This window comes from Equus asinus, chromosome 19 (genome assembly GCF_041296235.1).
Source record: "Equus asinus isolate D_3611 breed Donkey chromosome 19, EquAss-T2T_v2, whole genome shotgun sequence".
Lineage (NCBI taxonomy): Eukaryota > Metazoa > Chordata > Mammalia > Perissodactyla > Equidae > Equus > Equus asinus.
The window spans coordinates 26,249,765-26,321,853 of NC_091808.1; positions in this window are offsets into that span (position 1 = coordinate 26,249,765).

A 72,089-nucleotide genomic window follows, 5' to 3' on the forward strand; every position below is an offset into this window, starting at 1 on the left:
GATTATGTGATTATGCTAAGGATTTTGGCAATGGAGACATTATCCTGGATTATTTAGATGGGTCCACTGCAATCATAAGGATCTTTATAAAATAAAGGCAAGAACGTTTAAAGTCAGAGAAAGATGTGATGATGGCAGCAGAGATCGGAGTTATGCTATTGCTGGAAGTGCACCGTGAGCCAAGCAATGCAGATGGCCTCTAGAAAAGGCAAGGAATGGATTCTCCCTTGGAGCCTCCAGAAGGAAAACAGCCCTGCTGACCCCTTGATTTTAGCCTCATAAGAGTTGCTTTTGGAATTCTCACCTCCATGACCGTAAGATAACAAATATGTACTATTGTAAGCCACTAAGTTTGTGATCATTTGTTATAGAAACAATTGGAAAATTAGAAAACAAATACACTATTCATAAGGTATCGCTTCCAAGAACTTTAAGAGAATAAAATTTTGTATTTTCATGTTACATTGGAATACAATCTTTAGGGAGGAATAGGTCTCACAAAGAAGAATGGCCTCCGGCAAAGAAACAGTGACAGCTGGATCAGATGTTGCGGAATGTTACTTAAAGTTAAAATTAGTGTGAAATACCTTTAATTTTTAAAAGGACATTGTTTAAAGAGAGAAGGTATCCTTAGATATTACCTCTGGAATAATTTCAAACTTTGGAAATAGAATATGTTAATAAAATCTTTATGTTATCTTAGCTCTATCTCTGATTCGAAGGGAAGGATTCTTAGCTTACAAATATCCCAGGGGGCACATCAAACAGTGGGAAGCAAATCTTCCAGACTCTGAAACAGAAGGGTCTTCATTTGGCTTTCTGTCCCTCTCTCTATGCTGTACAGAATTTCATGGCAATGTTCTGCTGCATGACCCAGAAACACATCCACATGTCCACATGGCAGCTTTATGTTAGGGACTCCAACTGTCAGGGCTGGTAGAGTCCTGTCAAAGTTTACTGTGTCTCCCAAACTTGCTATGCTTAGGATCACCTGAGAAACTTTGCAAAAACACGATGTCTGAGTGGTACCTCATCCTGATTCAATAGTAATTTTCTGGCAATTGAACCCAGGAATGTGAATTTCTTTAAGAATCATTATTTTTCCACTCCCAATCCCCCTTTAATAAGCATGATTATATAATACTTTAATAATTTTGACTATGCATCATGTTTAAATCACTGTTCTAGGCACTATATGGGGATACAGAGAGGAATGAGGCTTGGTAACAGCCTCAAAGAAGAAGGTAGATCACAAACAGCTATAATAAAAGTGAGAAATATAGCAGTGCTACACAAAAGTACCAGCTTATGGTCTCAGAGTGATGACAGAACATTCACTGATCTCAGGGGTAAAACCAGAGACAGTTCCCTGGAGAAGGTGAAACTTAAGACAGGCCTGCAAGATTGGGAGACAGTATGGCCTCAGGCTCACGAATCAGACAACCGTGGATTTGAATTTACAATCCCACCTTGATTCTTCCTCCTTGGTGAGATTCAGTTTCTCCCAAGAAAAATGGGGCAAATAAGATGATGTATTGATTAATGCATGAAAAGTCCTTAGGCTGATGCCAGGCACATTGCAAGCATTCAGCGAATATTAGTGGATGGTGGTGATGATCTTGATGACAATGATAAGATAAAGGAGAGGAGAATTTATTAAGCCTTCAAACAATAAAGATGTATTCTTATTTCATCTCTGCCCTTAGCTTAAAAATCCCTTCCCCATCTGTATACACGCACGCACCCACAAGCACACACGCACACAACCTGCAGACATGTTAGCTAAACACTACGTAAAAGACTAATGATAAAAAATAAATGCTGTATAAAACAAACTTATCTCTTGCTGCTGTGGAGCTTGTGATCTAGTAGAGAAACGCACGAGTAAGTCAATTTACAAGAATATTAAGTGTGATAAAAAGAGTTATCTGGTGCTATGAAAGCTTGTACTGGGGAATTAGGGCCAGTCAGGGAAGGATCTCAATGAATTGACACATAAGCTAAAATATAGAGGGGTAAGTGTCATTATTTGGGTAAACAAGGGAGAAAAGGGCATATCATTGAGAGAGAACTGAATATAGAAAGGCCAGGCCAAGGGACTCCTGGCAGAGAAAAGATAGGCTTTTGTCTAATGAGAAGAAAGCAGAGAGAAGTTAAAGATGATGCTGGAAGATAAATAAAGACCCCACAGCCCATTAGAGATCATGTTAGGGATTTTGATATTTCTCCTAAGAACATTGGGAATTTATTGAAGGGTTTAAGCAGATGACTCAAATGATCAAATTTGCATTTGGCATCTATTACTCTCTCTCTACACAGGGAGAAGAACAGTTTAAAGGGTGCCAAAGTAGAGTCTGGGACCAATTAAGAGACTATTTGCAGTGGTCCAGCTAAGAGATGATGGCAGCTTAGACTAGGAGTGGAATGGTGCCGTAAAAAATTGAAGGGCTAGAGATAGAGATAGGAATATTCTTGAAACTGGATTTGTTGATGAAAAAAAGAGATATTAAGAATAATTTCTGAATTTATGGCTATCATAACTGGATAGATGGTGTTGCATTTGTGAGAAACAGGAAAAAATATGAAGCCCTTTATTGCTTGGGAGAAATAACCGAGAGTCCGTTTTTGTGGATGATGCTTTGGAGGCACGCTTGAGACACTGTCTTAGGCATTTCAGTATGCCAGTTGAGTGCCTGGGGGATAAGGCTGAGCAGGACATACAAATGTAGGAAAAATCTATTTATAGGTGGCAATTGAAGTGACAGGCAGGGGTGGGATCATCTGATGAGGAGTTAAGAATGAGAGAGGTGGGAGACCTAGGAATGAGCCTGTGGAAGCCCCAGCATGGGGAGAGGATAATGAGTTTGCAGTGGACTCACTGTGACCTGATTCCAGTAGTGATGGCAATTCAAGTGGGTGTGGAGAAGAAGGATCGTTGGCTCCACTCAAAGATGTGCTTTTTCTAAACAGGATGAAAAAAATATACATAAAATAATGAGAAAGTTTACAAGAATGACAAAGAGTACTATGAAAATGATGGCTATGAAATCTAAGATAGATGAGAAAGCCCTTGAGAGGAAAAGATGTGCCAATGAAGACGAGGCTGTTCTCTAGGCCAGGCACAGGGGTTTGGATATCTTACACATACCCCAAAGCACGTTGTTTGTCGGGGTAGTGTCTCTGCCTCTGACTAGAGAATAACTCAGTAAAAGGAAAAAAATCTAAAGGTCAATTTGGCCAGAATCTAGGAGAATTCTGAGATAACTCTTGTAAATGGTTTTGACATCTTAACACTGAGTCATGAAAGCATTGACTAGCTGGCACATAAAAACCAGTCCGTATCTTCAATGTCATTCCTAAAGAAAAATTCTATATCCTTTCCTTACTTTCTTAGCTTTTCAGAAAAGTTTGGGCAACATCAAGGCTGGATACTCATGACTAGAGCAATTTTTTTATACAACCACTTCAATTTACTGAAGTAAGCTGTCTGGGGGAAATAAATGGATGTAGAAAATGTGAACAGCCCGTGGCAGCAAATGAAAAATTCAGAAATAATGTTGTAATGGAGACGGCCTCTGTGAACTTGCAAAGACGGTTTTAAAGTGCAGTCATGAATTTATTTTTCAGGTTTAAGAAACGTTAGTCAGAAACACTAACACGCCAAATTTGGGTTTAAAGACATCTCACCCATCTGGTGGGTATATACATGAGAGATCAAGAAGGTTTTTTATTTCTTTTCCTTTTTTAACTTAAATCATGAAAATTTTATTATAAACTGAATCCATTTAAATAATATCCACCTAAAGAATATGGAACTATAAATCTCAGGATAGGTTAGCATAACACAACCAAGGAGTATAAAAAGAATCAGAGGTTTGATATGGAATTGAGCAAGCCAACCAGTCTCGCCGTATAAGTTCAAGTTCTCAAAGTAACTGGATACTGGATAATTTAACCTATTGGAAATATCATTCTATTTACTAATGAGCTATTAGGGCAGATGCAATACCAAGTTATACTTTTTCCTTTCTTTGACTCTATTTAGCTAATGAACAATTGCTTTCCCCCTGAAATTGCTTAGTGTTTTGCTTGTTGGTTGTTTATTTTTAGGTATGGAATCTTATTTTGCCTCTGCTCTTGTTTTTGTTTGTTTATTTACAGCAACATTAGCTCTAAGTTATATAAGAGCCATAATTATTCCCTCTTTGTTGTCTATTTTAAAACAGCAGATCTTCTCACTGATTCAAATGGTAGATCAAAAACTAGTTTCCTTGTACTAGAACGTGCTGTTTGCAGCAGTTATCCAAAGTAACCAACCTTATAAGTCTTATAAGACTAAAATGGTTATTCACAAATAGAAATGTCATGTAGACAAGGACTCCAACAGGAGAAAGCCCAATCGTATTGAAGAGCTTCAAAGAGAAAAATGGGAAGAGAGGATGTCACTTACATGAAAACAGTTGGGGAAGACCCATCAAACTGGTCGTAAGAAATATACTGACTGAAGCAGTTTCATCACATCCTTTTGACCATAAATTATTGTATCATCTAACTATAATGATATTACTAAGTAACTTAAATAAAAATAAATCCCAAAGACACTATTAGAGTTGCTGGGTTTCTGTAAATGGATATTGAAGTCGCTTAAAGTTACCAGTTCATCTGCTCTAAGCACATACTATTAGACTCTGAGTTCCTCATTCTCCCTGATACAGGCCATGTCCTGAGTTCCACGAATTTTTTATTCCTCCCTACTTTCCTTTTTTTTTTCTTCCTCTCTGTACCTCTATTTCTCCTCCATCTGTTTGATTCTTTCTATTTGCTCATTAGGAATTATAGTTTCTATCTAAACAATAGCTGTTAATTATTCCCACCCTTTTTTTGGCAGGAACTGAATTTCGAACTTCTCTAACTCTTCATACTAAACTCTTTTCAGTATCAAGTCATTTTGTTTTACTGTAATTGTATATTTCCCGTAATGACTAATGAGAGCAATGTATTTTTTTCCCATCCCCATTTTGTGGCAAAGTGTTACCAGGTTTGTCCCTGTTTCCACACCATCATCCCTAAAATTTGGTCCTTTAGCCTTGGGAGCGAGACTATTAAAACTATTATAACATCTATTAAGAGCCTTTGGGCTTTGGGGGCCGGCCTGGTGGTGCAGCAGTGAAGTGGGCACATTCTGCTTTGGCGGCCTGGAGTTCGTAGGTTGGGATCCCGGGTGCAGACATGGCACTGCTTGACAAGCCATGCTGTGGTAGGTGTCCCACATATAAAGTAGAGGAAGATGGCATGGATGTTAGCTCAGGGCCAGTCTTCCTCAGCAAAAAGAGGAGGATTGACAGCAGTTAGCTCAGGGCTAATCTTCCTCAAAACAAAAAAAAGTCTTCGGGCTTTGTTACCCAACATCCTTGTTGCCCAACAGCTATGAGGGTTAAACTCAGACTGAAATAATACATAATTAAACATATTTGGGTATGTCTTTAAAATGAATCCCTGTTGTGGAAGCCTAGCTCCACACCTCCAGTGCGCAAAAGTCCTCTGGAAAGTAGGTTCACATTAGGCAGCTGGAATTTCTACCAATAAGCATGGTTCTATGGCCCACCTGGCTGGATGGTGTGCTTGTCATTTTCATCACAGTCCCATGTATTTATTCTTTCAACAAGTGGTTATTGAGCACCTCCTTTATACTAGACACAATGCTCGTTTCTGGAACTTTCTGCCCTGATCAAGAGTGGACATTTCCATGAGAGGGACAGAGCACATATAATTTAAGTTAATATCTCTTTGATTGCATGACCCAGAAATCTAATTTGATTTAATTTAAATAAAAGTCGTATGTGTTATATTGATGTTGGAGAGCATCAAAGAATTCAGTTTAGAAACATGGGTGGGTCTCATGGACAAATCCAATTAGAGGCACCAATAACCAACAGCACACCAAGGATGTTCTCTTCACTTCTATTGTGAACAATTCCCTGTAGTCTGGGTCTATATCTATAGACATATACATATATGTGAGAGGAGAGTGACTGGAGGCAGGGGGAGGAATTTATTCATTTATTTATTTTTTAGAAGACCCGCTTCCTCTGGTTCCTGGCTCTAGATGACCAGAAATGTGACTTCTAACATTTCCCATGCTTTACCTCTTTCACTTTAGGCACCCCGAAGAGGGTGACATCTCTTCTTCAGTTCAAGCTCCAAAATTCCCAGAGAAAGACTAGGACTGACCTTGATTCAAATACTGTCTCTCTCTCTGCCAGATCACCTACAGGTATTATTATTTTTTTTCTGGGGTGGGTGGTGTCCAGGGAACTGAAGGAGATGTGTTATCATAGCCTTCCCTCAATGAAATGATGGGTGGTGATGAGGGGAGAGGACAGATTCCTCTGACAGAGTACTTGGCAGATAATAACCTGGTTATCTGTCTGCTATATATGTGTAAAGAGATATGTGAAATACTGAGAGATACGTAATAATAGGAGACATAAAGGGGGAGTATCAGTCTGCTCAGCCTGCCATAACAAAATACCATTGACTGGCTGGCTTAAACAACAGATTTATTTCTCATGGTTCTGGAGTCTCGGAAGTCCAAGATCAAGGTGTCAGATGATTCAATGCCTGGTGAGGGCACTTTCTGGCTTGCAGACAACCATCTTCTGTCTGTGTCCTCACGTGGCAAAGAAAGAGAGAGCTCTAGTTCCTTCCTCTTATTATAAGGACATTAATCCCATTATAGGGGCCTCACCCTCATAACTCATCTAAATGTAATCACTTCGCAAAAGCCCTGCTTCCACGTATCATCACATTGGGGGTAAAGCCTCAATATATGAATCTGGGGGTAGGGTACATAAACATTCAGTCCATTAGAGTGGCCAATAGGAACACAGAGAGTTTTACCCAGATTTGGGGATTCAGAGAAGACTTACTGAAAGTGGTTAAATATAAGACTGTACTTGAAGCATAAAGACCAGCAAACAATGTGAATAAAGGAGACCAGGTAGGAAGAGTACTTCAGGTGCTGTGGTCAGTGTATGTAATCAGGTAGCTGTTTAAAAGATACTACTCTGACTGCAGGAGGATAATTGACTGAAGGAGTGACAGAGGAGGCAAGCAGACCAATTAGAGAGGCTGTTGCAACACTTCATTAAGTAGATAAGAACAGCCTGCACTAAGGCAGTGGCAATGAGGGGTGGGAGAATGGGTGCAGCTGAGAGCTGCTTAGATGGCACAATGGACAGCAGATGATTGTGTCGCTTTCCATTATGCTCTGTAACCTCTGAAAAGAAGTACAGGGACTGCTGTGCTTAAGGCTCAGGAGACCTGTCCCTGCTTCTACCTGGGACACTAGGAGATTGTTACATAGTCATCTTAGACTTCTTTAAGAAACAGAAATTCTGCACTTGCTTGTTCATTATCATAAACTTTCATTTTAGCTCATTGTTGCAAAAAGGAATTGTTGCAAAACAAAAAATATTAATGAACAATTAAATAAAGAGGTGTAGATTTATGTCATACAGTAAAAAACAAAACCCACTACAGCAAAAACATTTAAACTACTTTCTATACATTCTAAAGGATTGCTCAGCTTCTTTTCCCACATATATTTCATCTACATGTAAACTATAATTTCCCAGGTTTCTCACTGGCTGGGAGCGTAGTAGCCCCACGCATTTCAAGGACCATAGTGGACATAAGTGGTATAACAAGTGGCCAGCAAGGGGAGCAGCATTAAATACTTCTACCATCACCACCCAAGACTGGAATGGGTCAGATATTCTTGTAACCACCACAGGGGGTCTTCTACTTGCCGCAAGACAAGCTGACAGTCAGGAGACAAGGTGGTAGGAGAGAAAGCATCTTTTTATTACACTTTGCCAGCAAGGGGGAAGACGGTGGACTCGTGTCCTAAAGAACCATCTTAAAACTACAAAATTTTGAAACAGTTTTATAGAGCAAATGGACCGAAAAGGGGGGTCTCGGGATGTTGACCATCTGGAGCTGTAGTCCTTGAGACTACAGAGCATCCCTTTCTCTCTTCACCAGTGACAGCTATCAGCACAGGTTTTTTCCCAAAGGTCATTACATCCCTGGAAAAGCTGAAAGAACAAAGTTATTGCCTTATCAGAATAGGGAGGTCTATGTATAAGCCAAGGCTACAAAAATAGCAGAGCAAGCAGATGTGTACTTCTCTAAGCTACGTGCAAACTAGAGCATTGCTAATAAGGAAAAAGGGGTGTCTTGTTATAGTCCCAACATAGCTACCCTCTATAAGAGGACTTCCCTTATGCTAACCTGTGTTAACCACTGGCTGTATTTATCTTAGCTATTTAGGCAGCACTAACATTCTCAGGTACTTGCATCCAGGGATGCTTTATCAGTGGGCATCTCGCATGTTGTCTTTGAAGAAAGGTGTTATGTCTCATCTGGAAAGAATTGGGAGAAGAAAGATGGGCTATTGTTGATTATCTTTCACATTTAATAGTGTTAAAGAGCAAACTCTGTTCATTGAAAATTAATATCATACATTATTAATCAGACTTTTCACATTAATATCCACAGAATTGTTATTTTTATATTTTTTAGAAAAAATTTACAAATCTACCAGTAAAATAAGGGCAATTTGATATTCAATAAATAGTTTAACTATATATTTTTAAATTGGTTTTATAACCCCATTTTACTCTCTAGAGGCCCAAGGTTAGATAATAAATTATATGGTCCCCTGGTATAATAGAACTCTTTTGCATCATTATTATTTTATTTTAATTATCATTAGATTATTATTTTATTTAATTAGCATTAAATGACATTTTCAACTACATAGCAATATTATTTCTATTTTGCACTAAGAAAACAAATTCAGAGAATTAGGTCAAATTTCTGAATTAAACTTTATTTTAAAAAGTTGTTTCAAAATAAATGCTTATATTAGAAAACAAGTTGACTTTTTATGACATTTTATTCTATAGGAAAGTCTTAACATTTCTTCAAATTTTTCAATACCTTTTCTTTTAATAATGAATGCTACATTTGCATTGGGCAAAAACATATTGAGTCAAAAACTTACAAAAGAAGCTATAAACCTTTACATTCTAGCTTGCAAAACAGACACGGTATATTCTTTGATAATTTGATATATAATGCCAGGAATACTTTCATTCTTATAAATCAAAATATATCCCTCTTCTTGAAAGAAATAATAGAAATGTTATTGTCACCATGGAAACAAGAGTTCCCTCATAATCTCTTAATTTTCTTTTTGACAAAGTTCTTATCTTGGATGATTTTTTTTTCTTTCTCTGTAGGGCACAACATCTTATAAAAAATTGAAAGGTTTTGCGGTGAGTTGGCTTATTATTATTCCTCTTTCAAATTCAGGCAATGAGCGATGTAAAGACCAATAAACCAAACAGAATATGTGTGGAAACAGATCTGAGTGAAGGGGACTTTTAATTTCATCAACCTTCCATGCAATTGCTTACAAAGATGACTTTATAAAAGACAAAACTTTACAAAAATTGCTTAAAATATGTATATATTGTCAGTTGGAAAGTATAAGCAAACTTTAATTTGAAACAATTAAGCATATATTTTTCATACTTTGCTTCCCTGATTGGTATTCAGTGTCTAGGATTCCATGGAGGACTTCTGGCAAGGAAGGGGACCACAGCTAGAGTAGTAGAAACCACACTCGTGGATCTCAAACTCTATGTGATGACCATCCATCCATCTCATCCTGGTCCTCTCCAGGATATCCCATCTCAGTCAGTTAACTCCATCCTTTCAGTTGTAAATGTCACAAAACTGGGCATCAACCTTAATATCTCCTTCCTACATCCCATCATATACCAGGCATTCTCAGTTTGCCTTCACAAATTTATCCTGAATTAATAACTGGTTCCTATCACTACTACCACTTTAGATTAATCTATCATCATGTCTTTCCTAAATTTCTGAACTCTGGAATAACTTATCTTCCTTCATATACTCTTATTCTCCAATTCATTCCCTGTACTGTGCTGCAGTAAATGCTTCCAAACTTAAAACTAATTGTGCCACTCCTTTGCTTAAAATATCCAACAACTGCCCTTTGTTTTGGATGAAGAACCATCTACTTCTCCAGGCTTCTTGCTCCAACACCCACCCTTTGCCCTCCTGATCCTAGCTACATTGCTGTAAGATTTTCCTTCTCTGCAGACTTTGCACATACTGTTCCCTGCACCTGAAAAACTATCCTTCCACGTTCATTGCTTCAGAGGATGATTTTCCTACAGGGAAGCCTTCCCTGAATTTCCAGACTATGTCAGGTCCAAAAGGAGAGAGGTTCTTTTAATAGCACTGTTTTTCTTTTAAAACGTTAATCACAATTTTAAATTGGATATCTGTTAGTGTTATTTGATTAATGTACACCACGTCTTCATTTTGTGTTATATTTTAGTCATCAGTGTATCTCCAGAGTCCAGTACAATGCCATCACATATTAAATAAACTAATTTATTAAGTCAATTAAATAAAATGAATGATAAGTGGCTAAATGGAAGGATGTAAAATGGGAGTTAAGGAAGTATTTCTTTTAAGATACAAAAAGCAAGCATGCTTGTGTTTATAGAAAAAAGCCAGTAGTGAGGAAAATATTGAAGATACAGGAAAGAGCACAGTTCCTCATAAAAGTTCAAGGTTCAAGGATTGGGCTGACATTGGAGAGGTCACACACTTTCTGTTAGAAACAAGAAAGAAGAAGAAAAATTATATTGCATATGCAAGAATTTTTTTAGGATTGTGGCAAGAATTTGTAAGAGTACATAATTAATGAATTCTATATAGTTTTTTTCCACCAAGGAGGAGACAAGAGAAAGGAGGAGATGGAGACTCAGAGTTTGGCAGAGCATGGAGAATGTTTGAGGTAGGTATGGTGGAGATTGGGGAAGAATTCTGACTTCAGAAGTTAGAATGAATGTTGGACAGTATCCAGGACTCATTCCAAACAGGAGACTAAGTTGGTAGTGGAAGACCGATCTGCTTGGTGGTGTGATCTCCCCAGTACCTCTCAGCAGCTCAAGCGTAGGAATGGGGGCAAACTATTGGGCTAACTCAAGGTTGGAGATTTACTACATTGGTACAATGGACAGGGAATTGCAGGTGTTGGTAAACATAGAAGGGCTGTCATTCATTTAAACAATATCTTCCCAAAACCATTATGGTTGCTTACTCTTTGACCTCATCGGAATCTCTTCTCAAATGTCATTTTATCAGAGTTCTTCCTTGATGATTCTGTTCAGAATATTACTTCTGTTTTGATTTTTTATCTCATTAATATGATTTATTTTCCTCCTGGTCCTTGCCATTACGTGATTTAGTTGTTATGTGATTCCTCCATTCCTTCCCTACTTTCCTGCCTCCTCCCCTCCTCCTTTCTTCCTTTCTTGTGTCTATTTCTTCCCCTTAAAAGTGTACTATATGAGATTATATACCATGATCAAGTGGGATTTATACCAGGGACACAGGGATGGTTCAACATCCGCAAGTCAATCAACGTGATTCACTACATTAACAAAACGAGAAACAAAAACCACATGATCATCTCAATAGATGCAGAGAAAGCATTCGACAAGATCCAACATCCATTTATGATAAAAACCCTCAATAAAATAGGTATAGAAGGAAACTACCTCAACTTAATAAAGGCCATATATGACAAACCCACAGCCAACATCATACTCAGTGGACAAAAACTGAAACTCATCCCTCTCAGAACAGGAACAAGACAAGGGTGCCCACTTTCACGACTCCTATTCAACATAGTACTGGAGGTTTTGGCCAGAGCTATTCGGCAGGAAAAAGAAATAAAAGGAATCCAAATAGGCAACGAAGAAGTAAAACTCTCGCTGTTTGCAGACGACATGATCTTATACATAGAAAACCCCAAAGAATCCACAGAAAAATTATTAGAAACAATCAACAACTACAGCAAAGTTGCAGGGTATAAAATCAACATACATAAATCAGTAGCATTTCTATATGCTAACAATGAACTAACAGAAAAAGATCTCAAGAACTCAATCCCATTCACGATCGCAATAAAAAGAATAAAATACCTTGGGATAAATTTAACCAAGGAAGTGAAAGATCTATACAACGAAAACTACAAGACCTTCTTGAAAGAAATCGACGACGCCATAAAGAGATGGAAAGACATTCCATGCACGTGGATTGGAAGAATAAACATAATTAAAATGTCCATACTACCTAAAGCAATCTACAGATTCAACACTATCCCAATCAGAATTCCAATGTCGTTCCTTACAGAAATGGAACAAAGAATCCTAAAATTCATATGGGGCAACAAAATACCCTGAATTGCTAAAGCAATCCTGAGAAAGAAGGACAAAGCTGGAGGCATCACAATCCCTGACTTCAAAACATACTACAAAGCTACAGTAATCAAAACAGCATGGTACTGGTACAAAAACAGATGTACAGATCAATGGAACAGAATTGAAAGCCCAGAAATAAAACCACGTATCTATGGACAGCTAATCTTTGACAAAGGAGCCGAGGGCCTACAATGGAGGAAAGAAAGTCTCTTCAACAAATGGTGCTGGGAAAACTGGACAGCCACATGTAAAAGAATGAAAATCAACCATTCTTTTTCACCATTTACTAAAATAAACTCAAAATGGATCAAAGACCTAAAGATTAGGCCTGAACAATAAGTCTTCTAGAAGAGAATATCGGCAGTACACTCTTTGACATCAGCTTCAAAAGAATCTTTTCGGACACCATAACCCCTCACATGAGGGAAACAATAGAAAGAATAAACAAATGGGACTTCATCAGACTAAAGAGCTTCTTCAAGGCAAGGGAAAACAGGATTGAAACAACAAAACGGCCCACTTATTGGGAAAAAATGTTCACAATTATTTATCTGACAAAGGGTTAATCTCCATAATATACAAAGAACTCACACAACTCAACAATAAAAAATCAAACAACCCAATTACAAAATGGGCAGGGGACATGAACAGACATTTCTCCAAAGAAGATATACGGATGACCAATAGACACATGAAAAGATGCTCATCATCACTTATCATCAGGGAAATGTAAATCAAAACTACACTAAGATATCACCTTACACCTGTTAGAATGGCAAAAATATCCAAAACCAAGAATGACAAATGTTGGAGAGGCTGTGGAGAAAAGGGAACCCTCATACACTGTTTGTGGGAATGCAAACTGGTGCAGCCACTATGGAAAACAGTATGGAGATTCCTCAAAAAGTTAAGAATAGAAATACCTTATGACCCAGCCATCCCTCTACTGGGTATCTACCCTAAGAACCTGAAATCAGCAATTTCAAAAGTTCCATGCACCCCTATGTTCATCGCAGCATTATTCACAATAGCCAAGTCATGGAACCAACCTAAGTGCCCAGCAACTGATGATTTGATAAAGAAGATGTGGTATGTGTATATATATATATATATATATACACACACACACACACACATACACAATGGAATACTACTCAGCCATGAAAAAGGACAAAGTCATCCCATTCACAACAATATAGATAGACCTTGAGAGTATTATGTTGAGTGAAATAAGCCAGACAGAGAAAGATGAACACTGGATGACTCCACTCATAGGTGGTAGTTAACATATGGACAAAGAGAACTGATTGGTGGTTGCCAGGGGAAAGGGGTGTGGGGGGAGGGCACTAGGGGTGAAGTGGTGTACCTACAACATGACTAATAATGATGTACAGCTGTAATTTCACAAGGATGTTAACTTTCATAACCTTAATAAAAAAAAGAAAACAAAACAAACAAACAAAAAAGTGTACTATATGAGAGTAGGGACTTTTTAACAATTGTTAAACCCCAGCCCTAACTGTTCCTGGAAAATAATCGGAGCTCAATCAATCTTCAAATTCATTAATTATTTAAATAATTATTGCAAAGACTCTGAGCACAAAGAATTGTGTAGAGAGAAATTTTTTGTTGGGTGGAGTAGGGACATAGAAAGTGATAAATCATATTTTCAAGGCTGATCAATGATCATTTCACATGCAATTATGTTTAGTTTGTGCTAATTTCCATTTAAATTTAAAAAAATTTAAGGCATTGACCTATTTGTTGGCTGATGTAACTGTCACGAGAACCCTTTGAAGGCCCTCTTCTTGCAAATTCATAATCTGAATTTAAGACTAAACTTTTCTATGGTTTCTGTGAATTTTTCCTATCCCATTTTCATAGATTAGTTCCATATTTCCACAACACCTTTTTTCATATATTGATTGCCTTCATCACATTGTACTGAATTATTTATTCATAGATTTGTCTCTTATTCTATAGTGAATTCTTAAGCTAGACTTCATTTGCATACTGTTATCTTTATCACCTCAACACAGAGTCTGACTCTATTAAATGTGAATAAATATATGCTAAATGAATGAATGAATAAATGAATGAACGAACTAATATCCATTTGACAGATAAGAAAACTGAGCCCCTGAAGTGATTAATTGATTTACCCAAGGCTACAGAGGTGACAAGGGAAGGAGCCCTGGCCTTATGATATCTAGGCAAAAGCTCATTAGGTATTGTACTTTATTCATGGATTTACATTCTTAGAACTTCCATGTGAATTAAATATTTTCAAAGAATCAGAGCATCGGCCACTTAAAATTTTCAACTTAAATAAGGAGGCTTCTGTTTTGTTTTGCACATTCCATACCCTTCTGTGCAAATGTTTTTCACACTTCCTGCTGTAAAACAAAGCACCATGTTTGCATAAACAGCAGTACAGAGCAGTGTCATGCAGCTAATGGGATGCTATCTTGTACCATAAAAATCCTTGGGGCTGCAGAATTTAACATAAAATAGTAAATCTCTTCAAATAATATTTTTAAAATTGTTATTCACAAGACAATTTTCTGCCTGATACTGATAAACACTCATTTGAAAGGACTTCATATAATAATAGAGACATCTTGGAAACTGTTTCTAGCTATTGGTTCATTATATTACATTGTTTTGTAAATCAAGATAGAATACCGTTCCTTTTTGGGGCACTGGGTTTGGCCAGTGTTAGAGATAGGTGAACATTACAGGTGTTGTAGGCAAAAAATGTAGGCAAAGTTTAGGAATTCAGATATTTACTCTCTTAAAAGTATGTCAATTAAAGTCTAGAGATTCCATGAGGTGAAAAGTAATAAACACATGGATGAAATGGGCAAGACCAGGAGTCCATAGATATAATGAAATATCAAGTAAAGATAATCTGAATATGCCTAGCTGTAGGGTGGTGATTTTGTCCTCTGAGTTCTTTTATCATCACTGCTGAGTTAAAAGGTGGTCTTTAGGGACTGGTTCTTGGGACCAATTCTTTTTGAGATTCTTGCCTACTTTTAATTAAGGAATACACAAAGGAAGTATAGTTGTGACCAGTAACACACCTGATTAGCTTTGTGACCTAAGGAAAGTGACCCAATTTCTCTATTCAATTTTCTATTTTATAGGCTCATTGTGAGGATCCCATGAAAAAATTGAAATGAATTAGTCAATACCTCCAACCTCATAGAGTATGACAAGGAGTAAACTTGCCACATTTTGCCATAGGTCTGAATGTAGACAAGAAACTTAGTGGTTCAGAGCAAGATCACTCCAGTAACGCAAACAGCAAGAGCATCACCATAGTTGCATCAGTTTGCCTACCATCACGTCCACAGGACAGCACAGTGGACCTTGATGGACGCTACACATGCAGTGGATTTATGTGCAGCTAAAAAATCCAGAGCTTAAGGAACCCCCTGCTTTTATAGCAAGGAGTAAGCAAGCCACATACTTAACGAATCCTGAGAAATGACGGAAAAGCGCTAAAAGAGAAGTCAGGACCTTACGACTTTGATAAAATCAGTATGAATTTAGGAGCACAAAAGGCCCATGGAGGACTGACTCACAACAGAAAGTACATTGAAAAACATAAAGCATCATTACCCAGGAGAAATGAAAATATATGTCCACACAAAAATGAGTAAATATATGTTCATAGCAGCATTATTTATAATGCCAAAAAGTGGGAAGAACTCAAATGTCTATCAACTGAAGGATGAATAAACAAAAGATGGTATATATGTAAAACAAAATATTACTCAGCAATGAAAAGATTAAAGTATTGATATGTGCTACACATGGATGGAACTTGAGGTCATTATGCTAAGTAAAAAAAGCCAGTCACAAAAGGTCAGATATTGAAATGATTCTGTCAAATGTCCAGAATAAGTAAATATACAGAGATAGGAAGTAAAATAGTGATTGCCTAGATCTGGGAGGTGGGAGAGATTGGGAATGGGGAATGACTGTTAGTAGATATAGAATTTCTTTTTTGGGGTGATGAAAAATGTTCGAAAATCAGATTGGGGTGACAATTGGATAGCTTCGTGTATAAAAATAATCACTAACTTGTAGTCTTTAAATGAGTGGATTTTATGCTATGTGAATTACACCCTAAAAAAAGTTCTTTTTTTTAAAGGAACAGTTAAAGAGGGTGTTAAGTTGTGTCAACACAATACTACCACCACTCAATTATAAAATATTGCAAAAGAGAAGCTAGGAACTATATTTCCTGGAATCTCTTTCCCCCTTCAATTCCTGATGAGAACTGGCCAATGATCGGCTCCTCAGTGAGATTTGGAAGGTGGAAGAAGAGAGGTCATCATTTTCCAGGGGCAGTTGCAGCCAGATCATAGGCAAATGTGAGAATCACGGGGAGTCCTTGGGAATGGCCAGCTTTACTGCGACAGTTTTGTTACCAAACCAAAGTGGATTTGCTCCTTGGTGAGTTGAAATCAAAACCTTCACCAGAAGTAGTTGTCGTACAGAGTACAATTTATTTGCAGCAAATAGGGAGACCACAGAGAATTATTTCCCAAACCATGGTTCCCTGAGCAAGGAAAAGCAAAGGCCTTTTATTTCGGATGAGGAATGAATATTCAAAAGGGAGAGGAGGTATTCACTTGTCCAGGCTCAGTTTGAAAACATGCTTCCACACATCAAGTGTTACGGTAATAAGGCCTAAGCTCCTCCTGGGGTGGAGATCTTAACATTAAAATGAAGCACAGGAACTTTTGGGCGCTTCCAACCCATCTGTGCAGATGTCTTGGGGTCCGGTTTGGACTGGTTCAGTGTGGTTGGTGATTGGATCTCTTAACATAACTAAAAAACACATTTGAGAAACAATTAAATGCTTTCAAAACCTCCTTTGAGTTACTCAGGGCAGCCAGTTGGTGATAAAAATCCCTCCTCTAATTTTATCCTGCTCCTCATCCTGGAGGGCACAGGGCAAATGCTTCCTGCTGAGCATGGGCATTGTCAGTAGAAGAGCAGAATTTTTCCCCAGATGACTTGAGATAGGTTTGTGGATCACTAGGTGTTGCCTTGAGTTGCTAGTATCCTTGTGTAACAAGCATCTGTAACTTTACAGCTTCAGTGCACAAACTGTACCAGGCGTTTAACTATGCAGGCTCCAAAGAGCAAGAGAAGGATAGCCACTGAGAGGCTCAAGAGTGGGAGGAACCAAGTTAGGATGGGAAGGGCTTGCTTGACTCTATTCCAGATTTTTTCTGTGAGGTCTGGAGGGCTTTTTTCTGTTGGCCAAGTGGCCTTTTCCAGTAAGCTGGTTGCACTTTCTTCTATAGTACCACTAGTATTAGCATACAGATAGCAAGTCATGTTAGCTAAGACACAGACTCCTCCTGGTCTGTCAAAAGATAATCCAAGGCAATTCAAACACCTTAAAGTCCAGATTCACTGGCTCTCACGGCCACCGTAGCAGTGACTTCTTTGATAGTGACTGTATTATAAATGGTTCCTCCAGCCAAAGCCACTAGTGACCCAATCAGGGACACTACCCCAGCACTAAGGAGCTATGCTGCCCTCTTGCTCATTCCTCCTTTGATTTGTGGAGGTGCTAAGGGTGTGGTTATAAACCTGTATATATTTAGGATCTGGGCATTCCTACCGCACTCTCCAGATTCCACCAGCCCTTTTATAATCTAGACACTGGGTTGCCCATCCTCCTCTGCTGGACCCAGTCTTGCTGCCCGGCAACATATAGCCTCCTTGTAAGCATACCATGCCTAAATGGTATGGGGTTGGTTAGGATTCAGAGCAGAGCCTGGGGTGGACTGCCAGTCATTCAAAGGTTGACAAGTCATTGGGATTTACTAACCTATATGGTGTCAAAACAAGAGATTCAAATCAGAGAGTGGCTCGCAGGAAAGCTCAATGTCATCAATCGTCTGCAGTGATCTCTCTTGGTGTTCAGGCATGGGTCCCTTTTTTACCCATATGCGGTGGATCTGAGGGGTGACTCCTTCTAATTTTAGGGAAGAGTGAGTGGTTAGTAACACCAAGTGAGGCTCTACTCAAAGAGGATTTAGCTGATCTTGCTCTTCCAAATTCTAAGATAGACATAATCTCCCCGCTAATATGGGCGGAGTGTGACCTCCCTAGGCAAGGGAAGACAGAAGTTTCCATATGTATTGAGTGCATCTGCCACCCACTTCAGATTGATGATGTGTTTGATTGTCACGGAACCCTCTGGGTTTGTGAGTGAATCTGAGTCTTTAGGGAATGGCCTCCCATAGATCATTTCAAAGGGACTAAGCTTCAGTTTGCCTTTTGGACCTGCCCTTATCCTAGCAAGGGCTATAGGTAGTAAGTTTAACCAATGTTTTTGTGTTTCTTGGTACAGATTAGCCAAAATTTTCTTTAGAGTTTGATTCGGCCGTTCAGTTTTTCCAGATGACTGTGGTCTTCATGCAGCATGTAGACACCATTTAATTTTTAAAACTCTGGCTACTTCAGAGGTTATCTTTGATATAAAGCTTGGCAATTGTCACTCTGAATTGATCTAGGGAACACCAAATGGGGAATTATCTCTTTTTTTTTTTGAGGAAGATTAGCCCTGAGCTAACATCCACTGCCAATCCTCCTCTTTTTGCTGAGGAAGATTGGACCTGAGCTAACATCGTTGCCCATCTCCCTCTACTTTGTCTGTGGAATGCCTGCCATAGCATGGCTTGAGTAGCAGTGCCTAGGTCCGTGCCTGGGATCCGAACTGGCAAACCACCAAAGCAGAGCGTGTGAACTTAACCGCTATGCCACCTGGCCAGCCCTAGGGAATTAGCACTTTTAACAACATCTTTGTTACCTCATTCGCCCTTTCCTACCTACAAGGAAAGGCTTCAGTTCATCCAGTAAATGTATACATAAACACCAAGAGGTATTTTTATTCCCTGGGGGCTGTAGGCATAACAGTAAAATCAACTTGCCAATCTTCCCCCAGTAAAGTTCCCTGAATTTGAGTTGCTCTCTCCAAGGGAGGTATAGGATGTCTGGTACATTGTTCCTCTGGCAATAAACACTGTTCAGTTTTTTTTTTTTTAATACGTTCTTTTATACCTGGACTGCTTATGACCTTTGTCAGCCATGGGTATGGGTCTCTCTTCCATAATGGGTAGAATCATGAGCACTTTTACAGAGTCCCCAAGCTGTTTGTCTGAGTACCCAAATCTTCCCTCATTGGTTTATCATCTAGCCCTCAACTATTGGGAACCACTGATAACTCTTTGTAGTGGCTTCCTTTACTTTATCAGGGGAATGCACTGGTGTAAATTCATAGCTTCCTTGATTGAGAGGCAGGTGGCAGCTACAGCTCTCAAGTGTGGATGCCATCCTTACACCACAGTGTCTAGCTGCTTTGAGAAAGAGGCTACCACTTTTTTAGGTGTCCCAACATTTGGATTAGCACTCCTATAGCTACTCCCTGTCTCTCATGAACATATAGGTCAAATGTTTTGCTCAGGTCTGGTAAGGCCGATGTAGGTGCTTCCATTAGCAAGTTTTTAATCGTAATGAAAGCTTGGTCACATAGCTTATCCCATTCAAAGTAGTCCATTTATGGAGCCTGTAGTTTATCCTAGAGAGGCTTAGCAATTAATACAAAGTTAGGGATCCAAATGCAGCAAAAGCCAGCCATCCCCAAGATCCTCACAGCTGCCTACAAGTTTTTGGTGGAGCAAGTTGACATATTACCATTTTTCTCTCTTGAGGAAGGGCATGTTCTCCCCTTGAAATTATAGAAACCAAATGCTTTACAGTCTCTTTAGAGATTTGTGGCTCCCTTTAGACACTTTATATCCTTTACTGGCTGAGATGTTCAATATAGTTACAGTGTTTTCATCAGAGATTTCCTTAGTAGGGCTGGCTGTTACGATATCATCCACATACTATAACACAGGACTCTGTTCTAATTTTAATTCCCTTAAATCCCAGAGTAGGACTTCCCCAAAGATAAGAACAGAGTTTTTGAACCCTTGGGGTAAGACAGTCCAGCAGTTCTACCGCTTCTGGTGGAAGTTTTCATCCTCCCATCCAAAGGCAAATATCTCCTGGGACTTGGGATCCAATGGGATGCAGAAAAGGAACTTTAAAATCCAGTACTGTATAGAACCTGCTGTCCCTAGGGAGATTAGCTAGCAGGGTCTAAGGATTCGGTAGTACAAGATGTATGTCTCAGGTTGCTTCATTGACAGCCCTAAGATCTTGAACAAATCTATATTCCCCTGTTCTCAGCATCTTAATGAATGAAAATAGAGTGCTTTTGGGGACCTACATGGCCTGATCAATCCCTGTTCTAAAAGCCTATTGATTACAGGAAAGACTCCTCTTATGGCTTCTGGCTTCAAGGGGTTACTGTTTTACCCGGGGCCAGAGATCTAGCTGCTTCAATTTTACCTTTACTGACATGGCACTGGCTCCTTGTCCCACCTGTCTTTGTGCCCATACTTCTGAGTTAACTCAGCTTAAAACATGTTGGGGTATCTCTTCCTTCTCAGGTGATGGTATATCCTGTAACATGGCCATGAGCTCAACTCCCTGACTTTTAGGGACTTGGATCTCTATTTTATCTTGTTACCAGTTTATTGAGGCCCCAAACTTAAACAGTATGTCCCTCCCTAGCAGGGGAATGGGTCATTCTGATACATGCAGAAAAGAATGCTCCAGCATTTTGGATCCCATGTCACAGCTCAAGGGCTCCAGAAACCTTTGGTTCTCCCCTTTTCCTGATACTCCTTTTATGTAACACTTTTTTTTTTCTAGAAAGATTTCCCTTTTGGGTGTTCAACACCAAAAATATGGCTCCAATATTGAGCAAGAATTCAACATGCTCTCCTCCCATTGCCAGGCCACCTGAGGCTCCTTGAAAGAGATGAGGATTTGGTTGCCTTGAGCCAACTGGGTACCCCCACAGCCCCATCACATTTCATCTGCAGTCAAGGGAAGTTGCCATGGCTCAGTCCTCTTCTATCCTTTTCCTCTCTGGGGATGGTTCAATCCCTCTGCCAGTGCCCTTCCTGTTTGGAATACACATACTGATTATCCTCCAACTTTGTTGGTAGCCTTCTGGTCCCTCACTGGAGGACTCACCCATGGCATCTTCTTCTTCTCCCTTGGGTTACCTTGAGCAGTCTGGAGGGCCACAGTGAACAGGACAGCTTGCCTTTTCATCTTCTTGTCTTCTCTTTCATCCTCAGTTACATCCTGGTTGATGAACACTCTACAGGCAGCCTCTAGTAGCAGAGCAGAACTAGTATCAGGACCTATAGCCAACTTTTCGAGCTTCCTGTGGAAGTCTGGAGAACTTTGAGATATGAAATAGGTGTTAAGAACCACTGTACTACCCTGGGCCTCAGGGTCCCAGTTTGTATATTGCCTGAGACAGTCCTGCAGCCTCAGTAAAAAGGTGGAGCAGTTTTCCTTAGGGCCTTGTTGGACCTCTCTCAATTCAGACCAGTTAATGGGTGGCTGGCTTACCATTTGTGTGGCTTTCAAAAGCAGACCCCGAAAATCTCCTAGCTTCTCTTGGTCATCAGGGTCATTGGGATTCCACCTAGAGTCAGTCCCTGGCACAGCCTGTTCACTGGGCCTGCAAATTTCTGACCCAGGGACATATTCATTAGCTGCTTCTTCCTTGGCTTTTAACAGAACAACTGACTTTTCCTGGGCTGCAAGGAGGGTAATTAACAGGCTTTGATTCTGTCCAGGTTGGATTGTGTATGGAGAGGATTCCATTTGTTAGGTGTATGAGTTCCTCTGGGTCAGCCCTCAGTCATTTAGTGTGTGCCTTCCGATTGTATAAATCAGAGATGGAAAAGGGGACATGTAGCAGGGTGGTCAGGCTGCGTTACAAAGAAGATCATCTGCTCTTGGGTTAACGAGGAATACTCAAAAGCCTTCCAGTTCTGACAGATGCATCCCAACAGGCTCTCTTTTGGGGTGGAGCTTCCCCCACCTCATGTTCTAGTGTCTTTTCTATGGTCCATTTCCAACCACCCAGGGGCAACTTATAATGGTTAGTGGTAATGCAGATACCACGAGATTTTGCCCAGAGGAAGTTTAGCACCCTAGTAGCCTGAAAACAGCCCCAAGCCAAGTAAAAGCTGCTGTTTAGGCATTCAAACAAATCTAGAAGGTCAAGTACCAGGGGTTGAGAGCCATCTATAAGGAAAGCCTCTCAAATTCTTGCTCCATCAGCAGTCCCAAAGAAGTAGACTGGGCAGAGTGTCAGGAAAGGCCTGACTAAGGCATAAGATTTCAGACTGAATTTCTTGCTTTAGGAAAAGAATGAGCTCAGTTGTGAGATTTTTCTGTTGACTGGGGAAAAGGCTTAGGTAGAGGTTCCTCCCTTTTGTTCGCCAAATCCTGCAAGTGGATGACTAAGGAGACAAAAGTACCCCACTGAGACCTGAGGAAGTATTGTGAGAGGGAAAGGGAGACCAGTGGAAATCCTTTAGCAGAGAGTGAAGGGGAAAATAAAACTGATGGATGCTGGGTTTCACCCAGGGACCACCAATAACAAAGGCAAGGAAAAGAAAGAGACCTACAAGTCCAGACAGCCAGAATGGCAGAGGGACTGTAGATAACAAGATCAATGTCGGGCGTCCCCAACCAAAAGACACAAACTCAGAAACTCCAGAAGGGCCTCAAACACACACAAGACGGACTCAGTGACTCCAGAAAGGACTCAAACCCACAGCTCATCACTCCAGGACTTGAACCTTCAGAAAAGACAAGTCGAGGGTTCGATCACTCCCATTCCACCAGACCCAAAGCATTGGGCTTCTCCAATGGCCAAGCCATGTAATCCCTTAATTCCTTAAGTCAAGTTTAAGCAGACTTTGTGAGACAATTTACAGAAATAACTCTTATAGCTGTGTCATGGTGTTGGTTCCACTTACTTCTATAGAGAGATCCTCTGAGAAGATGCTCAGTGTGGCCGCTGGGTCTCCCAATGGGGCAGCGACATCAAGTCAGCAGCACAAACACCAAGAAGAGAGCCCTTGTGAGGTTCAAGACCCCAACCCCCGTAGCATGAATGGGTTAGCTCCCGCCCACTGCTCCATCCATTGGAAACCAGGTGGCAGGAGGACCAGAACCTCAGAGGGACAGAAGTGCCTTTGTGGAAACCAAATTTTATCAAACCAAAGTGCGTTTGCTTCTTGGTGAGTTGAAATCAAAGCCTTCGCCAGAAGTAGTTGTCATACACAGTACAATTTATTTACAGCAAATAAGGACATGACAGGGAATTATTTCCAAAGCTGTGGCTCCCTGGGCAAGGGAAAGCAGGTGCCTTTTATTTCAGATGGGGAGTGAATATTCAAAAGGGAGAGGTGGGTATTCACTTGCACAGGCACAGTTTAAAAACATACTTCCACATACATTGCACATTATTGTAATAAGGCCCAAGTTCCTCTTGGGGCAGAGATCTTAACATTAAAATGAAGAAAAGGTACCTCTTGGGCACTTCTTGGCCCATCTACACGGGCATCACTCTTGTCGTGGGGTTTGGACCAGTTCAGATGGTTGGTGATTCCATCTGTTAGTGTAACTGAAAAACACCTTTGAGAAACAATTAAATGCTTTCAAAACTTCCTTTGAGTTACTTATGGCACTCAGTCAGTGGCAGTTTGAGGTGATCTATGGCAGCTTCCCCGACCTTCACCTCTAGCCTTCCCACGGTAGTAAAAGCCTCTACTCCTATTTTAAAACTTCTCATTCTCGTAATACATAGAATGGTTTCTGTTTTCCTGACTCAACTGTGATTCAACCACTTTTGGGTTCAGGCAAACAGAAATTCAAAGATGGAAATTTGCAATTCAATCTCTGATTTTATTAAGTTTACAAGCATTTCTCTACCACTTTGGTCGAAATGATCAAAGTATTTGTACATAGAAACCTGTGTTCACCCCTGCTCTCTCTGTGGTCTGGAAGTCAAGCAGCTTGGGGGTGAATGGCCCAAATCCCAGCAGTAGGTCCTGATTCCGTAACGTCTTCCTGTTACTCTCATTGTCTTTGCCTCAGTGATAGACTTTGGTTGCATGCTTGTCCTAAACCAAAACCAGTCACTGCACGGCATTCTCCTGGCCTCAGTTATAGGTTCAGGGAGAAGCATTTCATCCTGTTGGTTCAGCAGACAGGAGCCCAGAAGTTCTGTTTGATGCTTGCTGAAGCACAGGTATAGGCTTCATGCAGATGTAAGGACTGAGGACTGGGGATGTTATGGCCATTTGAGACACATAGGTAGCCAGTCTAAGCTCAAAACCAACATAGAAAGGAGTGTGGGGTCCCAAGAACTGCAGTAAATGAAGCCAGAGTCCTGACGTAAACATCTTTAAACCTCCTCTACTTTGGGATGTGTGTCAGCTACACAGGGTTATATATCTTCTTCATGTGTTATTGCTAAGGACTATTTGAGCTACTTTTTCTATTCCTTGCCATTAGATACAACCCATTCATGCCTAAAAGAGGTCCAGGAAAGCCATACCATGTAAAGAGGAAACTACGACTGTATGCCCATTTTTAATTATCTCATAAAGCTTTGAGAGAAAAAAGGAACGAAAAGTAATGGAGATTAAATTCAAATTCACATTCCAAATCACTCTGGCAGAGTAATGAGTGATAATCAATAATCAACTTCTCCCAGTGTGTTTATCCAATTCACTGCAACTTGCTAATCGAGAGCGACTGCTCTCTGTTAAGAATGTTTGGGTCTTGATATTCAGTCAGACTTAAGAATCTTCTCACTACAGGGAAAAATTAGGTAACGGAGACTCTGGGGCATATTGGAAAATAAAAGGAAGCTATTAAGTTGGTAATTTTATGCAGAAAGAAATCAAAGCACCAGAAGATAAAGAATAAGGAAAGAGTCAGACTTTCAGGAAGTGCCAAGCTGTCTCCTGCGATGCTTTTACATAACAAATACAACTTCTTTACTTATTCAACAATGTAGAGAGGAAGTACTGGGATGGCTATACACGAACAGAACATTGTAGAAAAGATTGTTTGGGGGGGGAAGAGAGAACTTGCTGATAATGCAATACTTACAAAACCAGCTTTTTCTATTTCCCTCTTGATACCACGTCTGTTCTCTACCAGGGCAATCATATCCAACAGTAATTGTCTAACAATTGTTCCGTACTGAGAAAATACTTCTGATTACAGACATTAACACTTCTAGGCATTAACCCTCCTCACTGTGATTACCCTTGAGCTTATTCTCACAAATGAATTAATATGCTGATCGCTTGGACTAATACAACCAGCAAAAGGGTGATGAATTGCTTCGAAATCAGATAAAATAAAGCATGACATCATTTAATTACTGTCATGGAAGTGAGGGGTTGAGGCAGAAAGAAAACATTTCCACTGGGGCTATCTTCCCAGAATGGGGTATGAAGCAGGGTCAGGAAGCAGGGAAATGAGGACCAAACCCAGTGTAACTGAAAGCGTTTTTGTTTTCCAGCAGGTGGATTTGGGCACTCCAAGGTGCTATTAGAGACAGTGATACTTTTGTAGCCAATTGCCCAGAGCACAGGCAATTGTGTGCCCCAGTGCAACGTCTTAGAAGGCAAAAGGGGGCTTGTTTCTCCATTCTAGTGCTGAGAATGATCTGCCTTGTTAAATGGCTAACTTGAACCAAAAAGATAGTGTTAAAAAACAAAATTCATCCGAGTAAGCTTGAAGATCTAATCGGCTTTATTAGGCAATTCATGAATCGGGGAAGCATCTCATCTCACAGGCAGAAGGGCACCCAGAGGGGCTGTGCATGCAGAAGGCTTTTATGGGAAGGAGGGTGGGGCAAGGAAGTTATTCGGAAAAGAAAAGAAAGGGTTATTTTGGGCCAGGACATGTTTTTTAGGGGGAAAGGGACTGGCATGGGTTTGATCATGCAGATTGCCTCCGTAGTGGGACTCAGGAAATTCCAGATTGACTGTTTAAAGGGGACATTGCTGGGAAGGACTAAAGCTGCAACTAAATCTTGGTTTGCTGTCACAGGGGCCATTTTGGCTTGTTATTTCTTTTTTTAACAACGCAAATATCAAAATTTTGGTTCTTAACTAGAAAATCAAACAAGCAAGTGAAAAACAAAGACGTGGAATAAAAGAAGTGCTACCTGAGTATGGTTAGGACACAAAATGAATTAACCTTCCTCACTCACATCCCACACTGTTGGGAGGCTTAGGAAGGGAAGCAGGGCCTGTGTACCTGGAAGTGAGTGCTCCTGATCAAGACTGAAAGGTAACTTGCTTCTGTAACTGTGAGGAGAGCAATCCGTCTTCCTGACTGTACCCCTGAGGTTTAGTCCGCCCAACAGAAAGAGCTTTAGCAGAGCTACTCAGAAATCAGTGGCATTTTATTGGATCATGGCTTGATTTCCTCCACTATCTTCTACTCATTTCCATCTTTGAAGAGCCCTGAACCAGCCAGCTAGGGATTTTTAAAGGAGACACATGCTTGATTTAAGGTGGCTTCTGAAGAGGAGCAAAATATGACATGCCAAAATATGGCTTTTTGGCATAGGGATTATTTTGAACTCTTATTTTTAAGAAACAGCAGAAACAGAGAAGTTCTGAAAACTGAGTAGAAGCTACCCTTTTGTAAGAGAAATTTACTTGTATAAGAGAAATCTCCATTTGTAAGGAGGTCACCCCCTCTGTACCAGGAAGGGAAGGATGACAATCTCTAGAAACTTTTATCAGTGGGGAAGGCAAGGATGTAAGCCTGCATAACAATCATACACTTTCTACTCCACTTTTCCTGGTTACCTCCCACAACTGGCTTCCCCAGTCCACCCAATGCTCTTCTTTTGTCTTTAGCTGGAGATGGTACTTAAGGTAACAGCTTGGGCCATTTCTGAGAGCCGTTTCAGTTTTCCTGGGTATCTCCCATGTATACAGGAGGTATACACATTACTACTTCTGCTTGTTTTCCTCCTGTTAATCTGCATTTTATTACAGAGGGGTCTGAGCCAGAACCTAGAAGGGTAGAGGGAAAATTATTTTTTCTACTCTACGCTTTCTTCATTAACTTTATGTAGAATTTTAAAGCTATCTTTGAGATATAGAACTGATATATACCTTTTAAAGTCCCAGTGACAATAAGAGAAATTAAACACTTGAGACATTTGAGTTATAATTTTATATTCTTATATTTTTACAGACAAAACAAATCTTGTTCATGTTTTTATTACGTAACAGTAAGCAAAGACTCGTTGAGATTTTTGTTGCCTTCATTTGTCCTTTTATTGAGTAACAATGCATAACTTTGCAAACAGTAGGTTCTCAGCAATGCCTGTTACCTAATTAAACTTATATACAGCATCTGAGGGTGGAAGCTCAGTAACCCTACAGTCTGGTTTGGATCTCAGGGCCCTGCTGTGTGACTTTAGGCAACCTGTCTGACTCTGCATTTCCTCAACTGTAAACTGAGCTCAATAACATACTCATAAACTTGTGTAAGAATTCGATGTAGGAAACATATAAAGTAGCTTGTACTCAATAAATATTGATTTTTCTTCTCATCAATTTTTGAAATTGCCAACATTTATTGTTAGCACGATTCTATTAGTTCAACATGTCGATCCATTCAATGCACACTCACTCCTATACCCACATACACCTCCCTCCCTAAAGTCTCTGTGTTCCCGTGCTTATCCATTTTCAAACAATTTTTTTGCCTAATGGTGAGAATAAACATCTTAAAATATAAATAGGATTTGTCATATTCCCTCCTTAATACCCTTCAATAATCTGACTTTACATTTAAACTGAAATCCAAACTTGTTTCCTTGCCTATGTTCTTGGACTTCTACCTCCCTGATTCATCTACACTGCTTTCTATCAAACTCTTTCTAGTCAGCTATTAAAGAAAACGTTAAGGCTAAGAGACCAAAGAATGGGCACAGAGTGGACAAGTTTTACTGCCCAGCAAGGAGCCCAGTTTAGCATAGAATTTTGGCACTGGGTGAGGAGGTTGGATAAGGGGAGAAGGAGTAGGTCTTTTAAAGCCAAAAAGACCATTTTGAGTCCATCTGAGGAAAGCAAAGCCCCTAGCACTGCAGTTCCATCTGGGCTTGTTAGTTTAAGAGAGCGCTGGAGGGCCACGGGGTTTACGCTGATCATGTGGAGACCACACCCCGGATGCTGGTGTCCCCCTGCCTCTGTTAAGAAAGTGCCACGCCAGAGTCAGAATGATGGCGCCCAGTCAGATCTGCTCCACAGTCCACACTGGACGGCCAGGTCAGAGTTTGCCATGGCACAACCGGCCTTCTTTGGAAACAAACATACCAGCTTCAGAGCTTTGCACATGCTCTTCCGCTGCATGGAGCATTCTTCTGCTCTTCACATAACTCTCCTCTTCTCTTTGTTCAGGTCTTACCTCAAACGTTATCTCTTCAAGAAGGGCTTTCCTGACCACCCTTTCATCCTCTAGAATCATTTGCTACCTCAGCTCATTTTTCTTCATTGTACTTGTAAAAATTTGTAAATATTCTACTTTTTTACTTATACATATATGTGTTATGCAGGCATGTGTGTGAGCATCTATCTGTCTATCTATTAATCTCAGTACCCTATTAGACTGTAAGCTGCATATGGGAAGTGAGCTACAATAGAAGATGAATAGGATTTTTTTTCACCTCATTTTCTTTAATTCAACATGCAAAAGGAAAGCTATGGGGCCTAAATGGGTGTCAAAAAACCTACTTATATTTAATTCATAGATATTACACAAAGATGCCACTCACACTTTTCAGTGGTATTGCCAATGAATCAAAATGAATATTCCTTCAGTAAAAAGGCTAAAACTTCATTTTTGTATGCACAGTGTTAATATTCATATATTTGTTTGCAGTCAGCCTTGGGAGCAAGCAAATGTCCTCTAACTGCAATTTCAGAGTGGTCAAGGTAACAGACCTTTTTCATTAAGTACTTCCAAATTTCTAATCTATCCATGAACATGAAAAATTTGTGCTAATTAAAGCCTGTCATAGAGGCCAATAGAGCAGAGAGGACATGGGGGCTCCTAGGATGGAAGGGAACAGACTCTGCATTGAATGTAATTCAGGATTCTCTGTCCCACAATGCAAGACGTTGCTTCCTTTTTGTTTTGTGACCTGATTTATGAGTAACTGTTAAAGTATTCAATAGGGTTTTCACCTTGTAAAATGTTGGTCAATTTTTGTAGCTAGGAAAAGGGAAGCTACCCAATGTAGAGAACATTTGCTAGACAAATTTAATGGGTTAAATCTCTATCTCTTTTACCTCATCCTGTCATGTGCCTCCAGGATTTTAAACTCAAATGTCTTCAGAGTTCTGGAAGAGTGACTTTATTTTTTATTGGCAGCTGAGCTGTGCAGAATGAAGATCTCTGAGCTAGCTAAAGTGGGTAGCCACTGTCAGTTGCAGAGAATTCTTGTCATACAAAAATGAATTCATGTATGCAGTTTTGTGAAATTTTCCGATTTTTCAAGACGTCAGATATCAAGATTTTTCAAAAATTATATGTATGTATTATAAATAATGTATATAATGTATATATACATTGTAAATATGTATGCATATAAACGCATAAAGTATATGTTTATAAAAGTATGTAATGTATATAAATATATGTATATGTATTAGATATGTAATACTAGTAACTAATTTAAAAAAATTTTAAAACGTTGCGTGGACAAACAACATGAGCCTGCAGGCTAAGTGCTCTCTACCAGCACATGGTTTCAGCACTAAGAGTGTTTCATCCTCTAATGCAGTTCTATTCATTCGAAGTATCTGTGAGCAACATATGTAATTTTAAATTTCCTAGTAGCCACCTTAAAAGACGTAAAAAGAAAAAGGGGAAATTAATATAAATAACGTAGTGTATTTTACTTATCTCAATACATGTAAAGTATAATCATGCTCCTCATAATGACGTTTCAGTCAACAATGGACCACATATAGAATGGTGGTCCCACGAGATTAATACCATATTGCCTAGGTGTGTAATAGGTTATACTGTCTAGGTTTGTGTGTTTACACTCTTTGATGGTCACACAATGACAAAATTGCCTAACGACGCACTTCTCAGAACGTATTCCTGTCATTAAGCAATGCATGATTGCATTGTACTTTTACCACATAATCAGTATAAAAATTATCGATGGAAAATTTTACATTCTTTTTGTTACACGAGAGCTATGAAATCTGGAATGTGTTTTACACTTACAATACATCTCAATTTAGATACTAAATTTTCATTGGAAATATTTGATCTGCATTTAGATTTGATAAAATGTACAAGTTTAAAAGTTTGATTCACATACTCAAATTTTTCCAAATATCCCCAGTTTCCCAATAACTGAATTGAGTACCAGTTTTAAAACTAAAATTAAATTAGTTAAAGTTAAATGAAACTAAAAATTCAGTGTCCCAGTTACACTAGCCTCATTGACGTGCTCAATAGCTCCGGGGTACAGTTGACTGCCATACTGGACAGTGATGCTCCACAGCTCTCCCAGCACGCTTCAGCGTTTCCTAAAGGAGAGAAAAGTTAAATCCTAAAGGAGAGCGAGGCCACTGATTTCTCCATTTATACAGAAGAAAGCAACTCTCCAGGGCCTAGGTCATTTCCTTTTTGGTGGTCAGCGTGGGAAATCAAACATGGATGATGGACTCAATGAATTCTCTTTTGCCTTTGGAAATACACATCTTCAAAAGTCTGAATGATCCTATTTTAGTTTGTCTAAGATTTCCCCAACTCATCTTTCAATTAACTATATTTTAACTTAAAGATTACCCAATGCTTTTGATTATTAAAACAATATTGCATTATATACATACATATAATATGTGATATTACATGTAGGTACATGCAAACTCTTAAAAATTGAACACTACACCAACGGTTCCCCCAAATACCCAACTCCACTACCAGAGATAAGTTTCATAGACATTTTGATGTGTACCCTCTCAAACTACACACACATACAGACACACACAAACACATGGCCACACACAGTTATTTATATATTTCAGTGAATATCTATATCTACCTTAATAGGGAGGATTAAAAGCTGCTTTTAATAGCTGACTGTATTTGCGCTGGATTCTCTGGAAATTCAGCAGAATTTTCTTTTAGAGAATGGCCCTTTTATTAGGTAAAATCTTGATGGAATGCTTTTTAATGGGAAAGTTTCAGGCCTTTAGATATAGTCTGAAATGAGAGGCCTATTACAGAAAAGTTAAATTGATTTGCCTTATATAGTAGAGGAATATTAAGATTTTGAGTCTTTCTCTGGCGAGCAGCAGTTTAGAAATCAGAAACTGATAGAACAGTGAGTTACAGAAAGTAGTTCCTAAAGAGAGAAAGCCTGGCAGAGAAAAGGACAGAACAGATAAGAAATGTCCTGTGGCATAGATGACCTAGGGGTTTAGAATTGGTATGTGTATCATTAAATACTAATCTGTTGCCTGTTGTGTGCCATACTGTCATCTTCTTTAGAAATTCCCAAGAAAAAGTCTTGGAGAATATGCAATAGCTATAAGTTGTTTTCTGGCAGCATGGGTTATAGAAATGAACCATCTCAGAATGTAAGACCATAATGGGAATCAAGAAGCCTGTAGCATGAGGATAAAAATGTCAACTTCTTGATAATCCTAGAAGTATTGGGTAAAGAACTTGACTACCCAAATGATTGGGGTGGGCTTCAGTAAGTTTATTTAAATTAAAAAAAAAACAAAAGATTACCTTAGAGAACTGTGTGACATTCAGGTAGCAGATATTTGAATCACATATTGATGTGAGTATGTGTCCATACGCATGTTTGAATTGTGTAAGTTTTTACAAGTTTCATATTATGCAAAATGGTTAATCACATCCTCTCTCTCATTCTCTGTTGAATTTATTTATTTATTTTTTAAGATTGGCACCTGAGCTAACATCTGTTACCAATCTTCTTTTTTTTCTCCTTCTTCTTCTCCCCAAAGCCTCCCAGTACATAGTTGGATATTCTAGTTGTGGGTCCTTCTAGTTCTGCTAAGTGGGACACCGCCTCAGCATGGCCTGAGGAGAGGTGCCATGTCCCCACCCAGGATCCAAATCAGCGAAACCCTGGGCACCTGAAGCAGAGTGTGCAAACTTAACCACTCAGCCACGGGGCTGGCCTCTGTGTTATTTTTAATGGTCAAATGTTATGCCGATTTTCATTCTAAATCATACTGTATGTGAAAATCTCTTTCCTTGATCTGCTCATTATCTATTTTTTTTAGCATTACTAATCTCATGGAAAAAAATTAGTGAATCATCGTTTTAATTTTTACTTATTTTATTGTAGTGAGTTTGAATATTTCATGTTTATTAGCCCATTGAATTTCTTCTTGTCAAGATGGCATCATTCTTCTCATTTTGATGCATTCCCTCTAAAAACACAGCAATCTTAGATAAAATACAATAGAAACACAAGAAGTAGTTGGTATAAATATAAATTTATCAAGATAAATATGATTAGAAAATGTTCCTTTACACATTTTTTATCTTATATTGATCTTTACAATATTAATTTTTTAGAATTGTTTACATATTACATTATAAACCTTTAACTTACTATATATATGGAAAATCATGATTTCTAGTTTAATTTTTTAATCATTTTTTCATATAGTTTTGTTTTTCGTATTATTGAATCAAATTTCTCTGTCATTTCCATTAAAGTTTCTTTCTTTATTTCATGCTTAGAATTTCTGCAACATTATTTAATAGCAACATTATTCAAATTTATTATTTAAAATAAATAAAATATTTTTATTTATATAGAAATCAATTAAATAATTAACTGATTATTAGTGTATCATAATTATCTCTCAATAATTTTTAGATGAAGGCTTAAATTAAATAGATTTTACTGTCAGAGGTAATGATTAGGGATTGCAAAGTTTGTTTCCATTTGCAAAAAAAGCTAACAATAACTAAGATTCATAGAGTTTTTGATGTGCGATTCAACCGTCAATATTTTTCTAAAAACAACCACAGTGCATTATTTTCTATACTGACACAATAAATCAATACTAATAGAGAAACTATTAACAAAAAACTTCCATTTTGTTGACAGGTCATAAAATCTGCATTTCCTTTGCTTTTCTCAGAAATTACCCAGAAACAGCAAGGATGATGGAAAATGGAAACCTTCCATTTTTGCAAAAATTAGGGGAAAAAATAAGTGGAAATAATGACATAAGAACTGAAGATTGAACAGGGATGTGGGCAAAAGTAGAGAGAAGATAGGCCTGAATGCAAATCTCAGAAGGAAGAAGCAAATGGGTAACTCTCCAAAGTGAAAATTCATTGGTTTATCATATCTTATGTTCAGGCCCTAGAATGTTTTCTGTAGCACATGGGAAATGCATTAAAAGCAATGGAGTTAATTAAAATGCCCTCTGTATGTTAAAAAGTGAGTAAACAAGCCCAGTGGGTCCATTTTCCTTTAAAATTCCATTATTATGTGCTCGAATAAATGCTAATTAATCCCTTAGATTAGCATTTATCCCTGAAATGTCACCACCTGTACTTACTACTACCAGCTTATACAGTATTTTAGTGTGTTAATTAAAAGAATTTCATATGATGCGCTACTTTAGCCCAGGGCTTGTTTCTAGGTTAAATTCACTTTCATCATTGCTCTTCAGAATTGGTGGGCTTTTAAAATGTAAGAACAAATCTCTGGATAACTAATATTTTTCCTAAGAAACTGAGATCTATTTCTGTTGATTTCTAAATGACCATGATTTTCTTAGTATAAACACTTATTTTTTAAGTTACTTATTAAAGGCCTTATTCAGTTAGAAAAAGCACTAGAAATTTGCTCATCCTAGATTGACTGAAACTAATGAGAATCAAGAATGAAAATTTCATTCTTAACTCATATACGTGTGTATATGTACATATCTATTTTTAACATGTATATACACACTGTATGAACGTACTACTTTCTCTGACATGTAAGGCTGGTCTCCACGCTTTCCAAAAACTTTAGCACCTACTAGGAACTTTGACACAGCCAGAATAGAATCAATATTGGAAGTATCAGAAAAATAAGTATTGGAAGTTAGAAGCCCAGCGAAGAGAGAAATCACTTATATTTATGGCTGAACATCTCTCTGACTATGTCAGAAATGCTTCTTAGAAAAAGTAGGATTTGAATTTAATGGACACAGAAGTGTACAGATTTCAAAACAAGAGAAGTTCTTTCCATTGTAACTAAAGGCAATCCCACTTATTAATATATCTTTAATTAAGACTCTGTCTCTTTCTCTCTTTTTTTTTTTTGCTAAGAAAGATTGGCCCTGAGCTAGCATCTATTGCCAATCTTTCTCTTTTTGCTTGATGAGGATTCTCCCTGAGCTAAAATCCATACCAGTTTTCTTCTATTTTTGTATGTGGGATGCAGCCATAGCATGGCCTGATGAGCAGTGTGTAGGTCCACACCTGGGATCCAAATTTGTGAACCCCCGGACACTGAAGTGGAGCACACAAGCTTAACCATTATGCCACTGGGCCAGGCCCTAAGACTTTTTTTTTAAGCAGTTCATGTGAGTTCAGCATTATAATACAATGAGAACGTAGGTGACCTGGACCTCAAATCTCAGCTGAACCACTCGATAGCTTTTGTGCAGATTACTTGAGTTATTGTAAACTCAGTCTCCTAAACTATAAATTGTCTATAATAATACCTACTTCATGAGGTTGTAAAGATTAAATGAGAAAAATTACATGAATGCTCAAAGTGTTGCTCAAAAATGATAGCTATTAATATAGTAAAATGGTTAACTTATTTTGAATTAGTTAATTCTAATTTATTTTGATATTTAGATTTGCTCAAGTATGTTAAGGCACTCAGTAAGTCTGTGATAGTTTATTTAGGTTATTGATGGCACACCAATTAACACTATAGATGTATAACAATCTTTTTGTTTTATTTCCATGATGAATCTTATTCTACGTCCTTAGGGAAATTTGGATTTTTTTCTGTCTATTCCAAAGATAGGAAACCACTATTGATTCCTCACCTTGATCTTTAATATTTAGATGTGACAGCTTCCATATATCCCTCAGAAATGATATTAGTGTACGGGGAGCAGAATGTCAGAATGCTTTAGATGGGGCCTAGGACTACGATTTTAATTACTCAACGTCTCAAATTTGGGTAAATAGCTGTCTTGACTGATTCAGTTTTTTGTAAGCACTTTTGATCCAATTTCTCTAAGGTGGAGTTCCAAAGGAGAAAAAAGAAACCCTCTAAATATCAATATAAATGTGCTTAATTATAGCTTGACAGTTAGCCAGCAGCACTGTGAAAGGAAAAGTTCATTAGGGAAAATAATAAATGCAGGAGTGAGTTGGATTAGAAGTATAAAAACTAGACTAATCAGTGCTCGTGCAGCTTCTTTCCATCCCTTCTCCTAAGAAGTAGAAGAAACAAGTCCAAATATGGTATCCAAAATGGCACGGTGAAATTAGGTGGGATCCCACCAATACTGGTATCAAAACAGTCCATGATGAGCGGGAATCCATGTTTCTGAGAAGCAATATCGATTATAAAAAATTCTCCAACTTTCCAACCCTCCGTATAGCCACATAATTTTCAATGAAGCTTTGTAACTTCTCTCATGAACGGGTACCATCTATTTCCCTACCCCTTGATCTGAGCTGCCTTGTTTTGCTAAAAAGAATGTTGCCGAGGTGATGGTGTGTCAGTAGCGAGTCTAGTCCTCAAAGTTCTCGAATTCTCTTAGCTCCCTTCAATTCCTGTCTCCTCCATTAGAACAAGCCCAGGTTAACCTGCTGGAGGAGAATTTAGGTACGCCCTCTCCAGAACCTGAACTGCAGGTCATTGTAGACGTGTGAGCAGCTGAAAACTAAACCCCTGCCTAGCTGAGCCCGGCCTAAATTGCTTAAACCCAGAATTGCGAGCTAAACGAACGTGTTATGTTAAGTCACATGTTTTGGAGCTAGTGATATCTACCTGACAAAATTGGCGATAGCTATGGTTAGGGGAGGGCTTCCTCAACAGCCCACACAGTCCATCTGATTTGGAGCTAGATCTCGGCCAAACCTTAAGGGTACAGGAGCGGCATCTTATTCCAACAGTGCTAGAAAATTTTTCACAGCTCAAGCCAGAGGCTGAAGGTAAAGGCCAAGCACAGGAAAGAACTGGAGTGAATCAGTAACACAGCTTCGACCTAGTGATCCTGATTGGAAAACAGGATTCCCACTAAAACTCAGTGACAAACAGGGTGTCTAGACACAGTTCAAAACAGTTGTCAGTTTGAGCAATTCCAGACATTCTGAGGCTGACACCAGCCTTAATAAGAACTGGACAGAGGTGAGCTTGCAGGTGGCAGACCTCAGTCACTAACGCTGAGAGATGTGACCAAGGCAGGAATGAGACAATGAGGAGAGCTAGGAAGTCAGCTAGAAGTTCAGTGCTGTGCAGAGGTGATAGGAAGAAATTTCATGCACGTGTATCTTCCCTCTGCCTCCAAGTCTTCTCATCATCACGCCCCTCCTTTATTCTCCCCATGTGAACTAAATTTTATCTTATTATGTTATTAAAAATGTATACACAGTTTTAAAGGCAGATTATAATCATCAGGCAAGTCTGGTTATGGCTATTGTGTTATTTATAGAACAGGTAAAAAGGAACCATAAATAATGGAGAACAGTGAAGAGTTATAAGAACATCTGACAAGTTTGTCTTCTTTAGGATGCTTGGGAGAATCAATGAGGAGGACAAGGATTTGCCTAGATAGCATTGAGTTAATGGATATTGGTGGGAATGCTTAGCGCTCGCTCCGGATACATCTTCATCTGACGTAATTACATTGAATGCTGGACGATAGATTTTAAAAAGATCAACAGCACCTGGAACAAATGAAGAAAAGTAGGCCCAGCACTTGAAAGATCTGGCAGCCTTCTTTGAAGGAAATAGTTGCAAGAGCTTAGAACTTTTCTTGGGAAAAACAGAAGACAAAAAAAGAAATGACCATGGTCTTTAAATGTGTAAAAATCAGTAATGTGGCTCATTTCTCTGTGGCAAAGAAACTGGACACGGAAATAGAACTCAGCCTGCAAGGGAGACAAGCTATAGAAGAGAGAGAAACTCAAACTTTAAAACAAAACTGAAGTTTGATTTGATTATATTTTGAGATTGGAAACTCGTTTACCAAGTGAGACTATGTTGCATAACTTAAAGTTTAATTACCTAGGTAGAAGTAGAAAGCACCATTCTACACAGTAGATTTAAAGGGACAATGAGAAAGAATAAGGATGCTTCCTATCTTATGAAATACTGGTTCACATAACAATTACATATGTTTTTATGTTTTCTAAATAATGCTTTGCTCTCCTATGCTTATTATATTTTGAATTCAGTTGATCAATGTGAATGGAAAGCAAGAGATGACATCTTTCATGTAGTGGATCCTAAACATTTCCTTGTTCTGATCTGTCAACAGATATTAACAGCACAAAGTTGTAAACTAGTAAAATATTTGTGTCATTTAAACTTTTGGGGAGCAAAAACTTTTCCTCTACCCTTCCAAATTTTTCTGGCTGTTCTAAGAATTAAATTGATGTGAGACAGATTAACAGGAGAAAATCAAATTTAATTTTGTACGTACAGGAGCTCCATAAGATTATGAGACCCAAAGAAGTGACCAAAGCAGGCAACTTTTATACCTTTTAGATGAAGAGATAATACATTTGTGAAGAACTCACAAGACAAAGAAACCTAGGGTTGGGTACTAAATAGTGAAGAAATTAAGCAGAGTCTGTTTACGCAGTCCTCTTGGCCAGCCCTGAATTCCACATCTCTGATGATAAGGATGTCTTGCCACCTCTTGGTGTGGAAGGGTATCTTTCACATGGGGGATTTATCTCCTCTTTCAGGGGACAGAGAGGAGGGTCAGAGTGTTCCTCTTGCACTGGTTATTTCTTAAGTAACTTTAATTCCAAACAATCACTATGCCAAAGTGGCATATTTTGGAGTAACCTGCCTTGAACCCCATCAAAATTATACACATGCACAATTGTTAAAATCAGTTGTCTTACCAAAGCACATAATCACCTGAAAAAAATAATTAAAGCTCATTTTCACATTATTTTGACTATACAGTACACTACAATTTTCTGAGATTTTTCTTTAATTCATTGGGCATTACTTAGATAGAATACATTTATTCAAATTGAAATATAGCAGTTTACTATCACGAAAAAGGTAAGAGCCCCAAATGCAAAAGAAACACTGATTCAAGTGAGCTATTGAGGTCATTTGGTTACATTCTAGAACATAATTCCAGCATACATATACCACCATCATGTGTTGATCCCCATTGAAAGAGGTTAGGAACGGCTGAGGTTGAATTTGGCTGTGAAGAAATGGAACCCATATGGTAGGAAAGGATACTCAGCTGGAATGCTGGTCCAAACAAAGGAAGAAAGCAGCCCATTATCTAGTTTTGAAAATAATAAAAAACATTTCAAAGGATTTTCTTTTTTAGTTATTCCTTAAGCACACTTGAGGTTCCTTCTCTGGGCAGGAGAGCGATTGGTAATATTTGAAACATCTCTTCTTTTTTGTCATAATGTTTTTGTGAGTATTTTTCGTAGTTGATGAGCAATTTGATTCGCGTTATTTGAAGAGAATCATCTTCACCAGAGAACCAAAACAGATTATGTTGGGAAATGAATTTATTTTTCTAAAAAGCAATCATATTCTGTGAAAAGTTGGAAGAAATTATTGTGATTCCACCGGGGAATAAAAAGGCCTCAATCTTAAGCATAATATACCCATGGCTCTCCCAGGATTGATCTATTTTCAATGCCAATGAAAGATATAAAACTTTATGTTTTAGTTACTTAGAAAGTTCATGGAATAAAAATAAGCTGTATTTCTTTTTTTACTGCTTAGAGGTATTTATTTGCGCAGCCTCAGGAAATAATTTTTTAAAACAGAGGAATCTTCTTTTCTCTGTACTTTCAAAGTCTTTCTTTGGGAGAATATGTGCTAACTTTTTGAGGGGTGGAAGAGCAACTTTTCAGCTATAAAAAATAAAAGAAAAAAAGGCAATAGTTGTCAATATCACCGTTTTCATTCCTTGGGCAGCTGATTCATCACATGGATCCATTTTATATTTAAAGTTTCCAAATTACTGCCAAGGCATTTGCAAATTACACACATTTTCAGGGAAATTGCCTATTCTATCTTCTCCTAAGATTAAAAGAAAATATTTCCAAAATTTCAACTGTGGTTCCATCCACAACCCTTGTGTAATGTTTGGATAAAACTGACTTTTCTTTAGGAAATCTTATGCTAGTTCCTTTACAGAGACCCTTCTGTAGTTAGCATTAAAACAAACTTAAGAGGACACAATCACACACACACACAAACATGAAGACTACTTTTATTTAAATTACACAAAGATAAACAGCAAATTAGTTTTTCCTGAACTCAGATGGCTGGCATCTCACCTGGCTCACCTCTCCCTGCAAAATATAATTATTACCTTAAAAAAAGATTTTCAAAATCTAGAAGGTGCATTTATTTTCAGTAGGTCAAAAAAATGTTTTATATTAGTTTTATTTGAGACTAATTTTTAGTTTTTATATTTAACAATTAGTTATATATTTAACAATTATTAGTTAAATATTACATTAATTTTATTATTATCGTTTATTAATTTGCTTGTACTTTATAAATTTGCAAATTTATAACCAAGTTTATTTATTAATATTAAATATTATATTAATTCTTTAATATAAAATTCGTTTTATATTTAACAATTACAACTCAGATATGATCTGTAAAATATTTTATTCTTCTGATTATTGTGCTTTTTTAAAATACTTTTGATTTGAGATCTATTTCTTTTTCCCTCTCTCCCTCCTTTCCTCTCACTCTCTCTCTGACTCTCCTCCCTCCCTCCCTCCTTTCCTCTCTCCCTCTCTCCTTCACTCTTCTTTTTACTGGTCCCCTATCTACGAGGGAATTTGGAGCATTTTCCCTATTTGTCATCAGGCTAATTCATGACTCAGACAGTTTTAGACCCCAAATGTCAACTTGGCCTCTTTTTTTTAAATTTTATGAGGAAGATTGTCACTGAGCTGACATCTGTGCCAATCCTCCTCTGTGTTGTATGTGGGATGGCGCTACAACATGACTTAGAGAGTGGTGCTACGTCTGTGCCCAGGATCCAAACCTGTGAACCTGGGTCACCAAACCTGGGCCACTTAAGCGGAGTGTGCGAACTTAACCACTAGGCCACTGGGCCGGCCCCCCGACCTCCTTTTGAAAAGTCTAAATTACATTGAGACTAAGGAGCAATTTTTCTCATTGAGTCATTGTTACTTTTCCAAAATGGTCAATGATGCATGTCCTGCCCACAAGGTGAGGGAGTAGAGCACAAGGTGATCCTCTCAACAGTGATGTGCCAAAATCCTAGTAAAGCATAATTAAGTGACAGTTTCTTATGGTAGACAGAATTGTCATTAACTCTGCTGAACCAAAAAATATGATAATTTTGCACGAGTAGTCTGCTTGCTGGAATAAATCATAATTTCTTCTGGGTTTTGAATTTGATGTCAGGTCCTTTCCTATATCTGTTGTTACAAAGAAAAAGTTTAAATGCTCTTTTAAAAATATAGTGGATAAACTGTATAACTCCTTTTTAAAATTTTTGAAACAGGTGCAGAAAGTAGAGATAATCATACTTTATTGATTAGTTGGCTGATCAATTCTCTTTTACCCCCATTTCTTCCTTACGCTCCACCAAAAGCAGCTCTATTGATGTTCTAGGTATGCAGAATTGCAAAATACGTAGTACTGTCATCACTTCACCTTCTCTAACTCTGACACTCCTGTTCCCTCTTTTACTGACCATTGTGATGATGTTGGTCCCACACAAATAATCCATGATAATCTCCCCATCTCAAGATCCATAATTTAATCACATCTGCCAAGTCCCTTACGTTACATAAGGTAACACATTCACAGAATATGAGGATTAGGATGTAGGCATCTTTGGAGGGTCATGATTCTGCCTACCACAATGCCAACAAACATGGTCATGGGCTTTGTTTTGGTCCCTGACTGTCACTATCTTTACTGTTGTTCCCTCGGGTGGGATATGCTATTCCAGAGAGTGCAAAGTTTCTTCACAGGGCTATCCACCCCATCAGCTGCAGACTTGGCCATAGACCTCTTGGAAGTATGTCAAGGCCTCAATATGTGTCCTTCCTGTTATCATTTCCCTGCCAATGACACTGTATGCAAGTAGGTCACAGGTTCCTGACAGATAAACTTCTCAAACTTCATCATTTTCCCATTTCAGCAAGCTAATCAGTTTCATCTGGTCTAGCCACCCCTGGCTTTTCCAAGCCTTCATTTCCCTCCTGCTCACAGGTTACCCAGCTACATTGCTTAACTGAGTCTGAGCTTTCTTGAACAAAAGACTATGTGGTATTGCCCGGCAAATTCCATGCTGGGCACTATTTTTCTAAATGAGCAGAAGCATTCCTTATATTTAGGAACATAAGGATTTAATTACCTTCTTAAGATGGGCAAGCACACACCTACACCAGTGAAGGGGAAAAAAGTTACACAAATTACTAAATTAAAATTTGCCTACCAAATTAGCTAATGTGCTTATTGTTTAAGAGTTTTGTTCATTCTTTTGGTTATACTCGCTTTGTGAGATCGTGGACAATATCCTATGAGGATGCCAAAATCACGGCTGGACACAGAAAAATCCTGCCAATTCAGATGGTCATGTATAATCTTTATTGACACACATAGATGTATAGATTGACTATCAGCTTTTTCTGCACCTTTTTACAGTTGACCAGCTTTTTCTTTTTTCCTATTCTGGTGGAATGCAACTGATTCTAACGCATTTTCTGTCGAACAATTTTTTACTTCACCTCTGATTGGCTTGTGGCTCCTGCTGATTGACAGGCAAGTCCACAGCTGTGAGTTCTCTTTTGAAGCTATTTTATCTTTTCTCTTTGACTTTCCTTTAATTTGATTGGATTCACTCTTGGAGCACCCTGTGGAAAGAACCCTGATTACTCTCTTTTCCGCTGTGAGTTGGTAGATGGCAAAGCGCACTCTGCGGTCTTATCCCTTCTTTGTTAGGACTGGCTGCCCGAGGAAGCCCTGGGAGTGCTTATCTGGGCTGGCAGATAACTGCTCCCAGGTTAAAACTTCAAAGGCAAGACCCAGGCAGCTCCAAAGAAGGAGACTTCAGTCAGCTTCGGGGGTGAGTGAGCTGGTCCTGTGGCTACTTTTGGAACTGTGAAAGGCATGCTGAGAAGTCAGGCTACCCTCTAGATCTCGAGGTCACTTTTTCACATGTGGATAGTATTTGCAGGGCCCCGGAAGGAGCCGACTCCTTCCTTCTAAGGGCCAGGCCAGGGACACTCTCAGCAGTTGGGCTGTCGCCAGGAGCAGTTACTGACCTTCTAGCCAAAGACGCCTCAGACCGCGCGTCAGGGGTGGTCGGGAGGCGGCTCCGCACAGGACTGCTCATTAGCTCCAGCCAGATTAGGAGTTTTGTGCTACAACATGAGAGATTCATGTCTTGAACTGACAGATCACATGCACTCAGTAACTGTGGCTCAAGGTTTCACGGGAACCTCTCTCAAATGTTTTTTTCTTTTTCCAAAACACAGATATCTGTGAATGTCTGCAGCATGTTTTTTAAATCCCGAAGTTAGAATGGCTAGAATGTCAAGGAAAAAATATGCTAAAGTTTTTTTCCCCAGAGATAATGCCATAATGGCTATCCATTTTCCATTCTCTCTTCTCTTCTCTTTTCACATGTATGCACACACACACACACACACACTCACAGATGCTTGTGACTGGACTTGCTCATGGAGCGCACAGCAGACAGAACACCGGTTATTCCCTTTTTCATTGTTACTATCCACATATGACAGAAAGAGAAGACACGGTAGGGCAATCCCTGCTTCTCAGTGCCCTGGGTCTCTGCTGAGTTTGTGGTAGGCTTGATCTTCAGGCAGTTTCTTAACCCTCTAAGCCTTACTTGTTTCATCAGAAAATGAGCCTCACAGTAGTATCAACCTTCTCTGGTTATTGTCAGGAGTTAATGAGACAATATTAAGTATTCAATAGATGTAATTGGTTATTATTGTTATTGTTGGCCCCTTCCTAATAGTTCCCATCAGAAGTCTCTGGCCCAGTGTTTGTTTGTGTGTGTGGGAGTCAAGTTTGGAAAAGAAAGGAAGAAGGTTACTCTTGTTCCCACACTCACAGTTGCTGCCCAACCTGTGATCACACTACCCTGTTGTCCTTTTCTGTCACTTTCCTTTTGATTCTTTGAGCTTTGGCCTCCTGCTTGGTTTCTTTCCACTCCATTGTCAGCCTTCAGACCACAGATCTCCATGAGGCCCAGGGCGGCTGTCAGCCCGGGTGCCGACCCTGCCAGACTCCAGTCTCTGAGCTTTTCTCACTTGGCCAGCAGGGAAATGCGTTATGAGCAGCTCTGTCATAGGGGATTCCTCTGCCAGATTGTTTGCCCAAAATGGCAGCTCTCTTCTTTCTGAGAAGCCTTATGGGTGGAGAGAGAGCAGAACAGAGGACCAGGTGGGTGGGTGGTCAGGCAGAAACAACCTCACATGGTGCCTGGAATCATTGCTGTCTTTAATATGTGCACTGCGGTTGCCCAGTCTGCCCACTCTGCTAGTCTTCTAAATGCATAATGAATTTCCCTAAAGGTCCTTTTTATGTCCTGCCAGTTCTGCTGTCCATGGGAAAGGTCATTATATATGTGAATCTCAATTGTGTCAAAAGTTCACACTTTCCCACAAGGCTCCTGACACTAACATTTATGTTACTATCGAAATATACTCAAGAATGATGTTGTTGAACCACACTGAACAGCCCAACTATTTTTGATAGTTTACCAACAAAGATGCCAACAATTGCATAAGCGCATTGCAGTCCTAACTCAGTGCCTGCTATGCAGGAGGCACCCAACAAATGTTGACTTGCACATTAGGAGCAGAATGTTCTGCAATATGGTTTTTAATTCCTATTTTAGAAATGATGGTAGCTATTTAGAAATGATATGTAATGAACTGAGAGTTTGTATGAATTTAATTGTGTGTATCTGAGGTCCAATAAAATAATACTTCAATGAAATGTTAGGAAAGTCTGTTTTTTCTATCATAACATGGCTGCCGCTGACATGTTGAAGCTTACCCAGAGGTTTCATTTATGAGTGAGTTCATTTAGTTTTCTCCTAGAATTGTCTCCTCTACTTCTTTACTCCATTATTCAGTCACTTCCCAAAATCCCTTCTGCACACACAGACACATTCACACATCAGTGGAGCTCAGCTTCTGCCCTGAGTTACCTTCAGGTCCACAATTGGGACCATATTTGCAGATAAATAAGTGGATTGAGGAGGCCAGCCTGGTGGCTCAGCGGTCAAGTGCACACCCTCCCCTTAGACAGCCCGGAGTTCGGAAGTTCGGATCCCAGGTGCAAACATGGAACCGTTTGGCAAGCCATGATGCGGCAGGTGTCCCAAATATAAAGTAGAGGAAGATGGGCACAGATGTTGGCTCAGGGCCAGTCTTCCTCAGCAAAAAGAGGAGGATTGGCAGCAGATGTTAGCTCAGGGCTAATCTTCCTCAAAATAAATAAATAAATAAATAAGTGGATTGAAACTTTAACTTAGCCATGGTGTCTTTCTTAACCCTTCGCAGTGATTTCATCTTTTCGACCAGGGGCTACTGAGGCACATCAATTGTCCCCAGACTATCTGTATCCTTACTGCTTCCATTATAGAATAATCATTGTGGATCTCAAGGACAAGTGCTGGATACCACTCAGCGACCGACCTGAGTAAAATGTTAACATGTACAAACAGTTAAAATACATTTCCCCTGGTTGGAGGAGATGTAGAGGGTTGCAGTTTGAGAGGTTGGTGGCCACATTGATGGTGAAGGGGGCAGGGCTGACTCTATTTCTCCTAGATTATCATTCAATCAAGAAACACTTACTCAGTATCTATTATCCACCAGGAACTGGTCCAGGGAGTGACGGTGCAACCAATCTTGAATAAAATGGACAAAGTCCATGCCTTGTAGGGTTTACCATAAAGTTGGGAATGCGGGCAAGTAAACAAGATGATCCTTTTACATATACTAGAGTGTGTTAAGCACTCTGATGTGAAAGTGCGTGATTCTAAAGATCATATGTGAGAAACGCCTAAATTTCCTTGATTATCTCTGTGTTCTATAAGTGGTCAAACAAAAATCTTTGGAGGAAATATCTAAGCATCTGAAGGATGAAGAAGAATTAACTAAGTCAAGAGAAGGGGGAAGCATATTCTGGGCAAAGGAAACAGTATGCAAAAGCAAGAAAGAGTATGGCTCGTTCAGGAAGCTGAAAGTCATTCCATAATGGTTGAGTGGAAAATATAAGGGCAGGAAGTGTAACTCGAGAGGACACTGGGAACTTGAGTAAGCCCAGATATGCACAGCTTTGGAATTCATGTTGAAGAATTTGGATGCTGGGGCTGGCCCCGCGGCTGAGTGATTAAGTTCGCGCTCTGCTTCGGTGGCCCAGGGTTTTGCTGGTTCAGATCCTGGGCGCAGACATGGCACTGCTCATCAGGCCATGCTGAGGTGGTGTCCCACATAGCACAACCAGAGACAATCACAACTAGAACGTACAACTATGTACTGGGGGACTTTGGGGAGAGAAAGAAAAAAAAAAGAAAAAAGATTGACAACAGGTGTTAACTCAGCTGCCAATTTTTAAGAAAAAAAAAGGCTATCCTCTTTTTAAAAGGAAAAATAAAAAGAATTTGGATGTTATTCTAAAAGTTTGGAGAGTAGGGGATAATGAGGTCAGATCATTCTGGCTGCAGTGTACTAAATGGATGGGAAGAAGACTGGAATGGAAGCATGGAGACCAGAGAAGAGACTGCAGAAATTCAAGCCAGGGTTGCTAGCGGCCAGAACCATGACTGTAGACAGGATGGTAGGCAGAATGATGGCTCCCCAAAGATGTCCACATCCTAATCCCCAGAACTGAGATTCTGTTATGTTCCATGGCAAAGGGAGTTACAGATGCAGATGGAATTAAAGTTGCTAATCAGGTGACTTTAAAATAAGGAGATTATCCTGGATTATTGGGTTGGCCCAATGTAATCACAAGGTCCTTGACAGTGGAAGGGAGACAGAAGAGGAGGTTAGAGTCAGAGATTTGAAAATGCTTCATTGCTGGCTTTGAAGATGGAGGAAAGGAGCCATTAACTGAAGAACACAAGAAGTCTTGAGAAGCTGGAAAATGTAAGGAAATTAATTCTTCTCTAGAGACACCTTAAAGAATGCAGCCATGTTGACACCTTGATTTTGGTCCAGTCAGACTGATTTTGGACTTCTGACCTCCAGAACTGTGAGAGAATAATTACATGTTGTTCCAAGGCACTACGTTTGTGGTAATTTGTTACATCAGCAATAGGAAGCTGATGTAGGTAGAGATACAAAGCAGAGGGGAAGATCGAGAGATATTTAAGTGGCAGGAATGAGAACATGCAGTGTTCAATTTAACATGTGAGAGGAAAGTAGGCTAATGAGTTATTTTTGCAAAACAGGGTTTCTAAGTGTTTTATCAATTACAACTGGAGTTTTCATACTAATGTGACCTATAATAATAAATTCAACTATTGTATTTGACACAAAATCACGGTGAGTAATATTAAAGACACTAAAAACAGAGATGCGTAAATCTTATATAAATGGCTAATAACTTATTTCTCTGGATATTTTAATGTCAATACTTCTCCATTAGATTGATGATGGATTCACATAGTTCAGACGTTGATATCTGCCAATTGCCTCTAAAAGTAGGTACAATTAAGTGTTGAATTTCAGGGGGCATTATATAAATAACATCTACTAGGAAGTCGTAAGACTTTACATATTCTAGAAAAGCCCTGTGGCTCTCAGTAATGATGGACATTATTTAGACACAAAGAGAAAATAAAACATCTTGGGAAACATAGTGAGATTTCATTTTTAAGTTGGAAAGGAACTAAATACGAACATGTAGTTCAGAAAACAATGATTAACATTACTTTGGAATTCAATAAATATGACTGACAGCTGTTCAACACCAATATATTCATCAGATCAAAGGTCATCTAATTCTTAAGTCTTTCACATCCACCCATTTTCTTTCTTCTTCCAGAATTATTCTTTCTCTTTGTGGTTCAAAGACATGTCAACTCTATTATATTTTGTTTCATATTCTTCATTAGATTACAACTATTTCTACATTTGTCTTTATTTTTCATAATTTTTTAAACCACTTGAAGGCAGGAAATGTGTCCAGTTTATCTTTTGTATTTATCACAGCATTTAGCACAATGCCTTATATAAAGAACCTAGTGAGTGATGGAAAAGGTAGATTGAATAACAGAATACCTCGTTCAGGGAGTCAATCCCAGACTCACTAATTATTTGATGTAAACTTGGGGAAAGTCATGTCACATCCTGAAGCCTTAGTTTTCTATTTGAAAACTTCATGATTCAAAACATACAGTATTGGGATTAAAGCAAGCAAGTGTATTTGGATGTAGTGAGACCTATTATAAATGTACTTAAGTTATCATAGGTAGTCACTACTCAGCTAATTAAAGTTGTTGATGGGCTAAGTTGGGCACACAATTGAATTGCTGAAGGGATTTCTGCAGTTTATGAGAAGAAAGGAAAAGAAAAAGAGAAAGAAGAGGAGATGAGAGAGCAGACGAACATTTGGGGGTGATTGAGATATGGAAAGGAAAATTAAGTTTCTCATCTATGTTGTGCTATCTAAATCTCCTCTCTGTCTTCCCATGTAGTTTTCAGTTAAATATTATTTTTGTCTTAACGCCTTGTGGACTTGAATCTATTTTTAGAGTACCTCAAAGCTCTGAGCATGGTCAAGAGGTGGGCACTGGGCAGGAGTAAAGGGCAGTGTGGGAAACTACTGTTCACAGTTTAAAGACAATAAGCATTTGAAAGAATTGCCTGCTGATTATTCTTGCACTTTGTAAGAACAAAATTTTATATCACTCTCCATTTTACTTTTGATGCTAGTTAAGACACAGGACTGCTGAGCATTATTTGAGGTAAACTGGAAATATAAGTGTCATTTTTATTGCCACTCAGTTCTCATGGTGTTTTGTCTCACATGGATTTTGTACCGAGTGTTGGCAGTGAGGCTAATAGCGATGCTGCTCCCATTTTTAGCCTGTATTTGATTGACTGAGAGTGAAACTGAAAAATAAGATGTTATACTCAGTAAGAGAGAGAGAATACAAATTGCTATGTTGGAGAAGTCAAACAAAGAAGAGTTTTTCCCTTCCTAGGCGAGCCCCACAAAATTTCTTGCATATGTGCTGTCCTTCTACGGTTGCAGTAGAGATGAAAAAATGTCCCTGTGAGTTTTGTCTTGTATTGTTTTTGAAATCACTTGTGTCTGCAGAGTTTCCTATGGTGGTGAGACATAAATATCTGACCCCAAAGCTGTGACATGTGAAGAGAGAGAGGGAGGCGCAGATATTATGATCTGGATTCCTCTTACACAACTGTATTGACACAACGTGGATGCCAACTGTCTTCCTGTTAAACACAATTCCCATTTTATGTTGAGGTAAACTGGGCAATCTTTTACAACATGAATATTCATATGTAACCACAACCCAGATCAAGAGAAAGACATTAACAGCACTCCAGATAACTAGCCATGGCCCCTCTCAGGCATTACTCCCCCTTCTCAAAGGTAACCACTACTCAGACTTCTATCACCACAGACTTCTATCACCACAAAAACTGGCTTTGTATGAAGGAGCTCACAACTACGAACTCTGGTCTGGTGTTGGCATATTGCATCAGTGAGCATTATCCATGTTTTACAAGTACCAGTAAGCCATTCATTTTTATTATATATTGTCACCTGTTGTATAAAAATACCATAGGTTATGTATTCATTTTACTCTTAATGGACATTTGGTTTGCTTATAATTTTGGAATACTTGGAATAATGGTGCTATGAACATTATTTCGTGTTTTGGTGAACGTATGTATGTATTTTCTATTGAGAATATATACCTAGGAGTGGAATTAATGGTTCATAGGATACGTATCTGATCAAACATGCCTAGATACTGTCAATCAAATGTTTGCACCAGGGCCAGGACGAGAGCAGATGAGTAAGATACTTACGACATGAAATTGAAGGAGGCTTTCCCACCCAGGGTTGACCCTATGCTTGCATGACCTTGAGAAGGCACTCGTTCTCAGGAACATGCAAGTGCTGCTCAGCCCTGAGAGTGCTCTAGGTGCCACACTTACCTCAACTCTAGTCCTGGCCTTGGGTTGCAAAATTTATAATCCTATAAGAAATTTATGAAAATTCCAATTGCTGTTTTCTACTTCACTTATTTCCATTCTTTTCTATTTTGCTTTCTGTCTCCTATTTTTGGAAGATTTAATTTCCTATTCTTCTCCTAATTTTTTGGGACAACTAATTTTAATTATGATTTTAGTGTTTTTTTCTTATATATATTTAAGGTTATACATTTCTTTAAACTTTGGCTTTACTTATATCTCATAATTTAACATATTTTCTATTTTCCATGGTCAATTCTCATTTAGTTAATGGGTTATTTACAGATGCATTAATACATTTGCAAACCTTAGGGAGTTTTCTAGTTATTTTGTTAATTACTTCTAGTATAATTTCTCTGTGGTCAAAGAACAAAATTTTGTGATTTTAATTTTTTGATATTTGTCAAGAATTGGAAGATCCAGCATATGGTAAATTTTGGCCAATGTCCCCCCCAAAATATTGTATACTCTGCATTATTGGGGTGTGACATTCTATATTTATTAATTAGGTTAAGGTAGTCATATTTTTCAGATCTTCTTTATGCTTACTGATATTTATCTAATCATTCTTTCACATATTACTGAGACATATATAAAAATCTACTGTAATGGTGGATGTATCTATTTCAGTCTTAGTATTTTTGCTTTATATATTTTAAAGCTAGGTTGTTAGTTGTACATCAATTTAGAATTGCTACATGTTTCTATAGAATTGCCTTGTATAACTTTGCAAAATTCACCTCTATCATTAATATGCTTCTTGCTTTTAACGATATTTATCTGTAAGTAGAATAGCTTCCCTGGCAAATCTTTTTTATTCTTTTACTTTTAGCCTTTTAGTTTACTTGTTTCAAATTCTATCTTGAAAAAGCCTTATAGTTGCATCTTGTTTTATTATCTAGTGTTTTAATTTGGATCCTTAGTCCATTTAATGTAATTACTGACTTATTTAAGTCTAACTCTAAAATCTTATTTTTCGTTTGTTGAACATTTGTTTCTTTATTCCTTCTTTTTGCTTTCTTTTGAATTGATCAAAAGTATTGTTTTATTATTATTCATATTCTCCTCATTAGCTTTTTAGTTAAAATTTTTTAATTGTCTTTTAGTGTTTTCCTTAGAAATTACAGTATGCGTCCTTTACCTATTATAATCTCCTTGAAATTAGTACTTTTACCATTTCCTGAGTGGTGTAAAAATTTGCAATAGTTTAACTCATTTAACCCCTCTTCTCATATTTTTATGACCATGTGTGTTACAAATCCCACAAGTTGTTGTTTTAACCAGTCATCAGTTATTTATATTCAACTACCAGATTTATCATTTCTAATGCTCTTATTCCTTCTTGAAGCTCTGTGCTCCCATCTGGGGTCATTTTCCTGCAATCTTTACCATTTTTGAAAGGACAGATCTTTTGCTGACAAATTCTCTGTTTTTGTTTTCTCTGAAAACATCTTTACCTCCTCTTCATTTTTGAAAGATATTTTATTGGGTATAGAATTATTCCTCTTTCTTTTGTAAGGAACTCTCTCAGTCTCATTGTGACTTTTGAAGACATTTATCACAATCTCTTCATTCATCTCAAATTAAAATCAAATAAACAAAAATAAAGACAACTTCTCCTTTTAGCCCCCTAACTAAAATCACTCTTGAAGTAAGAGACTAAAAAAGACCTGGATATCTTTGATGGAGCAGGATCAGGAAATAAAAGAGAAAAAAACAAATCTGTTATCTCAAAAGATGACAATATCACATGTTTATGATCGTGGATATGTGAAGTAAGGAAGTATCAGACAAAACAGCCTGAAAATTTGTCTGTGAATTAAGAGGAAAGTTATCTGCTTGAGAATGAGGAGAATGGTTGTGGAAAAGGAAGTATAAAGTTATTTGTTTTGTTTAGAAATGGCGAATATGAGAAATTGAAGAAAGAACAGAACCAGGGACTTAAAAATGAATTGCTGAGCTCTGCTGAAAACCCATCTAGAGACCAAAGAGTTGGCACTAATTCATACAATTGCTTTATTTTCTCTAAGAGTGTTCAGCAGTCTGAGAACAGCAAATAATAAGATGGATGGTGGTATAGATATAAGACTGATGATCTGAAAATTTTTATGATTGTGAGTTGAAGGAATGAGAGTGTTAGGAAACTAGCAAAAAAGTTGTTGGGATGAACTACCAAGGTGCTAAACAAGGAGAGAAAATAAAATACGACTATGGAGGAGTGATGGACTGTGAGTAAGTGGAGGGAAAGAGAATCCATAGTTCTTTATGAATGAAAAGAACAGGAGTGAGAGACCAAAAAGGGCAGATTTGGTAGGCTGATGAAATTTTGGATGATAAAATTTCATGCAAGAGTTTGGGTGTTGAGGTCCATAATATTGTTTTGGTGGTTATTTAGAGAGAGTGGAATTGAGGTAGGGATGTTATTAAAATCAAGTAACTTTGAGGCTGTTTCTTGGAAATATTATCTACATGTATAAATTACCCAATTGACAATGGTTGATTTTACTGTGGATGTACTGAGAGCTAAGTTTCAAAGTCCACAGTGACTGAATACCAGTAGTCAAGATTACAGAGGATGACGTCAATAAAGAGGGCCAAATGATGGTAGACTCAGTTATCATGAACCTTAAAGAAAGGTTTGCTTTATAATAACAAAATATTTGGGAGCTAGGAAATTACTAATATTAACTCAAGGTCATCGTGTTCCCTGAGCTTGGAAGTATACAAAGTTTTCGCTTAGCTGGGATACAAGGGAAGAGATATTTTCAGGGGGAGATTTGGTTTCAAACCAATAACTAGGTAGCAGGATTTTTCTATGAAGAGATTAGGGATACAGAGGAGTATGGTAAAAGCATGAGGGTTCCAAGAGCCACTGTTAAAAGGGAGAAGCCAACTGTGAGAGGGGAACTGGACTGCAAAGGATCATTTTGTAATGTGATACTAAGTGAGAGGGTGATTAACTGAAGGGTCTTGAATTTGGATTTGTGGCTAACCATGAGAGGGAAGAGAGGCATAACTGAAATAATTATCCTCAAAGTTATTGCTTTGATAAGAATAGTAGGCAGCAGTCTTTGTTGAGTATTCAAATGGATTGGTATGGGGCATTTACGTATCAAGAGAATTCTCCCTGGATACCCAGGAAGGAAGAACTATATCAACAATTTAATCCAGAACTATTCCTTATTGTCAGGCTCTTCAACAGAACACGCTCTAAGATCTTAGGGAAGACTATAGATTTGATCCTCAGAAGCTCATGCTCTAATTGAGTTTAAAGCTTATTCATTTTAATTAGTCTTTTACTGGATTCACTTGGAGTATGTTGGTGGAAGGTGGGAAATATCCTTTGAGTCTGTTATTCCACTAGCAACGTGGAGTATATGTAATCAGATGTCCACATCAAGTCACCTCTTAATGAAATCACAGTCATTCGAGGTTACTGGAAGGCCTAAGAGGTCATTGCAAATGTTGCAGAGCTTGTAAATATTCACTCAAGACATACTGGAAGGAGAGAAGCGTAGGGAATTTTCTCCACCCTGCACAAAGTGTCTATCACCCTGCATTTGTCATATCCAGTATGTAATTTCCTAGGGAAAAAAAGAATGAAATGTATTGCATCATTTTACTTTTTCATAATGTGGCCTGATATGTTAAAATTTGGAGGCAAAGCCAAAAGTCTTTTCCTCCCAACCTCTTATATTAGCATGTCCATCTAATCAAATTTCCTCAAAGCCATAATAGGACAACAAGCACACACAGAATTTTTTCCCACTGTGACTTTGTCATCAAACCCAGAATTAACTTAGATCAGTAAAGAACACAATGACTTAAACAAAAATGTATCCTCGCTAATTTTTGAATCATCAGAGTTCCTCCAAAATTCAGGCATGTAATATAGTACTAAGGCATTTTATTAGAAGGTTTGAACGAAAATAGGCAACCTTGGTCGTCTACTACTTAAGATTCATTGCTCTCACCACCATGGCCTTGTTTGTTTTTGGTCAGGGAACCACGCCCCCTGTCTGTCGGGTGTCACACTGTCGTGGCTGCGTGTTGCTGTGATGCTGAAAGCTCTACCATCGGGATTTCAAATTCCAGCACGGTCACCCATAGTGGACATGTTTCAGCAGAGCTTCCAGACTAAGACTAGGAAAAAGGACCTGGCCACCCACTTCTGAAAGCATTGCCCATGAAAACCCTATGAATAGCACCAGAGAATTGTGTGAAGGTGAAAGGATGGCAAAAAAAGACCAGGCATGGTTCCACCCTGCTGTACACAGGGCCAGAATCAACTTGACAGCACTAACTTACAACAGTGAATGAAATAAAAGTAGATTTTAGATATGCACTCTACTCATAAATATAAAGCCCATATCTGATACTATATTAAAAATCAAGAAAGAACAAATCTTTGAAGTCTATTTTTGGACTATTACTGAAGTCCTGGCTGATTAAGAAAATCATATTTTTCTTTACACATTGCTTACACATTTTCATCATCTGCAGCTTTAATTATTTGCCCTACTCTTTTAGAACAATGAAACTATTTATTATTTTAGATTATTTTTTAAAGTAAGAAAGATTATTTTTAAATATTATGAGGAAAAATGCAATGACAATCAGATTAACAATGGTATTTGAGCAAGGAGCAGTGATGAAATCGACCACGGGTTTTTTAACCCATGTCTTGTGTGAAACATTTATATCTGATTTAAAAGGGAGAAATTCATTTAAAAGGGAGAAAAACATAAAATCTATTTGTTTAAGTAAAACAAATAACCCTCCCTTCTTTCTTCTGTTGACAAAACAAAGATTCGTATATATCTCAAAGCCTTTCTTAGAATTCAAAGTAAAGGACAGAGAGGATTCACATGCATTATGCCCAAGAAACAGTCTGATCACTAAGAGAGAAACAAAACAGGTTAGGAAGAAGAAGAGACTCCAATAAAATGGAACATCAGAAAGAGGTCATGAGTTTTGACTAAATTAATTTTTAGTTAAGTGAAATCCTATGGCCTTCAAATAATTTCCAATAATTATTGGGAAATACTACCGGCATATGGAAATTCCTATTTGGGTATTATAACTCTACCTATGAAGATATATTATAAAGAATAAAAAGCATCATTTCTTGTTCAGAGACTTTTCTTTTTCAGTACATATTTAGATAAGAGTGGGAATAACAAAATTAAAGGAGTAAAATAAAGTAAAAATAGCAACTGGTACAGAGTAAAGCAAGTGGCTTTAAATGGAATATATATGAACTGAAGCTTAACCTTGCAATGGCCTTAAGAAATCATTTCCTTTCTATTAAATTGCATTTCTAGATTATTGACTATTTCTCTGCTAATACGTAAATAGTTTTCTCACTTTCTTTTTTTTTGTATTACCTCACAATACAGACCAATGGAAAAGGAAGAATGCCTCATGCTACCTATGAACTGAGAAAATAAAATAAGGCATGGTATTGAGGAAGTTCACAGGAAAGGTGCCACAGTCTCTAATTCTAATTTATATCACTTTGTTTCATCTTTTTGAGCCAGATTTACTTATAAAAGTGTGAGAACAATGCTGCCCTGACAAGGTCAAACGGGATAATATAGACAAATCCTCTTACTGGATGTCTGCCTGGCATAGAGCTAACTCTTACCACTAAACTTTGCCCTTTCTATGCCCTAATCCCTACTTTCCCTTAGGAAAGTAGGATAGAAGAGAGAGGTCTCTTCTCCAAAGACCTGGAGAGCATCACTTGAAGACCATCCCTAGATTCACTGATGTGAGAAAGAGACAGAAGACAGCATTAGCCAGGAGGCAGATTATTCAGGGCACAGGGCAAATCAGTTTGTGAGTCACCATGAAGGGTCCAACCAAGGACAAAAAGAGAACTTGCTGAAGGACCAGCATAAGTAGACAGGGATACGGGAATACCATTCCTGATAAAAGGGGCCAGGCGTAGAGAATCCAAGCCCAAGTGGACATTCCTTTATGGCAACAAGAGCGGATCTTGCCAGGTTTGAGGCAGATCCTTAAAGAAGATAAATCATGCCCAACTAAATACCACGGTGCCTGTAGTCTAGGATGAGAATAGACTCTTACAAGACTCTAGCTGGGGTAAAGGGTCACTCAGTGCTGTAACCAGTGGACAGCGATGTGACTTCCTTCTAGCAATCCATGACCCATGAAATCCTGTTTCTGGTCACATCTCATGGGAGATCACAATGCTTCTAGATTCCAGCTTTGGGCATTTCAAGCAGTTCACTTTCAACAATGTTCAAATACCATTAAAAATCTTTTTATTTTTTTTAAGACTGTGGAAATTTTCAGTAAAATGGAAACAAATTGCTATAAGTAAACCATTTGTCACAGTCTGATTACTTTGTGGCCACTGTGGGAACACCAATTTGTCATGCTAGATCAAGATAACCACAGCCTGACTAGAGGAAATGGCTTTTTGCCTACTAGTTGTGATTTTTTTTTTTTTTAATGTTCACCCAGAGAGACGTGCTCTCCGGAGTCTTAGTGTTCCACTCCAGCTGTGTGACCAAAGAGGAGAGCATTAAGAACAAATTGCACCACCTAAAAGGCATTTAAAGGCAAAAGAATTAACTATGGTTAAATGTAGAACTCAGGGTTGGAGCAAATGTACATTTAGAGTACAATATTTCATTGTATATGTTTAAGTTATTTAAATGAAGAAAAATTAAAGAATTATTACTCAGTTGGAAAAAGAAGAGTGACAAATCATCAGATAACTGTTTTCAGCTACATTAATTTGTTAGCATCAAGTAGGCACTTAAGAGATGCTTGGTGATTTGTTAGTTGCCTCTTCTGAAAGAGACCACCAATTTGTCGTCTTAGTTTTACTGGATTTTAAAGTAGAGAAGGTTTTTAAAATTGCATTGTTTACTCATCTGATGTGAGTCAGTTTAAATATAATTTGGACTCAAAGAGAAGACAATTATCTAACATTTTTCCATTTTCTTTTTCTTACATAGCCACTCAGAATGTAATAAAAATGACATTAGATGAGTGGACATGCAACTTGCTGAAATAACTAGCATAGGTCAGAAGCTCATAATCAATTGTGTCCCTAGGATGAGTTTTGAAAACTAAGAATGTTTCTAGCTTCCCCTTTGCAGCTTTAATAACCTTTCCCAGGACAATGGTCACTTTTTCCAAAGAACACTGCTAGTTCACCAATCATGGCATTATTGATCACAGTTGAGCTTAGGATAGTAAATGCACTCATTACTTTATTAATCTCATGAAGGTGAGTGAAACTGTCAGCAAAGACAGTCAAGTCTTTTTGTAATATGCCATTTGTCAAGTGATATTTCGATATAAATATCCAATTGGGATATCTCTACTGCATTTATATGTTGGAGGCATTTTTCTTAGTCACAACCTGAATGAGTGGTCCAAAAAGTAAATATAAATATTTTTAATCAGTTTATTTTCACTCAGAGTTTCTTCATAAGGTTATCCTTACATTTTAACACAGGCTTTTTTGACATAAGGTGCTACTTTCAAATTGTTTGATCTTGTACTATTAAATAAACAGATATTATCATATGCTGAGCAAACATGCATCTTATTCCATCAAACCTTTCTGAGAATCATTGCAGGAGTTAATTTTGAAACCCAAATATCCTCTAAGCCTTACCAGTTTATTCACGTCTTGGTGTTAGGTCTTGGGACTCCATAGGCGTTCAATGGATGGAGATTGGTAATGGAAGAAGGGGGACAAATTGCTTCACATAAATGTGTTATTAGCTTTGCAAACCCTCTTCTCTGGAATCCACTGTATCATTCTACATATCATAGAATATCGTCCTTTGTAGAAACATTATTTATGATCAGATGTTCTTTGTTATCATGATTAGTAGCCTAAAAAAGATAGATGATTTGATGTAATTTACATAGTTGTTTACTTTCAATAACTCTCTAACATCTATCTATGGAATATTTATCTATAAATCTATTGCTCTATCACTCTATCAGCTCTGTTTTTAATTGCAAATATTTTTAAGAATATTATTTGCATATTGGGGATATAAGAGAACTTCACTCACAGAGGTTTTTTTGAAGACTTTCTTTTTTCTTTCTTTTTAAAAAAGCAGTTTTAGGTTCAAAAAAATTTGAGGGAGGATACAGAGATTTTCCATGTACTCCCTCCCACTATATGCATAGCTTCTCTCATTATCAATCTCACTCAACACAATGGTACCTTTGTTCCAAGGATGAACTTGCATTGACACATCATAATCACTCTAAGTTCATAGTTCATATTATGGTCTATTCTTGGTGTTGTATATTCTATGCATTTGGAAAAACGTATAGTGACATATATCCATCATTATAATGTGACACAATGTATTTTCATTGCTCTAAAAATCGTCTGTCCTCTGTCTATTCATCCTTACCCCAAAATCCCTGACAACCACTGATCTTGTCTCCATAGTTTTACCTTTTCCAGAATGTCACATAGTTGAAGTCATACAGTATGTAGCCTTTTCGACTGGCTTCTTTCACTTTGTAATATGCATTTAAGTTTAATCCATGTTTTCTTTTTTTTTTAAGATTTTATTTTTCCTTTTTCTCCCCAAAGCCCCCCAGTATATAGTTGTATATTTTTTTTGGATGTGGCTCCCTCTAGTTGTGGCATGCGTGATGTGGCTCCAGCATGGCCTGTTGAGCAGTGCCACGTCCGTGCCCAGGATCCAAACCAGTGAAACCCTGGGCCGCTGAAGCAGAGTGCGCGAACCCAACCACTTGGCCACGGGACCGGCCCCCTACTCCATGTTTTTTAATGGCTTACTAGCTCTTTTTTTTTTTTAAATACTGAATAATATTCCATTCTCTGGATATACCACAGTTTATCCACTCAACGACTGAAGGGCATCTTGGTTGCTTCCAAGTTTTGGCAATTATGATTAAAGATTTTAGTACATCCATGTGCAGGTTTTTATGTGGATAAGTTTTCAACTCCTTTGGGTAAATATCAAGGCGTTCAATTGTTGGATAGTATGGTAAGACTATGTTTAGTTTTGTAAGAAACCATCAGTTTTCCAAAGTGGCTGTCCCATTTTGCATTTCTGTCAGCAATGTGTGAGAGTTCCTATTGCTCTGAATCCTCACCAGCTTTTGGTGTTGTCAGTGTTCTAGATTTTGGCCATTCGAATAGGTAGATATTGTTTTGATTTGCATTTTTCAGATGATATAGTGGAGCATCTTTTCATATGCTTGTTTGCCCTTTGTATATCTTCTATAGTGAAGTGTCTGTTAAGGTCTTTGATTCATTTTTTAAATTGGGTTGTTTGTTTTCTTATTATTAAGTTTGAAGAGTTCTTTGTATGTTTTGGATAATAGTCCTTTATCTAAGGTGTGTTTTGCAAATATTTGCCCCCAGTCTGTAGTTTGTCTTCTATTCTTTTCACATTGTCTTTTACAGACAGAAGATTTGAATTTTAATGAAGTCCAGCTTACTGATTATTTCTTTCATGGATTATGTCTTGGAGTTACATCTAAAAAGTATCACCATATCCAAGGTCATCTAGTTTTTCTCCTGTGTTATCTTCTAAGTGTTTAAACTTTGTATTTTATATTTAGATCTGCCATCTATTTTGAGTTAATTTTTGTGAAGAGTGTAATTTCTGTGTCTAGATTCATTTTTTTGCATGTAGATGTCTAGTTGTTCCAGGACTGTTTGTTGAAAAGACTATTGCTCCATTGTATTGCCTTTGTTCCTTTGTCAAAGATCAGTTGACTGCATTTATAGGAATTTATTTCTGGGCTCTCTATTTTGTTCCAGTGATCTTTCTGTTTATTCTTTCACCAATACCACACTGTCTTGATTACTGTAGCTTTATATAGTAATTCTCAAAGTTGTGTAGCATCAGTCCTCTGACTTTGTTCTTCTCCTTTAATGTTATGTTGGCTATTCTGGATCTTTTGCTTCTCCATATAAACATTAGAATCAGTTTGTCGATGTCCGCAAAATATCTTGCTGGAATTTTGACTGGGATTGCATTGAATCCATAGATAAAGTTGGGAAGAACTACATCCTGACAATATTGTTTGCTTCTATCTATGAACCTAGAGTATCTCTCTATTTAATTAGTGCTTTTTCATTCATCAGATTTTTACAGTTTTCCTCGTGTAGATCTTATACATATTTTATTAGATTTATACCTAAGTATTTCATTTTGGGGGATGCTAATGGCATTGTGTTTTTAAATTCAAATACCACTTGTTCATTGTTGATATGTAGAAAAGTGGTTGACTTTTGTATACTAACTTTATATCCTGTAACTTTGCTGTAATTGCTTATTAGTTCCAGGAGTGTTTTGGTTGATTCCTTTGGATTTTCTACATAGACAATCATGTCATTGGCCAAGAAAAACAGTTTTATATCTTTCATCCCAATCTGTAGACCTTCTATTTTCTTTTCTTGTCTTATGTATTAGCAAAGACTCAGTAAGATGTTAAAAAGGTGTGGTAAGAGGGCATATTCTTGCCTTGTCCCTGATCCTATTGTTAGAGCTTCTAGTTTCTCACCATTAAGTATGGTGTTAGCTGTAGGTTTTTAGTAGGTAGTCGTTATTAAGTTGAAAACCTCATAAGGCTGTTGTAAGTATTGAAAAGGTAATGACTATAGATTGCTTAGAACTGTGCTTAGTATGTAATGTCTTCAATAAATGTTAGACATGAAGATGATGATGTAGTAACTGAAACTGTAATAGATAGTTTAGATGTGAATTCATGCAATTTATTAAACCTTCAATAAAGGACTTTCACATATCAGCAGAAATAGATTTCAGATTTATTCTTGCACTTGGTCTCTCCAGTAATAAATCAGTGATCAGTAGCTTTTCAGAGGTTTTTGTAAATTCTACAGAAGATCTTGGGTGTATTCTCTCTGTATACAACACGTCCTCCAGCAAATGTGTTAAAAATGCTTACTGTCAACTCTTTTTTCCTTAATAGGGAATTGTCAAGGAGACTAAATCTGCCTGTATTCTGAGAACTTCTAAAAAATACTTTACTTGCTAATACTCACTGATCTGTGGAGCCTTATATATCTGGAATAGTGGCTTTGGAGATTAGCAAGAGTTTTAGGTATAAATTTTAGAGGCAGCCCTTCCGTATCATCCTAGTTCAATAGGACCTGACTGGTGTTCGGGGGCTTTTTAGGCAAATACTTAAAGCGCAACCTTTTCTTCCTCCCCCGCCCCCAATGAACAAAAATGAAACCAAAAAATCTGTCTCCTAGGGACACACCACAGAAGGAAACCAAAGTCAACTCTTCACTGCTTTAGGCACTGGGGGATGCACCAGAGCCCTTGTTAACAGATACCTGACTTAGTAGCGAAGGAAGGAAATATATGGAAATTGCTGCCAGCCAGAATACATGGAATAATAATAATAACTACTACTGGGATATAAATAGCTTTAGAAAATAGTTTTGGAGAACCGTCATAATGATTCACTTAGAATGCTGTTGGTATTTTAAAGTACACCTGTGAATTTTTAGTTTAACATTAGGAAAAACAAACAACTCCAAATTCTTTGATGTCTTCCTCAGTCAGAATTCTAGGCAGGAAACGGACACCTCCTCAGAATGGCATTTTCTCTAATCTTATGTTACTTAAAATATTTTCAGCTTTCTTAAATATCCTATCCTAACATTTTTAATTTTTTAGCAATTTAGAAAATTGGCATTTCTCAATAGAATAGCAAGTTATTGGTAATGCCATCTGGATAAAGCACCTAAAATAAAGCAAAGCATAAAAAAATTAAATTGAGCTATTTTTATAAAATAATATTATTTCAATCCTTTGAAAATTAAATTATGCCTTATTTTCCTTGATGGAGAAAACATATGGAATCCCCAAAATTGATGAAGGTACTAAATGGATGGGAATGTCCAAGGAAAAAAGACATATCGAAAATATATAAGAAATTCTCACTGTATATTTCTACCTGATATTAGCCATTCCCCAGAAAAACATTTCTGTGATAGATTTTCAGTCTCCCAAAATTATTGATATTTATTCAATGTTTGAAAGTATTTCTTAACACGAAATATCAACTTAAAAAAACTTTCTGTTAAAAGTCAGGTGGAAAGTTAAGAAAAAGAAGTTAATGGTGAGATAAGTATAATTAGAATTATATAATAATGTAAAAGAGATGAATTACACCCTATACAACATATGCTGGCCTTTCTTGATGTGGTAAAATACACCAACTAAAAAGGTCTGTTCTCTTCCTTTTAAGAACAGATCTATTCCCTCACAGGGATGATGCATTTTGACTATCAAGTGTGGTTAAGTTTTGCTTAACAAGCGTAGTTTAAGTACTATGTTTACAATGCCAGTGATTGGAGCCAGCCCGGTGGCCTAGTGGTTAAGTTCAGCACACTCCACTTAGGTGGCTTGGGTTTGCAGATTTGGATCCCAGGTGTGGACATACAGCACTTGTCAGCCGTGCTGTGGCAGTGACCCAAATATAAAGTAGAGGAAGATTGGCACAGATGTCAGCTCAGGGCTAATCTTCCTCAGCAAAAAATAAGTAAACAAATAAAAACAAATGCCAGGAATACAAAGTTTACTATAAGAAGATTTTTAATTGGTGCTATTTTGATGCATGCTGCGTGCAATCATTTTTTTAAAACCAACTTTAAAGACATAAAATCATCTAAACACTAGTTTAATGTCTACTTTACTGAGAATGAAGAAAATAGTTATAAGAGAGAAAGTAGATAGCTACTTTTGTCTTTTATGATGCCAAATTTGGGATGAATTTCTCAGACATTTTACTTTTCCTAAAATTCTCAGTTATATCCAAGGCCTGAAAAGAACTTGGCTATATCTGAGACCATAAGAAATATTTCCCATTTTTGAACACTGCACAAGACTAGCAAAGATGATGAAGCGTTCTGAAATAGCTTTTGACTTATTGTCTACCACATTTGATTCTGCACAATATTGATCAGTATACTTGCTGGGTTAGCAACAAAACTTAGCATCATTATTCAGCGCTATTTAAATGTAGCTGAAGGAGCTCATTTTATTTCTTTTCCTGTTTTCTCTTTTCTCCCCTGATGAATGGCACTGGACCACATTTAAATTAGACAGGACAGCAGGTGGGATGTTGGGGTACATCCATTTGCATTTTTGAACTACATCTGTTGGATTACAGGTGGCTCGGAAAGAAAATGAACAGTGTGATTCTTTCACTCTTCCTGTTGAAAGTTTTCAGAATATAACTGTAAAAATTTCTCTTTCTACTTACAGGGTTTTGTCTCACTACCAGACTCCTGATGATGATTTGATAGAGTCAGCTTCTGAATGCCCTTGGTTCACGATAAGATCTTCTCTATTCATCTGAAGTCTGATTGCCAACCATGCTAACATTGTTAGTAATAAGCTCATTCAAGTCTTTCCTGTAAAATGCTATCTTCTGTAATATACTTAATTAACTTAATCCTACCACTACTCTCTATTCCTTACAAAACCAAAAATCACTGAAATTTAAGAATGTCTCCAACCAAAAGTGATCTCCTGCAAGCTCTTTTGGAAAGACTACTTTAGACTGAACAAGATAAAAAATGTTCCATCTCAAGGTAAAGTTATTTTTCACACTTAAAATTTGAAGATGCCTATTGATATTTGGCCTTTAACCCAAATCAATAATCACATTTTTTGTAATTTGCATTTGGTCTGTAAATTCCATTCTTAGAATTTTGCATTTGTATCAGAACACCTCTTGCACCCTGCCTCACATCCCCTCAGTCCGCCTTTCACTCGTGCCACTGCTGTGGCAACCTGCTTGGTGTAGATGTAACTAGAGGGCTCTTCATTTCAATTGTGCTAAGATTCTGCAGCTTTCCATCTAGATCTTTTCTAGTGCATGAGACTCTTGCAGGAACCCACTCAGAGCTTATTCATGCACCACCTGGGTGTGGGATGGAGTTAACAACCCTTCACTCATGAGTGAGCAGCCCATAGGTGGGTCTCGTCTGTGGACAATCCTGTAATGCACCTGGGAGGTCTTGGCAGGATTGAACTGATGAGTAACTTGATAATGTACATTTGTTTTGACTTCCGCCTTCTCTTTACTACTCTCTCCATACCTTCCTTCCCGTTCTTTGAAACTACTTCCTAAATAAACCATCATTTGAAAGCTATTGTCTCTGATTCTGCTTTTGTGGAGAACTGAAACTAACAAAGCATCCTAATTTCATTTTAGAAGATACAAGGCTTAAATTGGAAATTATGAGATTGTATTCCTTTCCTCTTGTCACTAAAATATTAACAAAGGGTCATCTAATCAGCATAAAGGAAATTGCTAAGGGAATCTTCTTGGACCTATCAGTTATACTGAGCTTCAAATCGAAGGTTCCTTTTTCAAAGAACTTTAATATCAGATAAGAAAGTTGCTAGATCAAAAGAAATGCCCATCAAAACTTAGACTCCTTACTTTTGAGAGTTTCAGGTGATTTCACAATTCCAATCAACCAAGGGCTTTCAATCCAGAAGCATAGACCAAAGCAAAGGCAACAAAACAACAGCCACTCACTCAAGCACCCATCAGTGGGCACATTGGACCCTCAGCCTCCTCTAGGTGTCATCCATCCTGGCATGTTCCTGAAGTGGCTCAGGAAGAGGCTCAGCTGTAGTTGTCCATATCTGTTAACCTGGACCCTTGGCTTGAATTGATGGGTCCTCCAATCAGGACCATAGGACTTGTTTCCTTCCCCTTAGTGTTAGTTCTATCTCTTGTGGTGGTCAGTGTCATTGGAGCTATGATCACTATGCAAAGTCCCTCTGAGGCCAGGGCTAAACTCTGGACACTTCCCCTTCCACCCATGAAGGTGGAGCTTTCAGACATCCTGGGTAATGCCTGCCTCCCCCCAGCTTTATATGGAAGCTCTACCCAGCAAAGACAGCCAGCTAAGGGCTAAGCTACTGCTCAGAGTCGCACCTGGGCTGCTCTTGTGTACAGGGCTCCTTCCAAGTGGCTTTTCTATGTATTTCTTTTTCAAAGCTAGGCCACTGGAAAAGCTCACCAGGACTTGTCTCCCATGAGAGGAATCTGGCTTTTCTGCCCTCCCAGGTACTAAGGACTTCTGACTACTGTTTCTCTCTCAGATTCTAGGAGAAGCTAATGTTTTTCCCCTCGGAAAACAAAAAGAGTCTGAATATTTTCCTGACTATGCTTCAGTCCTTCCTGTACACGTCAAGGTCACGGACAGATCAAATGTTTCACTCTGGAATCCTCATGCCTCAGCTAGCTGCCACATTTAGTAAACAGCCCTGCACGTCTTCTTTATTTCGTCTAGCCGTGCTATTTATAAGTGATTAAACAAGCTCATTCATTTTAATTGCTTCACAGTATTTCATTGTACCTACATATCCAAATATCTATACATGCCAATGTGAATAATTGTTGCAAATATAAAATTGAATGAAAAATAAAATGTAAAAGGATACACACGTAAAGATATTATTTATGTAAAATCACGTAAACATCAAGAAGTCAGCCCTATATGCTGTCATGAGTACAAATATACATAATCAAAGTGTAAAATGAAGACATACCTAGAAAGAACAACTACCATCTTCAGGTTATTGGTTACCTACCCCTGGGCATGAAGGGAGCCTATGAGGATAAGGTGAGAGGATGTTCTGAGTGTAACTACAGAATCATAAAGTAAATGAAACCAAAGAACCCAAGAAAGAAATAAGCCTGAAGCAAATATGACCAAATATTGTTAAATCTGACTGTGTGTACATGTATATTATATATTTTCTAATTAACTTCAGTATATGTTTGAAGAATTTAATATTGAATTGTTTAATAAAATACTAAACTAGAAATAATTCATAAGATATTCGCATAATATCACAATTTTTAAAAATTCTGCTTTACTATTGGACAATATTTCAATCTCAGAATTGAAATCCATAGTATTTAAGTACTTAAGTACTATGGTACTTAAGAATCCATAATTCTTAACTATGGATACCTATTAGAAATCTATTGATTGAGATGCATTGTATTGCCTCAAAAGATCTCTTTTCTAATTTTTTAAATCTTCATTTGTGCTTTGGTGGAATGGAAAACCACCTAATAGTATTTTCTATATAAGAATCCTTTATGCTCCAGTTTCTCCTTCACCCCAACCTAAATTAATGATTGTAGCTCGCTTAAGCCAGTGATCCCTAACTAGGAGAGACTTTTGTCCCCCCGGAGGACACTTGCAATGTCTTGAGACATCTTTGATTTTCTGAACGGGGGAGATGGGGGCTTTTGGCAGCCAGTGGCCAGAGGCCAGGGATGCTGTGAAACATCGCACAGCTCCCAGCTCCCACACAAAGAACCTTCTGGTCCAAACTGTCAGCGGTGCTGAGGTTGACTGAAGCACTTTTATTTTCCAAATATTTAGGCATTTAATTCTTTTCTTCTTAACTATGTTCAAGCTCTCCATATCTCAAAAAATGATCCCAGTATTCCAACGAGAGTCTGGCCTGCTCCTTTGCAGGAAATTTTTTTTGTCTCATCTCCTCCTTCTTTATTTATCTCCCAATGCTGGCTGCCTTTCCAAAGTCGCTTCAGCAGGTTGTTTACTTGTGCGCATCTGCACACCAGAGTGACCCTGGATTTAAGGCTATTTATCTTCTCTCTGATGTTACTTTTTGTCCACTTTTCACTATCCTATCAGATAATAAGCTCCCCTCATTAACTTTTGCTTTTGAATTTTTTATCAAAGTAATAATATTAAATCTCCATTTCCTTTCTTCTATTTTTCAGCATCATCAATCTATTAAAAGAGAAAACAATCTAAATTCTATATTTTAATTGAAAACTTTATTATTTGCATATAGCCTTTCCTTAACATATTGGCCACCTGTACCAACTAACAAATATTGTGTTTTGTTGTAATAATGAAGAAATAAAGAAGTAAATGCTGTTCCCACGGAAGTGTTTGCTATCCACTAGGGTCCTTTAGCTACTTTTATTGATATGCAGAGGACAGCTCCTAAGTGTCTGAAGTAAAGCGTCTGATTCAGCAAGAGGCTTACCCAAAGGATGTTTACTTCCAGAGCATCTTAGGAATAAGTTGAGGATACACAAAATATCCTCACCAAGGAAAGGATCACAGAACCCTACTTGTAAGGAAGTAATTCGTGTGTATGTATGTGGTGTGCACACGTGTGCATGTGTGTGTGCATGTGCAACTTCATTTTCTATTTTATGAAAGATAAGTCAATCATTTTTAAAGAACATTTTAGAGAAATTATAACTGTGCATTCAGGGAGGTATCACCAATTTTTTACTCGTGACCTTTGATGCAAAAAAGTATATAAACATCAGATTAGAGCAAAGGCTGAAGGCCGCACATGCCCATGTGAGACAAACACAAGAGGCTTTGCTCTGATCTATCTGGGGACTAGAGAATCCAATGTGGTAAAAAATAATAAAAAACGGAGATGCCTTTGAGCCTTGGCATGTGGCAATGCTTGAAGCAGTAGTGCCAAAAATATATCAGATCTGACTTCTCATGTATTAGGACCTAGCATGCTACAATTCAGTCTACTCTACTAAAGAGGCACTTAAAAATTATTATTATTTTTATACTTTTAACAATGCCTTAGAACTTGAAAACATATAATTTGTACTGAAGACTAAAATTTAGAGTGTGTGTCTGTGTCTGTGTGTGTCAGGTGTAAGCCCTCAAGGCAACAAACAGGGGAAGCGGATAGTTTCACAAACATCTTCAGTGCTTTCAAACAATTTTTTAATTGAAACACACACAAAACTGACTATTGTGACCTTGGGTACATTACTTAGGCTCTCTGCACTTCCATTTTCTCCCCATAAAATAAGAATAATAATGGGATTTGCTTCACAAGGTTGTCAGGAAGTTTCACATATATATGGTACTTAACACAATACTCAATATTTAGAAGGCAAGCAACCAATGCTAACCATTATTACTAAAAATGATGCTTAACCATAGAATCTCAATGGAATGATATTTCACAAACTACATCTTAAACTTAATAATTAGGGGCCGACACAGAGGTTAAGTTCTCACGTTCCGCTTTGGTGGCCCAGGGTTCACCCATTCAGATCCCCTGTGCAGATCTACACACCGTTTGTCAAGCCATGCTGTGGCACGTGTCCCACATATAAAGTAGAGGAATATGGGCACAGATGTTAGCTCAGGGCCAATCTTCCTCAGCAAAAAGAGGAGGATTGGCGGCAGATGTTAGCTCAAGGCTAATCTTCTTCAAAAAATAATAATTATTATCATTACAGTACACTGATGCTTCCTAATTTTTTTTTTGTAAAATAAAGTAGACTGAAAGTGTTCACTAAAACAAAGTCAATTCCACTCATTAGCATTCCAATAAGATTTCCTGAGTGGAGACAAAGCGGTGGAGATAGGACTGGTGCCCTGTAAACCACGCTCTCCCTATCTACTCTGGAGGTTGTGCTCATGGAAGTGCACCATGCCCATGAACTTCAACTGTTGTGCAGGCTGTTGGAGAAAGGTAAACTGAAAGACTCTAATGTGTACTGTTGACAAAATAGGGAGAAAGAGTGAGCAGTGAGAGGTGAGACAGTTTGCACAGCCAGTTGAAAAAGACGTTGAAGGCCATGGTAATAAATTTGAATTTTATTCTGTGGGAAATGTGAAACCACTGGTCTTTTAAGCTGTAAAGAACAATTCTGTATCCATCCATTTACTCAACTAACACTGAGTACCATAGAAGCTCAGGCGGTGCCAGCCTGACGGACACGGTCACGGTCATTGTCATCTTGACCAGCGGGGGCCTTGGGAGGATGAGTGCGTAGCAGCACTGCACTGGGGTAGGTTAGAGAGCGGAAGCACTTCAGTCAAGAAAGTTTGCTCTGAGGATCATACAATGGAGAAATAGATAAGGTAAATGCAAAGAACCATACTATAATCAATTTCCAAAATACAAGAGTCTGCTCTTCAGAATCCAAGTAAAAGAAGCAAAGAATTTTACCAAACTTCATCTTTTTTTATGCCAACATGAATATATATTTTTCTCTCATGAGGTAACATTTAGCATCTAGGTGTCATCTAGTTTTTATAGATGACAGAGACATAGTTTTTCTGGCTTCACCACTTACTAGCTAAACAAATTTGACTAAGTTACTTAAACTCTCTGTGCCACTGCTCCCTTTTCTCAAAAATGACAGAAATAATGAAAACCTACTGCATGGGGTTAAATGAAATAATTAATGTAAAATTCCTTGCATGGTCCCTGTCACTTAGTAAGTGATCAGCAAATTTTAGCAATAATTATTTCTTTTCTATCTTGCCAACACAAAGACAATTTCAATCCCCCAAATCTCTCCAATTACCCTGTCCTGGGACCCTTTCTCTTAGCTCTTAGCTAAGAAATAGGCATTTTCCAAATTGACCTGGGATTAACTCTAGATTCAACAAAGGGTAGGAAAATCTTATTTGTTTGATTGAAAAGAATAAAGGGTGGAATTTCAAATTGTCAAGTGGATGATTAGAAATGATAATAGGACACTAACACCACTTGAGGCCCTCTTGTAACAGTCATACCAATTGCACCATAATAGGAAACTCTTAGGTTATCTGCTCAACTGAAAATAACCACCTTACCTGCCCCACCTCATTTGCATAGATGGGCCTCTCAGAGCAAGATTTTACTCTGTGATCACCACCCTTCGGCCCAAGTGGCTGGATAGAGGCCACCTGGCCCATTCTGGGTCTATGAAATATTCTCTTTCAGAAATTTGGAACTAGATAAATAAGTTCTGGGTTTTTCTTTTTTTTTTTTTTTGCCTTCATACACCACCCACATTCTTATCATAAATTTCCTGTTTTCCTTAAGCTGGCCTGTGTTAGTTTCTATAACCTCACTTTAAAATATTCTAACTAACATTAGTAAATATCATACATTTTAGTATAAACGCAATCCAAACCTATGTCAATAGGTAGATGGATGACCAAGATTCTAATATTATGTTGAAAATATCAGCATTTACACTACAATATATTTCTCTAAACACAAAGCAGTGAAAGATTAACAATAATTAGCCCCATCTATAAGAAAGGGAAATAAAAACATCTCATTGCCTCAAAACTAGGTATATGATCTTCCCAATAGACCTCATCTGTTTTCATGGCAGCTATTAGGCATCATGGCTGGTTCGCATCCTTGGAGGTTATAAGGCATTCATTTTTATTGATGGCCACACATATACATTCCACATACATATTATAGGACAAAGCTCAAGAAAATAGTGAGAATAAAGGAATCTGGTAGACATGCCTAGCAAAATGAGAACGACATTGATAAAACCCTAAGTTCAAAGTCTTGGGGAGGGGGCTGGCCCTGTGGCCGAGAGGTTAAGTTCGCGCGCTCCGCTGCAGGCGGCCCAGTGTTTCGTTGGTTTGAATCCTGGGCGCGGACATGACACTGCTCATCAAACCACGCTGGGGCAGCGTCCCACATGCCACAGCTAGAGGGACCCACATCGAAGAATATACAACTATGTACCGGGGGGCTTTGGGGAGAAAAAGGAAAAAATAAAATCTTTAAAAAAAAAAAGAAAGTCTTGGGGAGAATAAATACATAATTCCAGGATGTCTAAGGCCTTTCTCAGATCTGACTTTTTGTGAAGATAGAGAACTACTGTCATGATTGTTTAGGGGGCTTACATTTAGCTGGGAAGTATTGATAAAATATTATATGTTACACAGGCATACAGAGAAAGAGAAGGCAGAAAACTATAGATGATGCTCCACTAGCTGTAGTAGTTTTGATACTAATCTGCTGGGAAAATAAAGAAGAAATGAATCTAACACTGTTCATAGAAGTAACCGAACTTGATCTTACAAATGATGAGGAAAGTACGTTATATTTGTAAATTAATAAAAACAACTTCCATTATAGATCATTATCAGCCAACCACTTTTAGTACTTACACTCAAATCTTGTCCATTTACTTCAACATCTTTTTTCTTCCAGAGCTGTTTGAAGTTATTGAAATTCCTTTTATTAACTCAGAGGAGAACAAAATTAATATTAATTTTCGTTCTGAAACCCATATAAAAAGGGATTTTTCCCATTATTAAAAAGAAAAAACTGTTTAGGATATCTAAATGAAGAATATAAAATTTATAATAGAGTAAAATAGCAATTGTGAAAAGCTACAAAATTGTATTATTATTCTCTTAAAACTTCCACCAAGCCAGCCATAGACAGTGAAATATGAAATCTAAGCAAAAGTGTTCAGACAGCTATGCATAGATGGGTATTGTAAATACTTTTATTCAACTTATTAAAGGTTCCAATATTGTCTCTGTGCAATTTGTGGTTGTTTCATCAGCAGAGAGCATTGTCCTTAAGCTATCTGCACACCAGTTTTCAGAGTTAAAGGATACAGAGACCATGAAAAAGCTATGAAAGCAAGCTGACTAATTTGTGGCAATATGGAACTGAATAAAGGGTTGATTTCGTCAAAGGCAGATGGAAAGATATTTCTAGCTTTTCAAATGTTAATAAATAAATAGCATTTAATTTTGTAAATTTTCAAAGTTATTCTGAAGATAATTATTTCATAAAAATTTCTCATTTCCACTACATGCAAGCAGCTGTGCTGAAGACAACAGGAGATGTTTGCATGCAATTAAGGGCAGGTGGTCATAACTCATTATGATAACTCAGAGGTGACTCCTATATACTATGAAAGTTATCAGAGCACAAGGCTTACTGATGAGAGCATTCTGCTTAAATCCATGTCCAGAAACACAGAACAAGACAAGAATTTATGCCAGTGAAACTTGGCCTGTTTTGCCAAAGGAATCTGTCACTCTGAAGCGACACTCTTAACTTTTCCTGTCCTGAAATTAACCAATTCATATTACCTGATTTTGGATTATGCATTCTGAGTCAGCACATTCTTCCTATGTGGCATGCTGGCTCCTCAAAAAACAACTTTAAGAAAAGAATATTAAAGAGTATCGAAAACACGTGATTGCTCAGATTTGTAAGAAGAAGCTACAAAATGCTGTTACATTACTTGTCAGGATGCTGCATTTAAAATTAGCTGATAAATGAAAAAGAGTCTATATCCCTCTATTTTTGTCTTTTTTAAATTTACTTCCTAAATCTCTCCTTGGTCCTGGAGTATTTTTATTCTTCTGTCTTTATC